Raw genomic sequence first — 58,952 nt, forward strand, 5'->3', positions numbered from 1 at the left:
AATCCAGGTGCCAACTTTTGACCTTGTAATAGTATTACAGAAGAAACATAGAACAGCAGTTCCACCTAGTGGTTACACGCTGTACCTTGAAAAAGTATTCAGCCCCTTACACAGTTCTTACATTTTGTTGCTTTAAAGCCTGCTGTTATCACGACACTAGAAATATATATTTTAATATTTGTTGTGTACACAACACCACACATTTAAAGCAAATAGAGAAAAAGAGAAGTAAATAGGCAATATGAAACACAAATGGAAAAGGCATGATTGCATAAGTATTTAAACCCTTTACTGTGTCAAATCTAAAATTATTTTGGTGCACTAAACTACTTCAACTAACTGGGTTGCTTCTTTGTGAACAATTATATATTGTACTTCACAAGATTTCAGAATAAAAAAGAATTGCTCTATAACGACACACAACCAGATGAAGGTGCTTTTTAAAACAACTCAGGGATAAAGTGGTATAAAGACACAAATCAAGAGCACAGTGATGTTAATAATTAAGAAGTGGAAGACGCTCAGACACTGCCTAGATATGGAGTATTTTATTATTTTTTAACAATCTTCTTTATGTTAACGAAATGAACAAAGATTAATGAAAATATTCAACATATTGAATAGAACAATTCATAAGTTCCCATAAAAAAATCAACATAATGGTAAATTAGAACCTTAGTTTACACTTAATTGGACTAATTGCTCTGATTACCTCCACTAAAATGTTATTTTATTCCTAAAAACATTAAAGTTGCATATTAAAATATTTATTATAAAACACATTGATTAAAAAAATATTCTGATTTTATAGTCACTCAGTTACCCATATAGTCACCAAGTACAGTAATTTCTGTATTGCCACGTTTCACTAGGAATGACAACGCCCAAGATCAAAGCGTGATGAACTGTTATGGAGCGGAATTTGTCTTAACCCGCTTGGCTGAGGACCAACCTCCTGGCCACAGGACGAGGGGGCCAGGACCCAAACGCTGGGCAACCAAGGGGTCGCCACAGAGGTGGAGTTGGGGTGGAGGTGGGATGCAGAAAGTCGCACGCGAGGGAGAGAGATATCATGTTGGTATTTATAGCATTTGGTGGAGGAAGGATGAAGGGCGTGATTGCTAATTACTGACAAATGGGAACGATCGAGCGTGGTTGTTGTCATCCCTCCCGAACTTTCGTTAGATAAACTCTATATATTGTTTTGTTAATTCTGACTAAAAAATACAGGAAAAGATCATGAAAACAAAATACATCTGCACTTTATCTAATATTGTTTCAGATTGTAATTAGCTGCTTACTCTAAAATAAGAAAGTACATTTATTATGACCATGAATAATGAGATCTGAATAACTAATCTATTTTAATCAAAAATAAAAAAAACAATTCTCCGAGGTGTGTGTAGATAGTGATTGTTGTGTAGCACACTTCAGTTAAAGAACACACTTTAATGCTCAGCAGTGACACTAATGTGGCAGAATAATATAGAGAACATTACATAGCACTGATGCAAAATGTAGAATGAAACAAACTGAAAGATTGCAAAGAGAAGTATTTAACTGGATACTCAATCTTAAACTGGCCAGCAGTCATATCACCCTGCAACTCACAACTAGCAGCCCACTGAAGCTCAGCAGGTGTGAGCCTGCAGGTGTGAGCCTGGTCAGTACCTGGATGGGAGACCTCCTGGGAAAAACTATGGTTGCTGCTGGAAGAGGTGTTAGTGGGGCCAGCAGGGGGAGCTCACCCTGTGGTCTGTGTGTCCTAATGCCCCAGGATAGTGACAGGGACATGGCTGCTGTCGCATCATCCAGGTGGATCCTGCACATCGGTGGTGGTGGAGGGGAGTCCTCATTACCTGTAAAGCTTTGATTGGAGTGTCTGAAAAGCCCTATATAAGTGTAAGCAATTATTATTAAATGAAAAATACAGAGAGCACTGCTCTGTGTCCTGCAGTCATTGGACACAACACATGTTCATTGGTCTTCTCCAGGGGTATGATTTCTATGTAAAAATCTGCAGGTTCAAAGCTTTACAGGACTCCTTCATCCTCTCAAACTCTTCTGCAACATCTACAGATAAAAGCAGTGAATTATTAAGTCAAAATAAACAAAACAGATGTCTTAAAATAGATATCTAGTGTAAGTCAGCAATACTGTGAATTTATCATAATCTATATACGATAGATCAACAGATGACACCATGACATTAACTATTTTTTGACTCAGCAGCTTTGGACTAAGCTAGAATTAGGTAGTTCAGTGGGTGACCAATCTGAGATACTGTTTGATGTGGCTTTAACTAACTTTACTGAGGGAATCACATCCCAGCCATGAGGAAAAGGCTACTTACAATGCAATCTGAAAAAAAGCTGCTTTTTGTTGAAATCATAGCAATCTAGTATTAATTTTAGGAAGGTTTTATATGACTTGTTCTGAATTCCTCACCTTGTACTCTAATCTCTTTACCCCTGTCACATGTATTACATGGGTCTGACTCTCTCTTTGGTGCTCTCTCAAACTGCCAGTCTGCCACAAACACACTGGTTTAATTCCCGCTCATGGAACTCATCTCTTTCATGACTTTCTCTCTCTGAAACCTCAGACGACATCAGCTGCTTCTCTCCCTCATACAGTAGCTCCTCTCTCACTCTCCTGTCCTTCCTATTCTCAGCTTGCTGGCACTTGTCTGCCCTCTACTGTCTCTCTCCAGCGATACAGTGGAGTTCCAGGCTGCAGATCTCCCCACGGCGAGCTTCTTCAGTGTCCTCTGTTCCCCCTTCACTCTTCCTCTCTTCTGTTTGGGGTATTTTTAGCATTCACCTGTCTGACACCCTTCACTCAGAGAGCTCCCTTTTCTCTCCTCGATTCCTGTTTCCTTTCCACAGGCTGGGCGTCAGCTGGACTCTCCCAGAGACGGCTTTCCTTCCTCCCTCTGTTCCTGCTGTAGCCTGACCTGATGGTTTCTTCATCTCTTTCACCCTCCCTGAGCCTGCCACAGGCACTACAGATCCCATCCCCCTGTTCCTTTCCTCAGACGCAGTCTTTAAAGATGTGACGTACTCCACAGGCCTTCTCTTTCCTTTCTAATCCATCAGTTTATACAGTATTTCTCTTGACCTTCTTTCCCTCCACCTTCTCTTCCACTTCCATGGCCTACAATTTTACCTTAATTCCACCTCATTTTAATTTTCCTTTTAGCATATTTCCTGTCACACTCCTGTTGGGATTTTCAGTTCTTCCATGTAGCTGCCTGGTTTTCACCAGCTACCTAACGGCTGTCTTTAACTTCACGTTCAGCCTGCACCAGAGCTGGCTGTGGATTATATCAATAAATGTGATTCACTTTCTTACCTGGGAAAGAAATATCTCCTGGAATTTGTCTTAGATACAGAGTAAGTGAAGTACTCATTTCATTCTGCAGTCTGTTTACAATTATCTCCTAAAGAGAGCAGAGAAAAATCTGATGTATCTTTAAAATGAATATGATGTTATTAACTAATTTCTGTTATTAAATAAAAAACATGAATAACAATATTTCAAACAGGAGATAAATGTTTAGTCTTTACTTTGTAAATTCAAAATACTGATAGAAGGTTGAATGACTACTTCTTGAACTCATCTGGCATTTTGTAAAAGAAGTGAAGGAGGACTGGCAAAATCCAATACTGATTCAATAAATAGGAAGACAATGTGTTTTTATAGTTACGAATGGTTATAATTTTATAACCAAGTTAATTAACTCAGTTTTCATTATGCATATATGTAGAGTTAAAATATCTTCACCCATCAGTTATTTTACCAGTCTTAGTAGAACTGAGCAAAGTCTCAAACACTGCAATCTAAAAACTTAAATTGGCAGGGTGTACTGTACGTCAATTGAACACAAACCTTCATGTCATTAAACTGCCTCAGCATCTCTGTCTTTGCTTCCTGAAACATGCATGTTTTCAGTGACTCAATCTGGGTTTCAAGAGCTGCTTTAATCTTTGATAAAGTAAAGGTTCCAGTAATGCATGCTCCCTCTGAAATACAAAAGTGTCGTATTATATTAGTTTTGTTAGTTTCATGTAGTATTTCATGTAAACATAATTTTTGTATAATAGCCTGTATCGATTTCATATAAATATTTCACTAGGAACAACAACATCCAAGAATTCAATGCTTGTGAATGCTTGGAATATTTGTTGCAGTAGGTATTGTAATGGGAGCCAGTCCTGAAGTGTAGTTCAGGACCCTGTGCAGACAGTGAAATCTGGAAGTAAGTGGAGAAGGACACCCGGGGAAGGTACAGAAGGATTGGATGGGTTGACAGACAGGGGGGCGTGACGACAGTGATCTGGTGCTCAGGGGTCATGGCAAGGGCAAAGTGGTCCAGACAGTCCAAAAGGGGGAATCCGGGGCGCAGTCCAAAGTCCAAAACCAGAGTATCCAACCAAGACGAAACAAACACAGTTAAAAACCTTAACAGGGATAGGGAATAAAACCAGGCTAACGAGGCCAGGCGCTCCGAGCCCCGGACTCAGACAGTCAGGACTCCGTGGTGAAGCCTGTGCCATCGGGTCTCTCCTGGACCCGCTGGTAGGCGGGCTTCCGGGCATCCATCTCCCAGTGCTGAGCCAGGAATAGCAGGAGCACCAGGATTAAATAATGAGACACAAAACAGGTGGCAGGTGCACATAATCAACCAAAATACCAAAGGGTTGGAGCGCCCTTAAGAGGAGGGATTACGATCGTGACAGGCATCCCTTAAACTTTTTTATCATCAGCTTTTGTCAATGGGATTTTATAGATATATATGTGCATCAAAGTTTTAAAAGATGCTGTAGCTGTGTTCTTCTTACCTTGGTAAGCTGAAAGCATGGCATTCTTGACTGAATCACTCAGGGAATTATAGATGTTTTTCTTCTTATTAAGAATAATCTTTTCCAAGTCACTCAGTAAATGTCTCAACTAGAATAAAACCAGAAAACACTTTAGGTTATAGGATATGTGAAACAGAGAGGTCTGCTCATCTGGTCATTTTATTTGAACAGTTTGTTTAGTTTCACAGTGCATTATTAGTACAAATTATTGCAATTTGTACAAATATAGCATTTGATTTTTGTATAACATTTGCATTTCATATTTCTATTATGTAAGCAAGCAAAGGTTACTTCAGCCTAGGTGACTCAATATATCCATCATCTCATGAAATCTTTCTTAAAAGAATTCTCCAGTGTTTTGCCGTGAAACAGGCTGCCCCTCACCTCAGTCTTAATGCACACCAGACGCAGGTAAGTTGGAGAATTCTTGTGATGCTTCAGCCATTCACTTGAGACAAAGTCACACTGGAAACTGTCAAGGTTTCCCTTGATTGATTTTCGTGTGCCTCTGTCAAATCTAAAGTAATAAATACATTAGTATTATGTTTGTAAATAAAAATTAAATACCAAATTTTAGTAAAGAAAATAAAATAGTAAAATGCATCATAAAAGTTGGGAAAACAGAGCATATTATCAGTAGAGATATTCTTAACGTACTCACCTGAAGGTGCTAATAAAGATGTGATTTACCTTCTCATACATAGGTTTTGACAGAGTGTAGTTCAGATCAACAATATTTCCACTGGCAGACCTGAAACTTCCAGCATTCCTGCATAAAGCTTTGAGAGTCTTGTGATAACCTCTGGGGTCTCTATGCTGCCGGAATTAAAAAGATAAAACACTCATAATATTCTACAAAACCTAAATTTTCTGACATCATCAAGTCCAGATACCTGAGAAAAATTGTCAGTTGCAGATTAATTTTTAATTTTAAATTATGATATGCTTCATATGGCAAGAGTTAACCCAGCCAGACTGCTGCTGGAAAAAGTAATTATTAGCAAAGTCTTATTTAAAGAAAAGCTAAGGGGCTGCACTTTCACAACCTGCAGAAATCACAGGCGGTGAAAACATCACTTGTCTTACTGGCTTCAGGACTTCGTTATTGGCAGTCTTCACACAATTTTTTTCTGCTAGTTGTGCTCCTTCCTGTAAGTACTTCCCAAGCTCACTGTAAGAAGTGTTTAAAAACTTTTTCAGGGTGTCACACATCTTCTCCAGGTTCTTGCTTAGCAGTTTGAACAGTTTATCATCTTCATTCTGAAAATTTACATAATGAGCATTACAGACATTGGTGTGCACAAGGAACTCATATAAAATTTACATTTAAAAGATTTAAACGTTAGTAGTAGAATATAAATGACATGCTGAAATATTTACTTAGATTAGGTCATTTATGAACATAAGGCTGCAAACTAGTGGAAGAAGCTGCTTGGCACATCTAGCTCTTTTGATAGCTTTTTGATAGCTCAGTATCTAAATGAATCTGAAATCTCATCCAGCCTTTTGTTAAAGGAGTCCAGAGTTTGATCCTCAAACTACTGGGTGGGAATTCTGTTTTAGATACCAACTCCTTGTTAAGGAAATATTTTATATTCTGCATCCAATTTAATTATATTTTCCATTTGAGTCAAATGCAATGTAACATTGATCATTTCAAAGTGATTCACACAGGAAGTAAGAACATTCAGTATGTATTACATGGTTGTTTTTTTTAGTTGTCTGAAGCTCTTCATGAAAGGGATCTGGGTGCTACATGTGGAATCTTCTAAGTCTTATCAAGATGATGTGTGAAAGAAATGTTTATATCAAAGGAAGTACTGCTCAAACTTTACAAGCCACTGTTAAGACCTTGTATTGAATTTTATGCTCATTTTAGTCACCATAATAAATAAAAGAATCTAAAGAAAATGTTTAAGAGTAACAAAGATGACTCCTCGACTCCTTATCATGTACAAGTCAAAAGAATTCTAAGAGTCCAGAAATAAACAAATGGGGATGTTCAAGTAGGGAGCTGCGTCAGCATGCGCAGGCTGCAAAGGAACAAGTAAAGGTTTATTCCATAATGAAAAGAAACAACATTTCACCTTTGGAGCCTTCTTTCTGAAGAACTTGTTCTTTACTTTTCACCATGGAATGAACCCTTACTTGTTTACAGTGAAGACACACAGTGTAATTAACTCTGGGGACTATTTTAGGCTACATAGTGAAACAAGAACTATAAGGCAAGAAAATAAAATCCACATTATATTATACGTCATATAATCCATGCTAATTTCTTGATCACATTGTAAAAATAAAAATAAGAGTTTTGCACTCCCTATACTTTCTCAGGATACTGTATTTTAAAAAATTGAATAATTCATCATCTAAATGGCATAGCAGTTGTGTGAGGAAGACACATCTTTAACTGACCTGCTTGCTCATTATGGAGACATTTTTTAGAAACCTAACATGTTATAATATTATGTTTACTTGTTATTCATTTGTAACCATGAGTTACACTAATAGATATCTAATAGGAATGTATAAAATATTGCACATTTGTACCTTTCTGCTGCGTTTCTCCTTTGCCAAATGCAGATATGAAACAATCCCAGAGACATCTGACACATAGTCCCTGACAGCTTTCTCACAGTGTGTCACGTACAGCTCCTTGATGTGTTCTTGAAGTAAAGGTATTTCTAGAAAAAAATTAACATATTCTAAAAGGTGGCATGTTTAATCTCGCCTTTAAGCTTTTACATTATTCTAAACAGAAAATTAATCACTGTACCAGCCTTCCACATTATTTACTCATGTTTCAAAGACAATTGTTTCTGTTTTTGACTTCTTACATGACGACAAAGTTGAAAGTCCAGACAACTGTAACCTGGCATTTCAATTTGTCTTTAAAGCAAAGTGACCATAGAAAGTTAATGATTAATGGTATATTAATGATACAATGTATATTACATTTCTTAAAGTGTCATATGATTACATAAACTACTTTGTCCAGTTCAGGGGCCAGACCCAGCACTTCCAATGCAGGGACTCTAGAGCCTATCCTGACAAGGCAGGTACACCCAAGGCAGGTACACCCTGAACAGGACACCTGTCCATCACATGGCACACACACACACCCAAGGGCCAACTTTCCCAGACCAATTATCCTTTTTCTGGACAGTTTCTGGCCTGGGAGAGAAACACCTGGATGAAACCCATGGGAACATGACGAGAACATACAAACTCCACACATATAGTACCTGAGGTCTGGAAATGAGCCCAAGGCCTCTGCACTGAGAGGCAGCAATGCTAACCACTGTACTACCATGCCACCCCATATGATAACAGTATTTCTATAATAATATGATAGTAATTCTGCTCCTAAAAGGTAGTGTTTGAGCTACCTGTGTCTCAGTTTGAGTTGAAAATTGTAGTTGTTAACCTTAAATTGTATTATTCAGACCACCATTATTTTTTTAAACAATGATAGGTTTCCTGTTTCCTATGAATTATATATACACACTATTCTTATAGTACAAGATGAAAATCCTATGTTACTCTAAAGTTATCAAAAAGCCTACACAACCTGTCCTACAGACTCTAAATTCCTACCAGTGTCGTTGAGATCCAGGATTGCAGATTTTCCTTGTTTATTTTTCCAGAACTCTTTGGAACTCACTGTATATATATCAAAAACATTGTCTTTTTCTCCACTTTCACCAAAGAGAAATCTCTGAAAGAAATAGGTTTAAATAATAGTACTTTTGGTTTTCAGTGTAGTAGCAGAAATAATGCTGGTCATAAAGAAACAGTTATGGAGGAAGTACAAGATTTGTTTCCTGCAATTTATGCTTGCATTAATCTCCTAATATTGTAGTTACTTCTCATTTCAAATCAACGGAAAACTGCAATTAAAGTTTAGGTCAATTGTTTACAATTGACTAAAGGTGAAATTAAGTTTTGATTTAACCTGCTCTCATAATCAATACCTTCAACAAGAATTATAATTTCGCTGTGGCACGGCTCTTTACTAGAGGCAGCAGCGGTGTTCAGGCCGAAACCCAAGAGCTTGGGGGGCTCGGAGGGGGTTTCCGAGGTTTCCGAGGGAACCCAGAGGCGGAGGGATTCGGAGCTTGCCGGAGAAAGCCGAGGACACAGCAAGGAGAAGGGCTGCCAGCTGGCTACAGGCTGGTGTGTCTGTATCAGTGGTTTGATCCAGAGACTGAATGCCGACCTGCAGCAGACTGGTTTTGCTGTTGAAGTCGCAGCGGGCTGCTGCGGACAACACTGAGCGAGGGCTCATGGTCCGGGGTTTCGCGATCCAAAAGAGTGTGGCAGCACGTCCAGTGGGAATCACTGCCACTGGTAGCCCAATTCATTTCCAGTCGGGATTAGACTGGAAATGAGTGAATATGGATTAAGTGGATGATTAGGCCCCTGACAGGCAGGGGAAGGGAGACTGGGACCAAAATGCGACTGGACCGTGTCCCGAGAGCCACGGGACTACCCGTCTCCTGGGGCAACCACGTGCAGCCCGGTGTGACAACTTTCTATACTTTTCCTGACCCGCTAACTGTAAATATCTGTACTTTACAGTGGGTGTAAATGATGAAGTGAAAGTTACATACAGTACTTCAGGTCACTGAAACAGCCAGTTAATAAAATCGTTGCAATTTTGTTCTTGTTTAGAGGTGGGGATATTCTGACAACAATTGATTTAAAGACAATCTGTCAAAGTGCAATGAAACAATAATTACGCTGGGTGAACGTTCCGAGGTCAAATTCTTCCGCGACAGGGGTACCTTTAAAGCGCAGACACCGGCACCGAAAAATTTTGGCGCGCCCTCTCTTTAAAGCCCTGGCCAAATACGAAGACAGTACGTACAGTTATAATTCAAACTGAATTAAAAACTACTCCTGCAGAGAGTGATGAAAACCGCGCAGCGTCAGGCAAATGCACATTAATATGTTGGGCTTTTGGGTTCGGGTGGATTTGCCCCCTACAGTTCAACCTGCGGTACCGCTGTGTACTGTACATACATGTACGGTACACAGTCCCGAACATGTGTTATTTTGAAATACACCACATTATCTTCTGTGTCGCATTAACATTGGAATGTTTTTTTTTTTACAAGTGTCAAAAGAAGCGATACACAACATGTCTCCTCTATAACTGTTCAGTTTACAAAGAAATTCCACCAGAGCCTTACAACATTGTCCAATAATACTCTTCTCGCGTCTAATTTTTAGTTAAGCAGGATTTGAGCTACAGACCATAACAGACCAAAAAACAGAATCCACCTGCGATTCGGGTGTTAACAAAACGTGTTTACAAAGAAAGTGAAATACAGTAATACTACCACCTATATAGATACATAGATTTGGAAATTTAGATCCTTAAATTAATATCATGATTAATTTATTTAGATACGTGTTTACATATTCTCAATTATAAAACAGATAATTCCGGTCCTGGAATCTGACTGGCTGACACCCTTCTGAAGGGGTACCATAATCTCTGGTATACGGACGCTGTAATTTGACTTGTAACTGTGTGATAAATTTTAAAGACGTAAATAAAAAAGTTTGGATTCTCATGTATCTGGTACAAGTATCTTTTAAAACAGTCTTTGTTGTGCTCTTGAGGATCCTTGTGATATTTTGAGCTCTGGTTGAATGATAAGTGTCGCAGTTTAAATAATTTTCGTTGTTAGAAATTATGAAACGCTCTGTTAAAAGCAAGGGAGTTTTTATGTCTGTTATACTAAAAGAAAATGCCCGACGAACTAGGGATTGGACAGTTTTTCAGTGCTTGTACAATCGATGGAAATGTTCAAATAAATGTGCTAAAGAAATAAACAAAAAAAGTAATTTATTCCTTTATCATATTGGCTAGCTAATGTCCCGTCCTTGTTAGTTAGATCAACGAAATGCTGTGTTGTTACTTTTTGTCGATTAAAAAATAAAGTATTTTCATTTAAAATGACGATTACAAATAATGTGGACTAGTGTAATAATTTGAGTTTACAGCTTGTCCAAGGTCATTCATTATTAATAATATGAGTAATATCTTCGGTAAAGGCTTTGATGCATAAAATATTTCTGCATAATTAAAATATTTATGATAAAGGTAGGTTGTGTACTTTTGCCCAACTGAGCAATCTTGCTTTCATAAAATATACCAACTTTTTAATGACTGATGATTAACATGCTATAATACACAGTTTAAATTTAAAAGCTCAAATGCTGTACATGAGAGGTTAAGCTTTATTGGCTCCTCCTGGCGGTTTTACAAGGTGATTCCGGATACTTCCCGGTATGTAGTCAAATGACGCGATACACCGCGTGATACTGCGTGATAGTGCGCTTTGATGCGACACGCTCACCGGGGTATACCGCGAAATACCCCACCCGTTTTGAATGGCTGCATCTGTAGGAAGTGTATGAATTGTTTTATCTCTGGAAGTTATAAAAATGTACGAGCTAAAACTATTTTAAAACTTGAAGGTCGTGATATTCAAAACACATACACTTATCGGCAGATTTCTCTTGAATAATCTTATAAATATATACAGCTATCTCCAAACTGAAACTGTCCCCTGAGATCTCTTACCTGAGCTTTGGAATCAAGGAGTAGTTGTAATTCTTTCTTAATCTTTTCATTGCGGAGCAGTATACACGCCTCTTTTTCCTTTTTCTCCTTTATTAAAGGGTCCTGCAAAGAGCTTGTTTGTTTATCAGTGTACTCATTTATAATTCATAGAATAATCTCTTTAAATATTGTCATTAAACCTTCTTTATGAGGCAATTTAAGCTAAAATTAGAATAATAAAACCAAGAAATAATATCAGTGAATTAGTGAACTGTGAAGTGCACGCATACAGTGGGTACACATACACACACACTCTCAGTTAAGTTAAAATATCTAAAAGGAAGAATGCTTGATTTGGGGACTAAAAACTGACTATACACTCTTAAAAATGTTTAGGAACTGTCCTTGATTTTAGCAAACTAAAATTGTGGCACCAAATTTTTACTGGGAGGAAATATTTTTAAATAAACCACTGCTTTTATTTTTACCTCAATGTCTGTGAGTCCAAGATCTTCATCACTGAGGTCATAATTACTGAAAATAGAATATTTGGTTGTTAGAAGACCTGCATTTATTAAAAAAAAAACTTTTAAAAGTGTCTTTATTTTTGTGAGATTAGTATACAGACACTACATGTGTTCATGATGTATTGTGTCTGTATACTGATCTCACCAGTATATTTATTTTTTACATATATCACATATATATGTTTATGTTTGTATATTTATTATTTATCAGTTTACCTTTTAAATTCATCTGGCTCGATATCATCTGTTTTGGTGCAAATAAAAGTGATGTTGTGACACTCCCCCCCTCCAGCGATGTCTCGTAAACTGTTCTCAAGGATTTCAGCTGCTGTCTTTTCAGACAGTGCCCGGTTGATTTCATTAACAATCCAGACTGAAGAACATTTGCTAAGATACTGTAGAACAAAACAAATCCGAGTCAATATTGATTAATTTGTGCAAGTATAAAATATAAAATGGACAGTGGCTATGTTTGCAAGCAGAATTATAAACTGTACTTAATTGAGTTTCTTTGAGAGACTTTCTGTATCAAATACGCTTCATCAAAAGCTTATGTAACACTAATGATCATTTTTGTGCTCTGATCATTTCAGAACAATTTAACTGGGTTTGTTGTCGTGTTCAACCCCACTGCTGCTCTGTGGGGTGAGTCCAAGCTGGTTGCACTTGAAACTTATCACCTGGAGACTAGGAGCATCTGGAGTCGATTTATGACCAGGCTCATTCCAGGTGTTCTTCGGAATGAACAGTGAAATCCGACAGAGCTTGTGATTCTGCCACTGACCTTCAGCCCTGAGCCTCTCGAGTCTTGCTCTCATTGTGACGCCACTGGTGTGGTGGCCTCCACTACGGATATGAAACAGGCATTTCTGTTGCTCCCCACAGCCTGTTGGGGAACTTTTTCACTCTTTTTATTTCTCTTGTCACAGCTGGCTGCTGGCACACCTTTCTCTCATGCCCAGTCAATACTGCCTTGACCCCGACATACAGTATCGGGGTGCTATGTTGTCACGGCATGCAAACCACCAGTCACTAATATCCAAAAAGACCCTTTGTTCTCCCCCGACACCATGCGTTGCCAGGGGGAGGGACCCTCAGCTACACCTGACACTGCAGTACACACACTAACACACTAATTCACATAAAAACTAAGTCACACTACTCTCGCTCGTCAGACTCCCCTTGCAGTTCTGTCCCTACACTTTCAAAAAGGTTGTCATCCCTTTAAAGCAATAGATCTTTTAAATCACACAATTCCCTCTGGAACTGCTGCCATCATCCTGTCTCCTCTGGAGCATTTTCTTCACAATCTCTTCCAAGATTGTAGCTCCCATTTCTCTCCACTGGAGTTTCTCAAGCTGCTGCTGCTAGTCTGCTCTCACATGTTGTGTCCTACTCCTATTATTAGCAGTGTCTCACACTCTCTGCTGTCACAGCTTCGTCCCAGCAACTCTCACTGCCATGGCGTTGCATGTATGTTAATGGGAGACCTCATCTCGTCTCTGCTATGAAGCTAGCTCAGGACTAATGTGCTGGCTAGATCTCTTTCCGGCCAGCTTGGTCTTATAGTTACGCCCCTAGCTGAATCTCTTTAATTCAAAGCACTATTCAGCTGTGGTCGCATACTATAGTGACACATAGCACTCTATTGAGGGCTCTGCCTCCCTGCCAAACACACCCCACATAACTGTGTTTCCCACACTATGCTTTCCTTGCTTTTTCTTTTAGCTCTGCTTTTTTCAGTACACTGACGACTGCTTGCTAATTTTCCTCGTCTCTCCAAGAACACTCCTTGGCTCTGACCCTTGCTCATCTCTTCAACCTGTCTGTCAGATTCCCTCGACTTCAAAATCCTCATGTTCATCTATAAGGCTCTGCGTGGCTTGGGACCTCAGAACCTGTCTGAACTATTATTGCCCTACTCCCCATCTTGCAACCTTTGGTATTTTAATTCTGGTCTCCTAACAGTCCCCCAAGCCCGTCTACACTCTTGGGTAACAGGGCCTTCTCCTGTTACGCCCCCAATCTCTCTGCCCAACGATATCAGAAAGTCATATTTCTGGAGTCAGATCCAGACTCAACACCTTGTTCTTTAGAAGAGCCTTTCCTTAACTGGTTCCATTCTTTATCCCTCTGCTCCTACTGTATTTAGTGCCACCGCCTAGTGTCTGCTGAGCGCCTTCTCATCGGGTTTATCTTGTGTATTTTTTATTGTTTATTTTTAATTGTTGATGTTGCTGTTGTCATTCTGTAAAGCGCTTTGAGAAGCCACCTTTAAAGGTTTATATAAAGTTTATTGTTATTATGGCCTGTTACCTCCCTGTTTCCTCCTGGCTTTGGACTTAGACAAATTCTCAATCCTCACTACAGACTGAGCTTCTTCATCTCCTAGCTAGCCACAGCACCACTGTATACAGTATGTACAGTATATGTCCGTGGTTACTCAGCTTGGTTTACTGGATGTGCCAACAGCTTTTGTTCTAAAAAGTACAAGTAATTAAAAACTTTCCTTTTCATGAACTCACAGCAGCTATATCTAACTGAAAATGAACATGGTTACTGTGGAAAACTGGAACACCTTGTCAGCACATTTTACTTTGTTGGATTTTAAACCTGTCCTGAGGTAAAGTGCTCAACCTCAAGTGCAAGCCTGCTCATTACTCACTTGATAACACCACAAGTCATGTTAGGCAAAGAACTACACAAATCCATGAACACTGCAACATCAGTATTACCATTTTCCACATCTCATCTCTGATTTTATTGGCGTCTCCAGCTCCAGGAAGGTCCACCAGCACTATGCGTTCTAGAAGAGCCGAAGAGCGAGGTACGTAAATCGTGACTGTCTTTACGAGAGGCCAGTACTGTGTCTGGCCCTTGCTGTCACTGCGAATGTAACAGCTTATCTCTTTACCAAGACTTGATGCCTGCAGGAGAGAATTACTGGTATTCAGATAGAACATTTACTGGAAGTCTACACAAACCAGAAATTATGAACACATGAACCTTATTTCTACACTGAAAAAACAATTTGCTTCTGAAGACTACTAGAAGCAAGAGAACAAGATTGAGAAATTGCATTATCAAAAAACTTTACTTACATCATTGAAAGAGACAACTTTCTTAAGAGAGTCTGGGATTTCTGGAATGTTTTTGGATCCCTTCAGTTCATCAATGTTTTTCAGTGCATCTGCTCCATAAACTGCTTTGATCTTTTCTGCTGCTATTTGTTGCATGTCATCACCATCATTTGTCTTTTCAGAAATTATTTCAAGCAGGAACTGTTTTTCTATCTCCCAATCCTAAAACAACAATTGTTAAAACCTTAAAGGTTCTTTTTGTAGATGACAGTCAGAAGTGTTCTTTGTGGTTGTTTGTGGGGTTATAAGTACATTTAAATTCCAGATACAGGAAGCACTTTCCTTACACAAAGCTGAATTTGTCTTTAGGTTTGTGGCTCATCACTGCCTTTCTGCTATTTAGGCAAACCAATTCAACCAGTTGGTCATTGCTTTATTTTCAGGTCCAACGTTCTTCCTCCTACAAGGCCAGACTGATGTGATAACTCATGTCATAAAAATTGTTTGGCCAAAGATTCAATGCTGAGTCTGATTATACAGTTACTACCTCTTGGGGAAGAGTAATGTGCAAGCGTGGGGGAGCAGCCAGAGAAAATAGCACCAGAGTCTGAAATTCACTGAGGGGGGAATTGTATTCACAACACTGACTACATTAATATATGAATTCATGAAGAAATTGAATAGCCCTGGAGTGTAATGTTTATATCTGAGAAGACGAAGTGCATGAAAGTTGTTGGCAATGTGTGAATCGTTAATGATTAGGAACAATAGTACTGGCATGTTCCAGTTAGATTTGATAGTCATCACTGGCTACATTGGGATGACTGTCTTCAATAAACCTGAAGGGGACTGATAAGGTCAATATGGCTCACACACACTCTCTGTCTATGCAGGTGTTATCGTAGTAGTAATTAGGATGTGTACTTCAAAATCCTGTCAGGCTGAGCTCTCTTAGACACTAGTTTGATTCCTCATTCTGACATCTTTGGATATAAATCTGCTGGACTTCATCCCAGATATTATTCCACCATTTAATGTGGCCATAGCTGTAGATACCATCTGGATAAAGCCAGAAGTGCCCTTCCTCTAGTAATTTCCAAAGGGTACCAGTCACACTGAATGTGAAAGAGAGGATAGGAATGAATCCCCATCAGGAATGCAAACTTTGAGCAATATATTTTATATCCAGAAAAACTACAATTGTCATATTGTATCTAGAACAGGGGGTAAGTAAGCTAAAAACATCAACAAAAGAATGTCATCAACATTAAGTGAAATAGATATAGATTAATGACACTGGGCTGTCTAATAGTGGCTCTAACGAAAGCTCACACAATAGAGGTGAAATTGCACAGCCCTGTCCAGGGCCTCTGTCTCTGCCAGGGCAGATATTATAGCTCCAGTCGAACCCTGCACTGTAAGGGTACTGTAAAGAGTAAAAAACCATGCTAACAAATGACCAAGATGTGCAATAGTATTCCAAAGGCAGTTTCATTCCAAACAGTAAAATGCTGTTTCTGCATCTGAAAAGAAGACTGCAAAAGAAACTGGTTGTGGAGATGATTGGTTGGTTAAATAGAAATACCGTTACCTGAAGCAAACTGGCATTTCAGAAAGCCTGCCTGATCATAATGTGTTATGAGGGCACATGAGTGCTTCTATTTGCATACCAAAAATAAATCATTATGCTCTTAAGGTTTGTTCTGCAATGTTACCATGTTTCATATTTATTTCCAATTTAGGACTATCAGGTTTAATCTAAATAGATGGGAATCCAGTTTCATTTGATTATGAGAGCACCAGCAGGGGCAAAGCATAAACCAGCATAATGGTCCTATCAAAGCACAGACTCCCTAGAACACACTTTACATCCAAGAAAGAGACCCGAAATCAAGGGATCGTGCCAGCATCACTCCACCTGCATCACCTGGCCCTGTCTAACCCTCCTCTGGAAAGATGATGCACTGCTGTGAACCCAAGTCATCATGTGTGTAAAGAAGGAGTTTGTAAGAGGCTGCAACAGAGGAGTGTTAATGAAGCCAAGCTTGATGATTTGCATACCATAGCTCACAGCATTGGTGTTGTCTGTTCAAATTAAAACAACAAGAATGAATTGTTGCAGCACGTTGATATAACCAAAAAATCCAGTCAGAATAAACTTCTCAGGCTACGATGATGATCAATTCACCAAGACACTGGGACTCATAATGCTCACCTCTTTGCTGATGAAATCAATCTCAGCCTTGTATTTGGAGGAGTTTTCATTTATCTGCACATGAACAAAGACTGAGGTACAAGCGTGCCCACTTGCTGAAGGCACCAACTGTCTCTCATCCAGAATGGCATTTATCAAAGAGCTCTTTCCCACTCCTGTTTTTCCAAAAACTCCAATGTAAATTTTGTCTGTTGCCTTTCCGTTTTTTAAAGCTGAAATTCTTTTTCTGTAAATAAAAAACAATTTATTAAACTTTGAGCATGTTTTCTCTCTGGGCTCTGCATCTTCCTTTCAAAGATATACATGATAGATTATTATGTGTCTTTATGTTGTCCATGGTGTGTATGCATGTGTGCACTCTGACGGACTTGTGTCTGGCCCACGGTGTACTCCAGCCCTCTGATGATGCTTCTGGGATTGGCTCTGGGCTTTTCCAAAGAATAAGCAATTTTCCAATGCTTGATGGATGGTTCAAGGAAAGGACATCACATTAGATCACTTTCAATAACTGCTTATCCAATTCACTGTCACTGTGACTTGAAGCCTATTCTGGGAAGCACTGGATGCAAGGCAGGATACAACTTGGATGGGATTCTAGTCCATCGCAGGACACACTGTGCCAGACTGTGGGAATATGCTGGAACACCCAGAGGAAATCAACATGAAGATTGGGAAAAGTCCATGCAGATAGCTCTCCAGGAATTATTAAACACAGGATTCTAGAACTGTGAGGCAGCATTGTTAACCACTGTATCACTGAGCCACCCAGGGCAGGATATATTGAAATAAAAATAACTCACAAAATATTTGCATAAAATGATGAAATGCAATTGTTAAAAGTCACAGCATGTCACAAAAGAAAAGGTTATACATTTCAAATATATCTTTTATATATTTATATTATATTTTATGTTTTTAAACCTTTTAATTGCAATCTGTATTAATTTGAGCAATTAATATTTCTTCTGTGTGAATATAAATATTTAGTTTTGAAAAGCTTTCAATTCATTTGTCTTTAATCTACTTACAGTATATATTATATAAATAAATAAATAAAAGCTTATTACTTCAGTGTATCCAGGAAATTCATGCCTTCTTCTTCATTACTTCTCACACTTTCAAGGGCCTCAGAAAGCTCAGAAATAATCGTCCTTGCTTCTTCTTCAGTGTCATGGCCTGTGAATAAGAGTATAGAACAAATATCTGAAATTATATCATTTTAATTCCCCATGTATATTATATATAGTATTTGACTTTTATTCTCTTCCCATATATACTAGTACTGAGACAAGTTTCTGTTCAGCAGGACTGGCTGCACCAGATATCATTCACCACACAGAGGAAAGTGTTTGGGGGAGACTGGTGGCTCTGTGGCTAATGATCTGTACCTGCAACTGGAAAGTTGCTGGTTCAAATCCCATAGCTGGCAGGGGAATCCTACTCTGGTGGGCCCCTGAGCAAGGCCCTTAACCCCAGCTGCTCTAGGGGTGCTGTGTAAATGACTGACTCTGTGCTTGGACCCCAAGCTTCTCTCCCTGTCTGTGTGTACCATGGAGAGCAAGTTGGTGTATGTGAAAAGACAAATTCCTAATGCAAGAAATTGTATATGGCCAATAAAGTGATTTTATCTTATTGACAGTATATAAAGGCAATCTTTTAATACATTGGTGTGTGAGAAGTAATTTCTTATAGATTATCTACCATCAGGGGGAACAGCACAATATTTTTGATCACCCATCAAATGCTTATAGAAAACTGTCCTTTTAGTATGACATCCAGCATTAATTAACACCGAGAGTGAGCCCCATGGGAATGTATAGTGGAAAATGTAGTCATACTCTTGATAAACTTTAATTAAAACATGATCTAGTGATGAAGATGTAGGTGTATATCACCTACACAGGTTTTTAAACAAAGAAACATAAATAAAGAAATTAATATGTGCTAAGAATGTATGAAAGGGAATACTGAATGAAACTATTGCATTGTTCCACGTTTTAACAGCTCTATCCAATTCATGGTTGCAGTGGAGCCGGACCATGTCCCGGAAAACAACAGGCACAAGGTGGAATACAAGATACCGTGTCCATCACAGGGCACACACAGACAAACACACATGCACTAGCAGCAGGCCCAGCTTTCCAGAAGCCAATTAGCCTAGTGTGAGAGAAAAGAGGAGCACCCAGAGCAATATACAAATATACAAACACAGCGATATACTAATATACAAACACAGGGATAACATTCAACATAGAACAGAACATACACACCAATAGCACCTCAAGCTGGAACTGAACCCAGGGTCAGCGCTGAGAGGCAACAATGCTATTTTATCACTAGCATAGCTCATTGAAAAACAAATATTCAAAGGTCAAATATATTCATACCTTATAAATATGTTAAAACTAAGTTCTGTGTATTTATTATTTTTGCATCAAAAATAGCATACACCTAGACTTTCCTACAGAAAATACTTTTTTTACTTTATTTACTTTTCATTTGATTCATAAAGGGTATGAATAAACTTGGATATTGTTTATGCACAGTACATATTCTTAAAACACTTACATATGTTAAGCCGGTTTTCTATTTGATGTGAAAAAACAGGGTGTCTTTTCTTTTTCTTTTTAGTTGGAGTATCTGGGCCATCCTCACGTTTACGTTTTCTCACTTTAAATGAAAAATACAAGTCCTTCATTTCACAGTACAGTGTTTTTCATATGGTTTGTTTCTATCAAAGTTTCCAGCGGTTTTTATAATAATTTATGAAGGAGACTAAATCTTTCAAATGATTAACTTAATGTTTTTGGACATGTAATTTAACAATTATATATAATCGTATTGACCATACAAATTGCAGTTTTTAATTATTTTAGTTTTCTTTCTGTCATCTGCATTATGCGACGTTCTCTCTGCTGGTGTTCCTATATTTTTATTGTCCAAGTGATTCCTGTTTTTGAAAAGCTTCCTTCACTTCATTGAGTTTGAGGGAAGCGTTCTTCACAGATCATTATACAATAAAAAAATCTTAAAATAAATTAATTAATCATCTATCTTAACCCCTGGTCCCCGGAGCAATGCTGACCAGTCTGTGCTGTAACCTTCAGTAACATAACAGACTGAATTCTATAAAAGCTGTCGAGAGATGTTCAGCCTAAGTGTTTCTCAAAAGCAGACTTTTGGGAGCTGGTTGAGAAATATTGAACTACAGTACTTCAATAACAACACAGAAATTACCCTTTCATGTTTACATTTAATTTGTGTAATAGCCTGTATTCTTCTCTCCATTTCATTTATCTAAATTAGATTCACCTCTATTTTCTAATTACCTTCTTCATATGTCTCCAGATTCAGTCCATCAGGCAATAGCGTACCAAGCTCATTGATCCAATGTGTCTCTCTTTCTCCCAAAGTTTTCTGATCAATCACTTGTTCAATTGGAAAGATTGACAGGTCCTCCAGAGAGTGATCTTCACTGTTGAAATGCTCAGCAACTGGCTGCTTGTATTGGTTTGTTATGTTGCTTTTATGACCTCTGAATTTTATGTGCAGGGAGCTTGTAGTCTTCCCCACATACTGTATGCCACATTTTTTACATTGAATAACGTAAATAATATTAGATGTTTTGCAAGTTAAAATATCTATAATGGGATAGTCTTTGTTTCTAGTTTTGCTCCTAAAAGTATTAATGCATTTATGCAAATAATTACAGCAGTTGCATTTGTTTGCATTGCATGAGTATACTCCTGGAGGAAGGTTTGATTGATTCTGAGGAACTGCAAATGCTACAGCACCAACATGTGCAGAAGGAACAGGCTTGCTCATTGTGACTGTTCCTTGTAATCAGCTCAGTTTGTCAAGACACTATCTTTTCTGTTGAGGAGCCTAAAATACAAAAATAAGAATTAAAGATTATATAAGTATATTCTTCAATTTGATTGTATTGGGTCTGTTAAAACTTACACTTATCAGAGTAGGAAAGAAAAAGTAAATGTTACTCTCATAATTGTGGTTCACCTTCTGCACTTGAAAAATGAAATTGAATGGTTACATGAAAATGTGAAAACAAAACAAATGCAAAACAAATATTTCTTTTATTGGATTTGCATGGTGTATATTCCCTGTTAAATAAATGTACTAGTACAACATAAATATAAATCAAACTGCAGAACTAAGTAAACAGGTTCTTGTTAGACCAAAAGGCAGTGGAATATATATATAAACTCCAGCAAAAACTAATTTTAATAAATGTTTTTTGTTTGTTTTCTATCATAACATTCATTGCTACTTACATGTGCTGCATTACATGTGATCTTCAGACCCTATGCTATCTTTTTTCTGCTTCTGTAACATTTCATATAATGGTACCCCTGCCACCTCACTGTTTTGCATGTCTCTCCTGTAGACAGAGGAAATAACCTTTTGTGGCTCTGAAAGAATTAGTGAGACAACTGTTTTTGAGATTAGAAGCATGGCATTGCAGATATGTTTTAAAGTGTAACTGTGTACTGTCATTGTCATAAAATTTGTAATTCCTTAAATTTCATATCATTTGTTTCATTCCTGAAAGCCACTCTAAATGTAGTAAACTGTTTTTAAAACTTTCTAATAGTTTAAATTTGGGTAAGAGATGATAAGGAGCAGCAGTTATATAACATTCTATTTCTTTATCTTCTCTCATCTATGCCCTTTCTGATCAACTCAACTATCGCCAACTTCCATATACTGTACTAGAAACTGCTGTCATCTTCAGATTAGATATTCTGGGTGGTTATTACACACAATTATACTATTCTCAATAAGAACTCTCCTCCCATGACAACAGAGAAAAAGCTATCTTATCACTTCAATTTATGGGTTTGCAAACTACCAATACGAAATGTTTTCATTTGAATTTATTTCCTTCTTTTGACATATGAAATATGAAGTCTGAACAATTCAGAAGTGAAAGATTATTTTTAGTGCAACTTTTATTACAACTTTAGTTTGTGTTAATGTGATAATTCCGATAAAATTCAAATCAAATTGTGAACTCAAACTATTATGTACCAGAAGCAAGAGACAAAATAAAACAAGTGACCTGGACAGACCTGTATTGTATGGAACTATAACTGTATTGGCTAATCCTCTTCACCTCCATTAGTTAGTGCAGTTGTAACAAATAGCAGAATATGCGGTATTGTGTAACTTCCTGATACACAATATAGATTGTGAGTTAATTATTCTCTCCATTCTGAACATGAAGCATGGGTTGAATTATTTTTTTCCAATAAAGGTGACTCTTCATAAGAACACATCCATGAAGCTTTATTTTACGAGTGAACAACTGTGTGAAAACATTTCATAATCTCTACTGTCTGTATAACCACGCCCTGACCCACACCAATTACTACTGGCATAAACCTTCTAATAGCAATTTTAATTTTTAATCTAATATGTTTTTAACACCACCTTTTTATTCAGTAGTTTGTCATTTACTAAACATGTAGAAATGTCAATATTGTCCTTAGGTTATAATGCTACTGAAAGCCATATGCTAAATTCAACTTGTATTTATAATTCCTAAAATGTTTTGTACATACTAGAATTTAATGTGCAATACATATATAAGGTATATTCTGATATCAACGTGGAATAACATTTAAATGATCAAGCCTTTATGAAACCTGTACTTCATTTTCTCCTGCTGTGATTTGCGAGTTATGATAATGATCAGTGTTAATCAATCTGAATTGCAAATACTGAAATAAACTTATTCAAGACTACCATATAACCTGTACCATAAAAAAATAAAACACAAAAAATACAATGATTTTACATTTCTTTTACTTAATTATATAAAAACCATGTTTGCACCTTATCAGGAAAGATGCATTTCTCCAAATGTCGCTATTTTGGCATTTTTGCCTACAATTAATGTTACAGCCCAGTGTAACTTTCGCTTGAAACCTGGCTTCCAAAGTCATTTTTTCTTCCTAGCATAAAGACACCACATGTACGATAAAAATCAATTAATAATTTTACAGAACCCTCCTTAAATGAAGAAAACATCCCAAAATTGGTATTCATCATATATTTCTCACAAACTAAAATATGAAGGAGTTATAAGTTACTATGTAGAGATGTCAATCATAACTTCAAACTATACCTAAATTTTGAATGTACATACATATGTACATACAATGTATATATATATATTATACTGTATGCTTGAACTTGAACTTGAACTTGAAACGTGAAAAACTTGATATTGCTGTAATACATTTCAAAATAAATGAAATATTGCAGAAGTCTGTTAGCACAAAGGAGAAAAATAAATATATTGCATATAAATGAGATCATTTTGCATTTAAACAAGATAATGCTGCTAACATATTGCCAGCAACAGGACTCTTTAGAGAAACGTATGATTCTGTTGTGACTCTGTTGGTTGTGTGACAGGCTTGTGTCATTTCCTGCAATAGGATGTGGTTTTGGTTTGCAAGATTTTTGTTCTTCCTGCACACAACATCTTTCCTGTCATTCTAAATTCAAAGGTATTCTTTTGGCAGTATAAGCTGAAAGCTGTTGAGTTGTTCTGCTCATATCCATGCACCTATTCACATATTGAAAGATCAACCAGCTGTAAGAGTAAGGCAACAGGGGGGTACTGTGGGTATAAGTCTTACTGTTCAGTCTTTGTAAATGTATCGTGTAAAAAACAGCACAGGGGATTAAGAACAGGCTTAACTAGTTGCCCTGTTCAATCTGAAAGGTCTTTAAATTGGCCTGTTTGTCATTGCCAAGGCTGAAGGAGAGCAATACAGATACAGCTGTACATTTGTGAATCCATTATGGTTAAGACTGTAAAATACAAATTGTCAAATGTTTTGTTTGCATCTAGAGAGAACACTGCTGTGAAGGAGCTCGTCTTGATACATGAATCAAAGTATTATTGAGTCAGTTTTTACCTTTAACAAAGTTACTCTGATACAGATGAACTAATAGAGGGGTAATTAATTGCAAACATGCTGCTAGGGATTTGCATATTATGTTAAATGTTACCCTTGAGAATAATTTTTATTCTGTTTTAATAATTCTTGAATAGTGTAGAGTTCATTGATTGAGGTAGATGAACGCAAAACAATGACATGTTCTGCCATTTAAATTATCACAGTAGATACAAGCATCCAGACAAAGTCTGCCAGGAGACATTAATTCCTGTGATTTCTTATTTTGTAAAGTAAACATTGCTATAACTATTCCATGGAAAAGGAACTTTGCAGGTAAGAATTCAGTCTTATCACCAATTTCAAAATTCACATATACTTTTCAATACTAAAGATAACAAAAAATTACGTTACAACATTATGTTCAGCTGAAGGCTGTTAACGCATCTACACTGTGTATGAAATTGTGCGTTTTTCTCCAATTACTCAGAAAGTTCGACAATATATTGCTTAATGGATAATATAACTCTCACAGTAAAAATGCACTTACCTGTCTGCATTGATCTTCAACCATTAACTAACAAGCTTCGCCCACTCTTTTCTTCAATGATCTTAAAAAACAAGCTACAGTAGGTCAGATTGATCAAAAACAATTATCTCTGTAAACAAAAGAAACTGGAGAACATCAGTTACTATCAGTTACTATGAAATGAAACTTACTGGGGATGAAAGTAATATGAGTCTGGAGAGGATGAACTGTTCTGTCCAAGTGCCTTAAAAGGCAACACAAGGGGTGTCTCTATAAGCAAATAGTCATCAAGGCAGAGCAAAGGCGTGGAAAACAGAAAGGGCCTGCATAGCCACACCCCCTGTAGAACAGCAGGGCGAACATAACACTGAGTCAAAAGCACGATGTGATTAAAGTGCAACATCAATACAGACCAGATAACAGCAATTGTGTCCACCAACAAACAGGGAGCACTCAGTCATGTGCTTCTGGACACTCCACTTACAGGTAATGGGGACTCTCCTCCACCACTACCAATGTGCAGCCCCACCTGGATGATGCACCGACGGCCATAGTGCCCCAGTACACTCCCACAAACCAGCTCTCAGTGGGGAGGAGAACAGAGTGATGATGCCAGCTCATACATGGGGAGCATTAGAAAACTGTTATATGTGCAAGGAATTATTAAAGAATTACACTGACCAGAAGACTGGGGTGGAGAAATGTACTGGCATTTAAGCAAGCTGTCAGCTGCACATTAAAGGTGTGGAGAACTTTAGGCTGCCCTACCTTTTCCAAGAATGACTTTTCTTTGAACAGTGACACCTGTGTGCAATACAGTAGGTGAGAGAAGAGCAGTGTCATTTCTCAGGCTGTCAGTCCTTTACCCTGATACCTGACTTGTATTTTCTTTTACTGTCGTTCACCACAATTCAGAGTTCCTCTCCTTAGCTGGGACCCACAAATGGAAAATTGTTGTTTCTGGAATTATGCAAATGCCCTGTGTCTAAGTACAGCAACATTAACATGTGTGTTACACAGACCCGCTATGATAAAGAGGAGAAGGAGAAGCTCTATGGCTCTATGGATCTGAACACCCTTAAGGGCAATACTATTCCCCCCAAAACAGCCTCCCAGACTGCTAGCAAAAACTCAGCCGCTTCTAATACAGTGTGAGCCCTTTAAGCATGAGAGAATGTTGAACTAACTACAATAATCTTTTTATCACTCATGATGTCATTTTACAAATGATGGAGGTCGTTTTGTGCCTTCTAGTGGTAGATCAGCTGTTACTACAGTCTCCTCACACATGCAAATACAAGCCTTGGACTGACAAAATCCTTTGTCTCCCCCAGGATCTTCGTGAACATGGACGACAACATCATAGAGCACTACAGCAACCACGCAGCCTTCTTAATAGAGATTACTGACGTCATGGGCCAGTTCCAGGTCACTCTGATGGAGTTATAACCCAGACACCCCTGCCAGGAGCGCGTACTCCGGGCGCTGAGACGCACCGGGGTCCTCCAGGGCCTTCAATTTCAAGCCCTCATAGCACTGCCATGACATAGACAAAGAGATCGGACTGATCGAACCTGCATAAACCCCACGGATCCAGAAAGACTGTTGCTGAACTACACGGGGATGTCGCCTCTGTAAAAACTGTTGGTCCTTTTCAATACTTTTATGTGTTTTTTTAGGTGTATTTTGTAAAACGAGCAATTACAGATGTTTTGAAAATGCCAAATGCTGTATATACCTGTAAATAGACATCGTTAACACATGGGCACTCTGCCGGGGAGATGGATAAATGCAGAGAACTCTGCCAGAAAATGTTGCTATTTTAATATCCCAAAATTGTATCGACTCACAATGTGCATTTCCTTGTTTTTGCTGTACACGCTACAATTGTGACAGACCTTACGCTTCGAATGAGTATCATTTTCTGTTTTGCTCCTGTCTAATTTCATTGGAAGTGTGGCAACGTTACTGCTTCAGAAATGTTTGCTTTCACTCTCCTGCGTGTGTTTGGGCGCTCGGTTTTTCGCCTGAAACCCTGCACTCGAGAAACACCGTGCTGATGTACCACTGCCGCGTAGCAACTTGCTAAATTCAGGATCCTGTCACACTTGACCGAGCCAGCAAGACGTGTTTAGAACCACTGTCACACATTTCCTTTTTCAAGGTATCCCGGGTGAAACCTGTTTCCCTTACAAAACCTCTGGCCAGGTTCTCCATTCTGCATTCGCAACTGGACAATTGTAGCATATTGTTAGGAAACGGCCACGTAAAGTGCATTTACCTACGCAGATTAAAAATGCATAATTTCACCCACAGACATTAAGGGGGAAGTGGATTCCTGAAAGATAGTAAAGGTTTTTGTAATGGATATCAAATATAGTATTTTGCAACATTTCAAGACTTTGTATCTCTATTATTTTTAGTATATTACTAAAGCTATGCATTTTTTACTATTATCTTTGCCAAAAATAAAGATTTTAAAAATCAGAGCATTTACATTGTGTGTTCATTATTTCCACGCTGATGTCAATATAGAAAAAGTCGAATCAAATTCAAACACAGGTATCCAGAAAAGGCAAACCTCATGGTTTGGGGGCTAACAAAACAATGATAATAAAATATTTTCTCAATACGTCACTTTTCCATGGGTAGATATACAATGAAGTAAGCTTTAGGGAAAAGAAAGACGTTTGTGCATGTGAAGGAGTGATTTGCATTGGAAAAGACTGGAAAAGGATTGGATTATTGTGTTTCAGTACATATACCATGACTAGAAAAAGTATTGACCCTCTTTGGCATTTTTCACATTGCATTTTCTTTATTTTCTTATCATGGAATCAAAATGGATTTCTTAGTGAATTCTTACCACAACACAAAATACTCCATAATGTCAAATACAAATACAGACCAGCCAGGTGGGGCTATGTATTGGTGGTGGTGGAGGGGAGTCCCCATTATCTGTAAAGCACTTTGAGTGGGAGTTTGTAAGGAATTTTATTATTATTATTAAAAACAACTGTCCATCTGTGTACAACTAAAACATTTCAATTCATTCCAATAGAAATAGCACTGTCTGTGAGAGTGCATTTCCAAACAAGAGCTTCTTCATAAAGATCACAGCACTCAAAGACAACCTGAGGGAAGGCTCATGAAAAGCACCCATCAGGGAAAGGATATAAGATAGAAAATGAGATATAAGATGCAATAAATATCTCACTGTACTGCAGTTTTCCAAGTATACATCGCCTATATGTAACAGAACTGAATCTGGTACAGGAGTGGTGTCACTTTCACAGACTCGGCACAGGTGAATGGCACCATGAAAGTTCCTGCTGGGACACTGAAAACTACTGTATGCTGTTACCAAAATGCAAAAATTGTTACTGTCTCAAAATCCTGATCTCAAGATCAGAGAGGTGCACTTGTCACACCAGACCATTTCGCTGACATTGTTCTTAGACTTCTCTATCTGTATAAATCTGTTTTGGATATTATGCTTTCTGTTTTGCTAAAGTGATACTCAAAAACCTGAATTCCAGTCAATACAGTGGAACGGGGGACCACTTTCTTGGGGTGTTAATCAGTAAAGAACCTTTCATTTTTCTGTTCACCTCTGTTTACCGGTTTCTGCATTTATTTCTTGGTTTCAAAAATTCCTTCCGACAGTTCCAGCATACAGAATATTACTGTCTCTCTTCAACTTATTTATTACGAGTTTGCTCTCTCACCCTAAAGTACTATGTTTCTGGTGAAGAGACGAGGGTGGGAATGACCAAGTGTCAGACACTTCCGGGATTTCTTTCCTAAGGCTGAGGACCAGTTTGTTACATTTCAGCAACATGGTTAAATAAGTGAAGGGACAACACCAGTTTAAAAAAGAAAACAACTTCTTAGGATAGAAAATTGAAATAAAATATTCTACAATCAAAAACACGGATGTGTTTTTGTTCAACATAACCAGAAGACGTGGGTTGTTCAGGACCAGGATTTGGAAGAGTGAACTAGTATATAAATATTAATAGGGGTAGTGAAATCTGGCACTACCATTTCCTGGGATTACAGAATTGTGATCCGTAGGATAAATTGTTTATTGACTTGACCCTTAAGTGCCTAATTATCACTTTGATGGTTCATGATTAGCTGTAGGAAAGTCTTGTCATAGCCAGCCTGGAATCCAGGTGCCAACTTTTGACCTTGCAATAGTATTACAGAAGAAACATAGAACAGCAGTTCCACCTAGTGGTTACATGCTGGACCTTGAAAACGTATTCAGCCCCTTACACAGTTCTTACATTTTGTTGCTTTAAAGCCTGGTGTTATCACATTTAAAAGTTATCAACACTTTTAAATATCTTTTAATATTTGTTGTGTACACAACACCACACATTTAAAGCAAATAGAGAAAAAAAGAAAAGTAAATAGGCAATATGACACACAAATGGAAAAGGCATGATTGCATAAATATTTAAACCCTTTACTGTGTCAAATCTAAAATTATTTTGGTGCACAAAACTACTTTAACAGAAGGCACTCAACTAACTAGGTGGCTTGATTATGAGCAATTATATCTTGTGGTTCACAAGATTTTGGAATTAATACGAATTGCTCTATAACAACACACAATTATATACCTTACAGCCTTTTAAAACAACTCTGGGATTAAGTGGTATAAAGGCACAGATCAGGATAAGAGTATAAGAACACTTCAAAGACCCTTCATATCTCTTTGAGCACAGTGATGTGGATCATTAAGAAGTGGAAGACACCTAGACACTGCCTAGATATGGAGTATTTTTTATTTTTTAACAATCTTCTTTATGTTAACAAAATGAACAAAGATTATTGAACATATTTAACATATTGAATAGAACAATTCATGTTATAAGTTTCCATAAAAAGAAAATAAACACAATGGCAATTAAGAACCTGGTTTACACTTAATTGGCTCTCATTATCTCCACTAAAATGTTATTTTATCCCTAAACACATTAAAATTGGATATTAAAACATTGATTATATTCACTTACTTACCCATATCACCAAGTACAGTAATTTATGTATTACTATGTACATTGTTTTGTTAATTCTAACAAAAGAATACAGAAAAAGACTTACTCTAAAATAAGAAATTTATTATGACCATGAATAATGAGATCTGAATCTGCACACATTATTTTTTAATGAAAATCAATTCTCCAAGGTGTGTGCAGATAGTAACTGTTGTGTAGCACACTTCAGTTAAAGAACACACTTTATTGCTCAGCAGTGACACTAATGTGGCAGAATAATGTAGAAAACATTAGATAGCACTGATGCGAAATGCAGAATGAAACAAACTGAAAGATTGCAAAGGGAAGTATTTAACTGCATACTCCATCTGAAATGAATAATACAGAGAGCACTGCTCTGTGTCCTGCAGTCATGGGACACAACCCATGTTCATTGGTCTTCTTCCAGGGGTATGATTTCTAAATAAAAATCTGCAGGTTCAAAGCTTTACAGCACTCCTTCATCCTCTCAAACTCTTCTGCAACATCTACAGATAAAAGCAACAATTATTTAGTCATAATAAACAAAAACATATATCCTATAAATACAGTAGATATCTAGTGTAAGTCAGCAAGACCGTGAATTTAATCCATATAAAATAGATCAATAGATGACATTTACTAAGCTAGAATTAAGTAGCTCAGTTGGTGAGCAACCTGAGATACTGTTTGATGTGGCTTTAACTAACTTTACTGAGGGAATCACATCCCAGCCATGAGGAAAAGGCTACTGAAATCCCTCTGACAATGCAATCTGAAAAAAAGCTGCTTTTTGTTGAAATCATAGCAATCTAGTATTAATTTTAGGAGGGTTTTAGATGACTTGTTCTGTCACTCTTCCATTATGAATTCCTCACCTTGTACTCTAATCTCTTTACCCCTGTCACATGTATTACATGGGTCTGACTCTCTCTTTGGTGCTCTCTCAAACTGCCAGTCTGCCACAAACACACCGGTTTAATTCCCGCTCATGGAACTCATCTCTTTCATGACTTTCTCTCTCTGAAACCTCAGACGACATCAGCTGCTTCTCTTCCTCATACAGTAGCTCCTCTCTCACTCTCCTGTCCTTCCTATTCTCAGCTTGCTGGCACTTGTCTGCCCTCTACTGTCTCTCTCCAGCGATACAGTGGAGTTCCAGGCTGCAGATCTCCCCACGGCGAGCTTCTTCAGTGTCCTTTGTTCCCCCATCACTCTTCCTCTCTTCTGTTTGGGGTATTTTTAGCATTCACCTGTCTGACACCCTTCACTCAGAGAGCTCCCTTTTCTCTCCTCGATTCCTGTTTCCTTTCCACAGGCTGGGGGTCAGCTGGACTCCCCCAGAGACGGCTTTCCTTCCTCCCTCTGTTCCTGCTGTAGCCTGACCTGATGGTTTCTTCATCTCTTTCACCCTCCCTGAGCCTGCCACAGGCACTACAGATCCCATCCCCCTGTTCCTTTCCTCAGACGCAGTCTTTAAAGATGTGACGTACTCCACAGGCCTTCTCTTTCCTTTCTAATCCATCAGTTTATACAGTATTTCTCTTGACCTTCTTTCCCTCCACCTTCTCTTCCACTTCCATGGCCTACAATTTTACCTTAATTCCACCTCATTTTTCTTTTCCTTTTAGCATATTTCCTATCACACTCCTGTTGGGATTTTCAGTTCTTCCATGCAGCTTCCTACATTTCACCAGCTACCTAACGGCTGGTAAACTAAACTTTTAGTGGTGGTGGTGGACTAAACTTCACGTTTAGTCTGCACCTCAGCTGACTGTGGATTATATCAATAAATCCTAACATGAAAACTGCATTATCTGATGTGGTTCACTTTCTTACCTGGGAAAGAAATATCTCCTGGAATTTGTCTTAGATACAGAGTTAGTGAAGTATTCATTTCTTTCTGCAGTTTTTCTACAATTATCTCCTAAAGAGAGCAAAGAGAAATCAGATGTATCTTTAAAATGAATATGATGTTATTAACTAATTTCTGTTATTAAATAAAAAACATGAATATCAATATTTCAAACAGGAGATAAATGTTTAGTCTTTACTTTGTAAATTCAAAATACTGATAGAAGGTTGAATGACTACTTCTTGAACTCATCTGGCATTTTGTAAAAGAAGTGAAGGAGGACTGGCAAAATCCAATACTGATTCAATAAATAGGAAGACAATGTGTTTTTATAGTTACGAATGGTTATAATTTTATAACCAAGTTAATTAACTCAGTTTTCATTATGCATATATGTAGAGTTAAAATATCTTCACCCATCAGTTATTTTACCAGTCTTAGTAGAACTGAGCAAAGTCTCAAACACTGCAATCTAAAAACTTAAATTGGCAGGGTGTACTGTACGTCAATTGAACACAAACCTTCATGTCATTAAACTGCCTCAGCATCTCTGTCTTTGCTCCCTGAAACATGCATGTTTTCAGTGACTCAATCTGGGTTTCAAGAGCTGCTTTAATCTTTGATAAAGTAAAGGTTCCAGTAATGCATGCTCCCTCTGAAATACAAAAGTGTCGTATTATATTAGTTTTGATAGTTTCATGTAGTATTTCATGTAAGCATAATTTTTGTGTAATAGCCTGTATTCTTCTCTCGTTTTCGGATAAATATTTCACTAGGAACAACAACATCCAAGAATTCAATGCTTGTGAATGCTTGGAATATTTGTTGCGGTAGGTATTGTAACGGGAGCCAGTCCTGAAGTGTAGTTCAGGACCCTGTGCAGACAGTATAATCCGGAAGTAAGTGGAGAAGGAGACCCAGGGAAGGTACAGAAGGATTGGATGGGTTGACAGACAGGGGGGCGTGACGACAGTGATCTGGTGCTCAGGGGTCATGGCAAGGGCAAAGTGGTCCAGACAGTCCAAAAGGGGGAATCCGGGGCGCAGTCCAAAGTCCAAAACCAGAGTATCCAACCAAGACGAAACAAACACAGTTAAAAACCTTAACAGGGATAGGGAATAAAACCAGGCTAACGAGGCCAGGCGCTCCGAGCCCCGGACTCAGACAGTCAGGACTCCGTGGTGAAGCCTGTGCCATCGGGTCTCCCCTGGACCCGCTGGTAGGCGGGCTTCCGGGCGTCCATCTCCCAGTGCTGAGCCAGGAATAGCAGGAGCACCAGCATTAAATAATGAGACACAAAACAGGTGGCAGGTGCACATAATCAACCAAAATACCAAAAGGCTGGAGCGCCCTTAAGAGGAGAGATTACGATCGTGACAGGCATCCCTTAAACTTTTTTATCATCAGCTTTTGTCAATGGGATTTTATAGATATATAGGTGCATCAAAGTTTTAAAAGATGCTGTAGCTGTGTTCTTCTTACCTTGGTAAGCTGAAAGCATGGCATTCTTGACTGAATCACTCAGGGAATTATAGATGTTTTTCTTCTTATTAAGAATAATCTTTTCCAAGTCACTCAGTAAATGTCTCAACTAGAATAAAACCAGAAAACACTTTAGGTTATAGGATATGTGAAACAGAGAGGTCTGCTCATCTGGTCATTTTATTTGAACAGTTTGTTTAGTTTCACAGTGCATTATTAGTACAAATTATTGCAATTTGTACAAATATAGCATTTGATTTTTGTATAACATTTGCATTTCATATTTCTATTATGTAAGCAAGCAAAGGTTACTTCAGCCTAGGTGACTCAATATATCCATCATCTCATGAAATCTTTCTTAAAAGAATTCTCCAGTGTTTTGCCGTGAAACAGGCTGCCCCTCACCTCAGTCTTAATGCACACCAGACGCAGGTAAGTTGGAGAATTCTTGTGATGGTTCAGCCACTCACTTGAGACAAAGTCACACTGGAAACTGTCAAGGTTTCCCTTGATTGATTTTCGTGTGCCTCTGTCAAATCTAAAATAATAAATACATTGGTATTATGTTTGTAAAAAAAAAGTAAATACCAAATTTTAGTAAAGAAGATAAAATAGTAAAATGCATCATAAAAGTTGGGAAAACAGAGCATATTATCAGTAGAGATATTCTTAACGTACTCACCTGAAGGTGCTAATAAAGATGTGATTTACATTCTCATACATAGGTTTTGACAGAGTGTAGTTCAGATCAACAATATTTCCACTGGCAGACCTGAAACTTCCAGCATTCCTGCATAAAGCTTTGAGAGTCTTGTGATAACCTCTGGGGTCTTTCTGTTGCTGGAATTAAAAAGATAAAACACTCATAATATTCTACAAAACCAAAATTTTCTGACATCATCAAGTCCAGATACCTGAGAAAAATTGTCAGTTGCAGTTTAATTTTTAATTTTAAAAGTTAAATTATGATATGCTTCATATGGTAAGAGTAAACCCAGCTAGACTTCTGCTGGAAAAAGTAATTATTAGTAAAGTCTTATTTAAAGAAAAGCTAAGGGGCTGCACTTTCACAACCTGCAGAAATCACAGGCAGTGAAAACATCACTTGTCTTACTGGCTCCAGGACTTCGTTATTGGCAGTCTTCACGCAGTTTTTTTCTGCTAGTTGTGCTCCTTCCTGTAAGTACTTCCCAAGCTCACTGTAAGAAGTGTTTAAAAACTTTTTCAGGCTGTCACACATCTTCTCCAGGTTCTTGCTTAGAATTTTGAACAGTTTATCATCTTCATTCTGAAAAGTTACATAACGAGCATTACAGACATTGGTGTGCACAAGGAACTCATATAAACTTTACATTTAAAAGATTTAAACGTTAGTAGTAGAATATAAATGACATGCTGAAATATTTACTTAGATTAGGTCATTTATGAACATAAGGCTGCAAACTAGTGGAAGAAGCTGCTTGGCACATCTAGCTCTTTTGATAGCTTTTTGATAGCTCAGTATCTAAATGAATCTGAAATCTCATCCAGCCTTTTCTTAAAGGAGTCCAGAGTTTGATCCTCAAACTACTTGGTGGGAATTCTGTTTTAGATACCAACTCCTTGTTAAGGAAATATTTTATATTCTGCATCCAATTTAATTATATTTTCCATTTGAGTCAAATGCAATGTAACATTGATCATTTCAAAGTGATTCACACAGGAAGTAAGAACATTCAGTATGTATTACATGGTTGTTTTTTTTAGTTGCCTGAAGCTCTTCATGAAAGGGATCTGGGTGCTACATGTGGAAGTCTTTATCAAGATGATGTGTGAAAGAAATGTTTATATCAAAGGAAGTACTGCTCAAACTTTACAAGCCACTGTTAAGACCTTGTATTGAATTTTATGCTCATTTTAGTCACCACAATAAATACAATAATGTAAAGAAAAAGTTAAAGAAAGTGTAACAAAGATGACTCCTTGTCTCAGGGAATTATCATGTACAAGTCAAAAGAATACTAGGAGTCCAGAAGTAAACGAATGGGGATGTTCAAGTAGGGAGCTGCGTCAGCATGCGCAGGCTGCAAAGGAACAAGTAAAGGTTTATTCCATAATGAAAAGAAACAACATTTCACCTTTGGAGCCTTCTTTCTGAAGAACTTTTCTGTTCTTTTCTTTTCACCATGGAATGAACCCTTACTTGTTTACAGTGAAGACACACAGTGTCATTAACTCTGGGGACTATTTTAGGCTACATAGTGAAACAAGAACTATAAGGCAAGAAAATAAAATCCACATTATATTGTACGTCATATAATCCATGCTAATTTCTTGATCACATTGTAAAACAAAAATAAGAGTTTTGCACTCCCTATACTTTCTGAGGATACTGTATTTTGAAAAATTGAATAATTCATAATCTAAATGGCATAGCAGTTGTGTGAGGAAGACACATCTTTAACTGACCTGCTTGCTCATTATGGAGACATTTTTGTGAAACCTAACATGTTATATTATAATGTTTACTTATTATTCATTTGTAACCATGAGTTACACTAATATATATCTAATAGGAATGAATAACATATTGCACATTTGTACCTTTCTGCTGCATTTCTCCTTTGCCAAATGCAGATATGAAACAATCCCAGAGACATCTGACACATAGTCCCTGACAGCTTTCTCACAGTGTGTCACGTACAGCTCCTTGATGTGTTCTTGAAGTAAAGGTATTTCTAGAAAAAAATTAACATATTCTAAAAGGTGGCATGTTTAATCTCGCCTTTAAGGTTTTACATTATTCTAAACAGAAAATTAACCACTGTACCAGCCTTCCACATTATTTACTCACGTTTCAAAGACAATTGTTTCTGTTTTTGACTTCTTACATGAGGACAAAGTTGAAAGTCCAGACAACTGTAACCTGGCATTTCAATTTGTCTTTAAAGCAAAGTGACCATAGAAAGTTAATGATTAATGGTATATTAATGATACAATGTATATTACATTTCTTAAAGTGTCATATGATTACATAAACTACTTTGTCCAGTTCAGGGGCCAGACCCAGCACTTCCAATGCAGGGACGCTAGAGCCTATCCTGACAAGGCAGGTACACCCAAGGCAGGTACACCCTGAACAGGACACCTGTCCATCACATGGCACACACACACACCCAAGGGCAACTTTCCCAGACCAATTATCCTTTTTCTGGACAGTTTCTGGCCTGGGAGAGAAACACCTGGATGAAACCCATGGGAACATGACGAGAACATACAAACTCCACACATATAGTACCTGAGGTCTGGAAATGAGCCCAAGGCCTCTGCACTGAGAGGCAGCAATGCTAACCACTGTACTACCATGCCACCCCATATGATAACAGTATTTCTATATTAATATGATAGTAATTCTGCTCCTAAAAGTGGGGAAGTGTTTGAGCTACCTGAGACAAATTGAGTTGAAAATTGTAGTTGTTAACCTTAAATTGTATTATTCCAACCACTGTCTATTTTAAAATGTTATTAAGAGGTTTCCTGTTTCCTAATGCATTATATATACACTATTCTTAAAGTAAAAGATGAAAATCCTATGTTACTTTGAACTTATCAAAAAGCCTACACAACCTGTCCTACAGACTCTAAATTCCTACCAGTGTCGTTGAGATCCAGGATTGTAGATCTTCCTTGTTTATTTTTCCAGAACTCTATGGAACTCACTGTATATATATCAAAAACATTGTCTTTTTCTCCACTTTCACCAAAGAGAAATCTCTGAAAGAAATAGGTTTAAATAATAGTAGTTTTGGTTTTCAGTGTAGTAGCAGAAATAATGCTGGTCATAAAGAAACAGTTATGGAGGAAGTACAATATTTGTTTCCTGCAATTTATGCTTGCATTATTCTCTTAATACTGTAGTTACTTCTCATTTCAAATCAATGGAAAACTGCAAGAAAGGTTTAAGTCAATTGTTTACAATTGACTAAAGGTACAATGACGTTTTGATTTAACCTGCTCTCATTATCAAAACCTTCAATAAGAATGAGCATTTCGTTGTTGCAGGGCTCTTTACTAGAGGCAGCAGCGGTGTTCAGGCCGAAACCCAAGAGCTCGGGGGGCTCAGAGGGGGTTTCGGAGGTTTCCGAGGGAACCCAGAGGCGGAGGGATTCGGCGCTTCCCGGAGAAAGCCGAGGGCTGCCGGCTGGCTACAGACTGGTGTGTCTGTATCTGCAGTTTGATCCAGAGACTGAATGCCGACTTGCAGTAGACTGGTTTTGCTCTTGAAGTCGCAGCGGGCTGCTGCGGACAACACTGAGCGAGGGCTCATGGTCCAGTGATTCGAGATCCTAGAAGAGTGTGGCACCATGTCCAGTGGAAATCACTGCCACTGGTAGCCCAGTGATGGCGCGTCTATGCCGTGGCGATTCGGGATTAGACTGGAAATGAGTGAATATGGATTAAGTGGATGATTGGCCCCTGACAGGCAGGGGAAGGGAGACTGGGACCAAAAGGCAACTAGACTGAGAGCCACTGGACTACCCATCTCCTGGGGCAACCACGGGCCGCCCGGTGTGACAACTTTCTATACTTTTCCTGACCCGCTAACTGTGTATGAATTGTTTTATTTCTGGAAGTTATAAAAATGTACGAGCTAAAACTATTTTAAAACTTAAAGGTCATGACATTCAAAACACATACACTTATCGGCAGATTTGTCTTGAATAATCTTATAAATATACATCTCCAAAATGAACCTTTCCCTTGAGATCTCTTACCTTAGCTTTGGAATGAAGGAGTTGTTGTAATTCTCTCTTAATCCTTTTATTGCGGCGCAGTATACATGCCTCTTTTTCCTTTTTCTCCTTTATTAAAGGGTCCTGCAAAGAGCTTGTTTGTTTATCAGTGTACTCATTTATAATTAATAGAATAATCTCTTTAAAGATTGTCATGAAACCTTTTTCATGGGGCAATTTAAGCAAAATTAGAATAATAAAACCAAGAAATAATATCAATTAGTGAACAGTGAAGTACACACATACTCTACAGTGCATACACATACACACACTCTCAATTAAGTTAAAGTATCTAAAAGGAAGAATGCTTGATTTTGGGAGTAAAAATTGACTATACACTCTTAAAAAATGTTTAGGAACTGTCCCTGATTTTAACAAACTAAAATTGTGGCACCAAATGTTTATTGGAAGGAAATATTTTTTAATAAACCACTGCTTTTATTTTTACCTGAATGTCTGTGAGTCCAAGCTCTTCATCACTGAGCTCATAATTACTGAAAATAGAATAGTTGGTTGTTAGAAGACCTGCATTTATATAAAATAAAGGTTTAAAAGTGTCTATTTTTGGGAGATTAGTATACAGACACTACATGTGTTCATGATGTATTGTGTCTATATACTGATCACATATATATATATTTACTTTTGTATATTTATCATTTATCAGTTTACCTTTTAAATTCATCTGGGTTGATGTCATCTGTTTTGGTGCAAATAAAAGTGATGTTGTGACACTGCCCCCCTCCAGCGATGTCTCGTAAACTGTTCTCAAGGATTTCAGTTGCTGTCTTTTCAGACTGTGCCCGGTTGATTTCATTAACAATCCAGACTGAAGAACATTTACTAAGATACTGTAAAACAAAACAAATACGAGTCAATATTGATTAATTTGTGCAAGTATAAAATATAAAATGGACAGTGGCTATGTTTGCAAGCAGAAATATAAACTGTACTTAATTGAGTTTCTTTGAGAGACTTTCTGTATGAAATACGCTTAATCAAAAGTTTAAAAGTAACACTCTGATCATTTTTGAGCTCTGATCATTTTAGAACAATTTTCCTGGGTTTGTTGTTGTGTTCAACCCTGCTGCTGCTCTGTGGGGTGAGTCCAAGCTGGTTGCACTTGAAACTTATCACCTGGATACTAGGAGCATCTGGAGTCGATTTATGACCAGGCTCATTCCAGGTGTTCTTCGGAATGAACAGTGAAATCCGACAGAGCTTGTGATTCTGCCACTGACCTTCAGCCCTGACCCTCTCGAGTCTTGCTCTCATTGTGACGCCACAGGTGTGGTGGCCTCCACTATGGATATGAAACAGGCATTTCTGTTGCTCCCCACAGCCTGTTGGGGAACTTTTTCACTCTTTTTATTTCTCTTGTCACAGCTGGCTGCTGGCACACCTTTCTCTCATGCCCAGTCAATACTGCCTTGATCCCGACATACAGCATCGGGGTGCTATGTTGTCACGGCATGCAAACCACCAGTCACTAATATCCAAAAAGACCCTTTGTTCTCCCCTGATACCATGCGTTGCCAGGGGGTGGGACCCTCAGCTACACCTGACACTGCAGTACACACACTAACACACTAATTCACATAAAAACTAACTCGCTCACTAATTCACTGCTCTCACTCGGCAGACTCCCCGTGCAGTTCTGTCCCTACACTTTCAAAAAGGTTGTCATCCCTTTAAAGCAATAGATCTTTTAAATCACACAATTCCCTCTGGAACTGCTGCCATCATCCTGTCTCCTCTGGAGCAATACCTTCACAATCTCTTCTGAGATTGTAGCTCCCATTTCTCTCCACTGGAGTTTCTCAAGCTGCTGCTGCTAGTCTGCTCTCACATGTTCAGTCCTACTCCTATTATTAGCAGTGTCTCACACTCTCTGCTGTCACAGCTTCGTCCCAGCAACTCTCACTGCCATGGCGTTGCATGTACTGTATGTTAATGGGAGACCTCATCTTGTCTCTGCTCTGAAGCTAGCTCAGGACTTTGTGCTGGCTAGGTCTCTCTCAGGCCAGCTTGGTCTTATAGTTACACCCCTAGCTGAATCTCTTTAATTCAAAGCACTATTCAGCTGTGGTCGCATACTATAGTGACACATAGCACTCTATTGAGGGCTCTGCCTCCCTGCCAAACACACCCCACATAATTGTGTTTCCCACACTATGCTTTCCTTGCTTTTTCTTTTAGCTCTGCTTTTTTCAGTACACTGACGACTGCTTGCTAATTTTCCTCGTCTCTCCAAGATCACTCCTTGGCTCTGGCCCTTGCTCATCTCTTCGACCTGTCTGTCAGATTCCCTCGACTTCAAAATCCTCATGTTCATCTATAAGGCTCTGCATGACTTGGGACCTCAGAACCTGTCTGAACTATTATTGTCCTACTCCCCACCTCGCAACCTTTGGTCTTCTAATTCTGGTCTCCTAACTGTCCCCCAAGTCCGTCTATACTCTATGGGTGACAGGGCCTTCTCCAGTTATGCTTCTAAGCTCTGGAACTCCCTCTGCAAGGATATCAGAGAGTCATCTTGTCACGAATCACACTCCCGCGTGCACCACTTGGCGTACACACCTGCGCCCTAGTTAGCAATTAGCACTGCGCTCGCCTTTTTTTCCCATTTAAACCCGCTCACTCCTCTCAGTCCTCGCTCACTGTTGAGATTGTCTTATCCCTTCTCTTGTGCGCGTTCGTACTAAACTGACTTCTGGATAACGAACCTGTTTACTCCTCATCTACGTCTTCGTCTCTGTCTAGCGGATTTGAATTTGGATACCTTACTGACCTGACTACTGGCTTACCGACCCTGTTCCGTCCCCGGCTTCTCCTTCGTTTCTCCCTCTAGCGGATCTTGGATTTGGATACCTTACCGACCTGACTACTGGAACCCGACCTCGTATTCTGTCTCTCGCCCTCGGGATTTCTGGACATCTATTCCCCAGGCACCGCGTAGGGTTCAATAACCTTTACCACTAGTCCTTAGCGATTAGCGTGACACATCTTCTCTAAACTTATTCAATATACAGACTCAAAACCTTCTTCTTTGGAAGAGCCTTTCCTTAACTGGTTCCATTCTTCTCCCCTTTGCTCCTACTGTATTTAGTACCACCATCTACTGTCTCATCTGTGTATTCCGAACTTGTTTATCTTGTGTATTTTTTACTGTTTATTTTTAATTATTGTTGTTGCTTTTGTTATTCTGTAAAGCGCTTTGAGAAGCCACCTTTAAAAGCGCTATATAAAGTTTATTATTATTATGGCTTGTTTCCTCCTGTTTCCGCCTGGCTTTGAACTTAGACAAATTCTCAATCCTCACTACAGACTGAGCTTCTTCATCTCCTAGCTAGCCACAACACCACAGTGTAGGTACAGTATATGTCCGTGGTTACTCAGCTTGGTTTACTGGATGTGTCAACAGCCTTTGTTCTAAAAAGAACAAGTAATTAAAAACTTTCCTTTTCATGAACTCACAGCAGCTATATCTAACTGAAAATGAACATGGTTACTGTGGAAAACTGGAAAACCTTGTCAGCACATTTCACTTTGTACACATAGGATTTTAAACCTGTCCTGAGGTAAAGTGCTCAAACCTCAAGTGCAAGCCTGCTCATTACTCACTTGATAACACCACAAGTCATGTTAGGCAAAGAACTACACAAATCCATGAACACTGCAACATCAGTATTACCATTTTCCACATCTCATCTCTGATTTTATTGGCGTCTCCAGCTCCAGGAAGGTCCACCAGCACTATGCGTTCCAGAAGAGCCGAAGAGTGAGGTACATAAATTGTTACTCTCTTTACGAAAGGCCAGTACTGTGTCTGGCCCTTGTGGTCACTGCGAATGTAGCAGCTTATCTCTTTACCAAGCCTTGATGCCTGCAGGAGAGAATTACTGGTATTCAGATAAAATGTTTACTTGAAGTCTATACAAACCAGAAATTATGAACACATGAACCTTATTTCTACACTGAACAAAATTGCTTCTGAAGAATACTAGAGAATAAAAAGATTGAGAAATTGCATAAACAAAGAACTTTACTTACATTGAAAGAGACAACTTTCTTAGGAGAGTCTGGGATTTCTGGAATGTTTTTGGATCCCATCAGTTGACCAATGCTTTTCTGTAGTGCATCTGCTCCATAAACTGCTTTGATCTTTTCTTCTGCTATTTGTTGCATGTCATCACCATCATTTGTCTTTTCAGAAATGATTTCCAGCAGGTAGGGTAGTTCTATCTCCCAATCCTAAAACAACAGTTGTTAAAACCTTAAAGTGTATTTTTGTAGATGACAGTCAGAAGTGTTCTTTGTGGTTGTTTGTGGGGTTATAAGTACATTTAAAATCGAGAAACAGGAAGCACTTTCCTTATACAAAGCTGAATTTGTCTTTAGGTTTGTGGCTCATCACTGCCTTTCTGCTATTTAGGCAAACCAATTCAACCAGTTGGTCATTGCTATATTTTCAGGTCCAACGTTCTTCCTCCTACAAGGCCAGACTGATGTGATAACTGATGTCATAAAAATTGTTTGGCCAAAGATTCAATGCTGAGTCTGATTATACAGTTACTACCTCTTGGGGAAGAGTAATGTGCAAGCGTGGGGGAGCAGCCAGAGAAAATAGCACCAGAGTCTGAAATTCACTGAGGGGGGAATTGTATTCACAACACTGACTACATTAATATATGAATTCGTGAAGAAATTGAATAGCCCTGGAGTGTAATGTTTATATCTGAGAAGACGAAGTGCATGAAAGTTGTTGGCAATGTGTGAATCGTCAATGATTAGGAACAATAGTACTGGCATGTTCCAGTTAGATTTGATAGTCATCACTGGCTACATTGGGATGACTGTCTTCAATAAACCTGAAGGGGACTGATAAGGTCAATATGGATCACACACACTCTCTGTCTATGCAGGTGTTATCTTAGTAGTAATTAGGATGTGTACTTCAAAATCCTGTCAGGCTGAGCTCTCTTGGACACTAGTTTGATTCCTCATTCTGGCATCTTTGGGTATAAATGTGCTGGGCTTCATCCCAGATTTTATTCCACCGTTTAATGTGGCCATGGCTGTAGATATCATCTGCATAAAGCCAGAAGTGCCCTTCCTCTAGTCATTTCAAAAGGGTACCAGTCACACTGAATGTGAAAGAGAGGATAGGAATCAATCCCCATCAGGAATGCAGACTTTGAGCAATATATTTTATATCCAGAAAAATTACAATTTTCATATTGTATCTAGAACAGGGGGAAAGTAAGCTAAAAACATCAACAAAAGAATGTCATCAACATTAAGTGAAGTAGATATAGATTAATGTCACTGGGCTGTCTAATAGTGGCTCTAACGAAAGCTCACTCAATAGAGGTGACAATGCACAGCCCTGTCCAGGGCCTCTGTCTCTGCCAGGGCAGATATTATAGCTCCAGTGGAACCCTGCACTGTAAGGGTACTGCAAAGAGTAAAAAAACATGCTAACGAATGACCAAGATGTGCAATAGTATTCCAAAGGCAGTTTCATTCCAAACAGTAAAATGCCGTTTCTGCATCTGAAAAGAAGACTGCAAAAGAAACTGGTTGTGGAGATGATTGGTTGGTTAAATAGAAATAATGTTACCTGAAGCAAACTGGCATTTCAGAAAGCCTGCCTGGTCATAATGTGATATGAGGCCACATGTGTGCTTCTATTTGCATACCAAAAATAAATCATTATGCTCTTAAGGTTTGTTCTGTAATTTAACCGTGTTTCATATTTATTTCCAATTTAGGACTATCAGGTTTAATCTCAATAGATGGGAATCCAGTTTCATTTGATTATGAGGGCACCAGCAGGGGCAAAGCATAAACCACCACTATGGGCCTATCAAAGCACAGACTCCCTAGAACACACTTTACATCCAAGAAAGAGACCCGAAATCAAGGGATCGTGCCAGCATCACTCCACCTGCATCACCTGGCCCTGTCTAACCCTCCTCTGGAAAGATGATGCACTGCTGTGAACCCAAGTCATCATGTGTGTAAAGCAGGAGTTTGTAAGAGGCTGCAACAGAGGAGTGTTAATGAAGCCAAGCTTGATGATATGCATACTATAGCTCACAGCATTGGTGTTGTCTGTTCAAATTAAAACAACAAGAATGAATTGTTGCAGCACGTTGATAGAACCAAAACATCCAGTCAGAATAAACTTCTCAGGCTACGATGATGATCAATTCACCAAGACACTGGAACTCATGATGCTCACCTCTTTGCTGATGAACTCAATCTCAGCCTTGTATTCAGAGGAGTTTTCATTTGTCTGCACATGAACAAAGACTGAGGTACAAGCGTGCCCACTTGCTGAAGGCAACAACTGTCTCTCATCCAGAATGGCATTTATCAAAGAGCTCTTTCCCACTCCTGTTTTTCCAAAAACTCCAATGTAAATTTTGTCTGTTGCCTTTCCGTTTTTTAAAGCTGAAATTCTTTTTCTGTAAATAAAAAAAACAATTTATTAAACTTTGAACAGGTTTTCTCTCTGGGCTCTGCATCTTCCTTTCAAAGATATACATGATCGATTATTATGTGTCTTTATGTTGTCCATGGTGTGTATGCATGTGTGCACTCTGACCGACTTGTGTCTGGCCCACGGTGTACTCCAGCCCTCTGATGATGCTTCTGGGATTGGCTCTGGGTTTTTCCAAGGAATAAGCAATTTTCCAATGCTTGATGGATGGTTCAAGGGAAGGACATCACATTAGATCACTTTCAGGAACTGCTTATCCAATTCACTGTCACTGTGACTTGAAGCCTATTCTGGGAAGCACTGGATGCAAGGCAGGATACAACTTGGATGGGATTCTAGTCCATCGCAGGACACACTGTGCCAGACTGTGGGAATATGCTGGAACACCCAGAGGAAATCCACATGAAGATGGGAAAAGTCCATGCAGATAGCACTCCAGGAATTATTAAACACAGGATTCCAGAACTGTGAGGCAGCATTGTTAACCACTGTATCACTGAGCCACCCAGGGCAGGATATAGTGAAATAAAAATAGATTGCAAGATATTTGCATAAAATGCAATTGTTAAAAGTCACAGCATGCCACAAAAGAAAAGGTGATACATTTCAAATATATATTTACATTATATTTCATGTTTTTAAACCTTTTAATTGCAATCAGTATTAATCTGAGCAATTAATATTTCTTCTGTGTGAATAAAAATATTTAGTTTTGAAAAGCTTTCAATTCAGTTGTCTTTAAATCTACTTACAGTATATATTATATAAATAAAAGCTTATTACTTCAGTGTATCCAGGAAATTCATGCCTTCTTCATTACTTCTCACATTTTCAAGGGCCTCCGAAAGCTCAGAAATAATCTTCCTTGCTTCTTCTTCAGTGTCATTGCCTGTGAATAAGAGTATAGAACACATACAGTATCTGAAATTATATCATGTTAACTCCCCATGTATATTATATACAGTATGTGATTTTTATTCTCTTCCCGTATGTGCAGTACTGAGACAAGTTTCTGTTCAGCAGGACTGAGTGCACCAGATATCATTCACCACACAGAGGAAAGTGTGTGGTAGCCCATATTGACAGTATATAAAGCCAATCTGTAAATTCATTGGTGCATGAGAAGTCAACTCTTATAGATTATCTACCATCAAGGGGACCAGCACAATATTTTTGATCACCCATCAAATGCTTATGGAAAACTGTCCTTTTAGTATGAAATCTGAGTATCAATTAACACCGAGAGTGAGCCCCATGGGAATGTATAGTGGAGAATGTAGTCATACCCTTGATTAACTTTAATTAAAACATGATCTAGTGATGAAGATGTAGGTGTATATCACCTACACAGGTTTTAAAACATAGAAACATAAATAAAGAAATTAATATGTGGTAAGAATGTATGAAAGGGAATACTGAATGAAACCATAGCATTGTTCCACTTTCGAACAGCTTTATCCAATTCATGGTTGCAGGGGAGCCGGAGCCTGTCCCAGAAAACCACAGGCACAAGGTGGGATACAAGACACCGGTCCATCGCAGGGCACACACAGACAAACACACATGCACTAGCAGCAGGCCCAGATTTCCAGAAGCCAATTAGCCTAGTGTGAGAGAACCCAGATCAAGCTCATATACAAACACAGGGAGAACATTCAATATAGAACAGAACATACACACCAATAGCACCTGAACCCAGGGCCTCAGCACTGAGAGGCAGCAATGCTATTTTATCACTAGCATAGCTCATTGAAAAACAAATATTCAAAGGTCAAATATATTCATACCTTATAAATATGTTAAAACTAAGTTCTGTGTATTTATTATTTTTGCATAAAAAATAACATACACCTAGAATTTCCTACAGAAAATACTTTTTTTACTTTATTTACTTTTCATTTTATTCATAAAGGGTATGAATGAACTTGAAGGATATTGTTTATGCACAGTACATATTCTTAAAACACTTACATGTGTTAAGCCGGTCTTCTATTTCGTATGAAAAAACAGGGTGTCTTTTCTTTTTCTTTTTTGTTGGAGTATCTGGACCATCCTCACGTTTACGTTTTCTCACTTTAAATGAAAAATACAAGTCCTTCATTTCACAGTACAGTGTTTTTCATATGGTTTGTTTCTATCACACTTTCCAGCAGTTTTTATAATAATTCATGAAGGAGAAGAAATCTTTCAAATGATTAACTTAATGTTTTTGGACATGTAATTTAACAATCATATATAATCGTATTGATCATATACAAATTGCAGTTTTTAATTATTTTAGTTTTCTTTCTGTCATCTGCATTATGTGACATTCTCTCTGCTGGTGTTCCTATATTTTTATTGTTCAAGTGATTCCTGTTTCTGAAAACCTTCCTTTACTTCACTGAGTTTGAGGGAAGCATTCTTCACAGATCATTATACAATAAAAAATAATCTAAAAATAAATTAATTAATCATCTATCTTAACCCCTGGTCCCCGGAGCAATGCTGACCAGTCTGTGCTGTAACCTTCAGTAACATAACAGACTGAATTCTATAAAAGCTGTTGAAAGATGTTCAGCCGAAGTGTTTCTCAAAAGCAGACTTTTGGGAGCTGGTTGAGAAATATTGAACTACAGTACTTCAATAACAACACAGAAATTACCCTTTCATGTATACATTTAATTTGTGTAATAGCCTGTATTCTTCTCTCCATTTCATTTATCTAAATTAGATTCACCTCTATTTTCTTATTACCTTCGTCGTATGTCCCAAGATTCAGTCCATCAGGCAATAGCGTACCAAGCTCATTGATCCAATGTGTCTCTCTTTCTCCCAAAGTTTTCTGATCAATCACTTGTTCAATTGGAAAGATTGACAGGTCCTCCAGAGAGTGGTCTTTGCTGTTGAAATGCTCAGCAATTGGCTGCTTGTATTTGTTTGTTATGTTGCTTTTATGACCTCTGAATCTTATGTGCAGGGAGCTTATAGTCTTTCCCACATACTGTATGTCACATTTTTTACATTGAATAACGTAAATAACATTATATGTTTTACAATTCAAAATATCTTTAATGGGATAGTCTTTGTTTCTAGTTTTGCTCCTAAAAGTATCAATGCCTTTATGCAAATAGTTACAGCAGTTGCATCTTCTTGCATTACATGAGTATACTCCTGGAGGAAGGTCTGATTGATTCTGAGGAACTGCAAATGCTACAGCACCAACATGTGCAGAAGGAACAGGCTTGCTCATTGTGACTGTTCCTTGTAATCAGCTCAGTTTGTCGAGACACTATCTTTTCAGTTGAGGAGCCTAAAATACAAAAATAAGAATTAAAGATTATATAAGTATATTCTTCAATTTGATTGTACTGGGGTCTGTCAAAACTTACACATATCAGAGTAAGAAAGGACAGTTTATGTTGGTCTCATAATTGTGATTCACCTTCTGCACTTAAAAAATGAAATTGAATAATTACATGAAAATGTGAAAACAAACAAATGCAAAACAAACATTTATTTTATTGGAATTTCATGGTGTTTATTCCCTGTTAAATAAATGAAAAGATAAGGGAGACACCTGGGAAGTGAGATAATAATATCATTTTTTGTTTTTGTATTTTTGCAAACTATGCAGTTTAGTGGCTTGAAGTTGGCTTTACGCCCAAATATATAAAGATGCTTCCTGTCCTTGGTCAGTAAGGTAAAGGGCATGTATTTGGTAAACTGGCTGTATGCCCAGAACATGAAAAGAACTAACTCTTGTCTAGTATGCAACTTAGACATAATTAATAACAATATTGGCAGGTGTTGTTGTATTATCATTTGTTTAGAATATGTCGTAGTAACTTGGTTGGTCGGTATAAAAGACCATCTTCAGCGACTTATTTTTAAAGTCCAGTGGTTGCAAGCTGGACTTCCATATGCATATGAAATAAAGAGACTTCTGCTTCACAGACACCTGAACTTTGTCATTTGTATGACACAACATAAATGTACTAGTACAACATCATATATATATAAATCAAACTGCATAACTAAGTTAACAGGTTCTTATTAGACCAGAAGGCAGTGGAATATATATATAAACTCCAGCAAAAACTAATTCAAATAAATGTTTTCTAGCATAACAGTGATTGCTAAATGTGATCTTCAGACCCTGTGCTATCTTTGTTTTTTTCTGCTTCTATAACATTTCATATAATGGTACCCCTGCCACCTCACTGTTTTGCATGTCTCTCCTCTACACCCTGTAGAAAGAGGAAATAACCTTTTGTAGCTCTGAAAGAATTAGTGAGACAACTGTTTTTGAGATTAGAAGCATGGCATTGCAGATCTGTTTTAAAGTGTAACTGTGTACTATCATTGTCATAAAATGTGTAATTCCTTAAATTTCGTATAATTTGTTTCATTCCTGAAAGCCACTCTAAATGTAGTAAACTGTTTTAAAATGTTCTTATAGTTTAAATTTGTATTTGGGTAAGAGATGATAAGGAGCAGCAGTTATATAACATTTTATTTCTTTACCTTCTCTCATCTGTGCCCTTTCTGATCAACTCAACTATCGCCAACTTCCATATACTAGAAACTGCTGTCAGCTTCAAATCAGATATTGTGTATTATTATTATTATTATTATTATTATTATTATTATTATTATACACAATTATACTATTCTCAATAAGAACTCTCCCCTTCCATGACAACAGAGAAAAAGTCATCTTATCATGTCAATTTATGGGTTTGCAAACTACCAATACGAAATGTTTTCATTTGAATTTCTTTCTCTTGACATATGAAATATGAAGTCTGAACAATTCAGAAGTGAAAGATTATTTTTATTCCAACTTTTATTACAACTTTAGTTTGTGTTAATGTGATAATTCCGATCAAATTCAAATCCAATTGTGCACTCAAAGTATTGTCCCAGAAGCAAGAGACAAAATAAAACAAGTGACCTGGACAGACCTGTATTGTATGGAATTATAACTGTATTGGCTAATCCGCCTCATCTCCATTAGTTAGTGCAGTTGTAACAAATAGCAGAATATGCGGTATTGTGTAACTTCCTGTTACACAATATAGATTGTGAGTTAAGTATTCTCTCCATTCTTGTCTGAACATGAAGCATGGGTTGAATTATTTTTTTCCAGTAAAGGTGACTCTTTATAAGATCACATTCATGAAGCTTTATGTTACGACTGAACAACTGTGTGAAAACATTTCATAATCTCTACTGTCTGTATAACCACACCCTGACCCACACCAATTACTACTGGCATAAACTTTCTAATGATCTGTCATGAAAGCAATTTTAATTTTTAATCTAATGTTTTTAACAGCACTTTTTTATTCAGTAGCTTGTCATGTATTAAACATATAGAAATATACGGTACTGTCCATAGGTTATAATTTTGATAAATGTATGATTCTGTTGTGACTCTGTTGGTTGCGTGATAGGCTTGTGTCCTGTCCTGCAACTGGATGTGGTTTTGGTTTGCATTTATATTTGCCTGTGCAAATGGACACAGAGATTTTGTTTGTCCTCCCTTGACACGACATCTTTCCTGTCATTCCAAATTCAAATGTATTCTTTTGGCAGTATAAGCTGAAAGCTGTTGAGTTGTTGTGCTCATATCCATGCACCTATTCACATATTGAAAGATCAACCAGCTGTAAGAGTAAGGCAACAGGGGGGTACTGTGGGTATAAGTCTTCCTGTTCAGTTTTGAAATGTATTGTGTAAAAAACAGCACAGGGGATTAAGAACAGGCTTAACTAGCTGCCCTGTTCAATCTGAAAGGTCTTTAAATTAGCCTGTTTGTCATTGCCAAGGCTGGAGGAGAGCAATACAGATACAGCTGAAAATTTGTGAATCCATTATGGTTAAGACCGTAAAATAAAAATTGTCAAATGTTTTGTTTGCATCTAGAGAGAACACTGCTGTGAAGGTGCTCATCTTGATAAATGGATCAAAGTATTATTGAGTCAGTTTTTACCTTTAACAAAGTTACTCTGATACAGATGAACTAATAGTGGGGTAATTAATTGCAAACATGCTGCTAGGGATTTGCATATTATGTTGAATTTTACCCTTGAGAAGAATCTCTATTCTGTTTCAATAATACTTGAATAGTGTAGAGTTCATTGATTGAGGTAGATGAATGCAAAACAATGACATGTTCTGCCATTTAAATTATCAGAGTAGGTACAAGCATCCAGACAAAGTCTGCCAGGAGACATCAATTCCTGTGATTTCTTATTTTGTAAGGCAAGCACTGCTGTAACAATTCCATGATAAAGGAACTTTGCAGCTAACAATTCAGTCTTATCACCAAATTCAAAATTAACATATACTTTTCAATAACTAAAGATGTTTAAAAAATTTTACATGTTACAACATTATGTTCAGCTGAAGGCTGTTACCGCATCTACACTGTGTATGCAATTGTGGGTTTGTCTCCAATTACTCAGAAAGTTCGACAATATATTGCTTAATGGGTAATAGAACTCTCACAGTATAAATGCACTTACCTGTCTGCATTGATCTTCAACCATTAACTAACAAGCTTCGCCCACTCTTTTCTTTAATGATCTTAAAAAACACAACAAGCTACAGTAGGTCAGATTGATCAAAAACAATTATCTCTGTAAACTAAAGAAACTGGAGAACATCAGTTACAATGAAATGAAACTTACTGGTGATGAAAGTAATATGGGTCTGGAGAGGATGAACTGTTCTGTCCAAGTGCCTTAAGAGGCAACACAAGGGGTGTCTCTATAAGCAAATAGTCATCAAGGCAGAGCAAAGGCGTGGAAAACAGAAAGGGCCTGCATAGCCACACCCCCTGTAGAACAGCAGGGCGAACATAACACTGAGTCAAAAAGCACAAAGTGATTAAAGTGCAACATCAATACAGACCAGATAACAGCACTTGTGTCCTCCAACAAACAGGGAGCACTCAGTCATGTGCTTCTGGACACTCCACTCAGAGGGATTTACAGGTAATGGGGACTCTCCTCCACCACTACCAATGTGCAGCCCCACCTGGATGATGCACCGACAGCCATAGTGCCCCAGTACGCTCCCACACACCAGCTCTCAGTGGGGAGGAGGTCAGAGTGATGAGGCCAGCTCATAGATGGGGAGCATTAGAAAACTGTGATATAAGTGCAAGGAATTCTTAAAGAATTACACTGACGAGAAGACTGGGGTGGAGAAATGTACTGGGATGTAAGCAAGCTGTGAACTGGTAATTGAAGGTGTGGAGAACTTTAGGCTGCCCTACCTTTTCCAGGAATGACTTTTCTTTGAACAGGGAAACCCGTGTGCAATACAGTAGGTGAGAGAAGAGCAGTGTCAGTTCTCAGGCTGTCACTCCTTTGGCCTGTGTCTAAGTACAGCAACATGAACAATTTGCCAGGACTTACACAGATCTGCCATGATAAAGAGGAGAAGGAGAAGCTGTATTGCTCTATGGATCTGAACACCCACAAGGACAACACTATATATTGCAGGATAATTTACTGCAGAGGTTATGCGACAAAATGCCCCCTAAAACAGCCTCCCAGACTGCTATCAAAATCCCAACCACTTCTGATACTGTGCGAGCCCTTTAAGCATGTGAGAATGTTGTATTAACTACAATAATCTATTTATCACTCATGGTGTCAATTTACAAATGACAGAGGCCTTTTTGTGCCTTCTAGTGGCAGATCAACTGTTGCCAATATGCACACTAGGGGTCCTGTGCCCTTCATATGCACATTCCTGTTGAGGTCTGCAAGGGCTTAGGATGTCCCATTTCTAATTTGTGTTTCACAAAGGAGTGTCATGCGCTCTTCTCTGAAGTCCGTATTGGAGCAGACTTTGCTGAAGGGAATCGCCCAGAATTCCTCGCAGAATGGTGATGTGCAGGGAGCTTATAGTTTTTCTCACATACTGAATGTCACATTTTTACATTGAATAACATAATTGACATTATATGTTTTACAAGTTAAAATATCTTTGGTGGGATAGTATTTGTTTCTAGTTTTGCTCCTAAAAAATCTTATTTCCCTGTGATTATTTATATCTTTCCGGTGTGTCTTGTTGTGTAACCTATTTACTTCCTGTGTCTGCTCTGCTCCTTGCTCAGCATTGAGGGTACGGATGTCCTGAGACCCGCCTAGCACCAGGTCACTCCTGTCCATGGCCTGAGGGCATAGGTTTCTATACTGACATCGTCTGACCCCCTGGGCCTGGGCTAACCTCTGTTACTTGTTGAGAATAAAAGAAGCAAAGTTCCTTCTGGTTTGAAAACTTTTACTTTTTTTACATTAACAAAGGAAAAAAAAACTAATAGATTTATAGATCCAGACGACACTTTCTGTGGTCTAACCGGGTGCAAATAGGAAAAGTTGGTAGCAAAATTACTAAGTAAAACAGTGAGACAATATGTTTTTTAAAGAATGCTGATCATTTTAAATCAACATTTACTTCAAACCAGCAGCAACAGCACAATCTCAGTTATGGATGTGAGTTGACAATCTCATGTTCAACATCCAATCTGTTGCGATACTTCGTTTTTGTGGTCACGTATGACGAAAATCCGGTTTCACACAGATAGGTGGTCACAAACGTGAGAAGGACAGAAAGAGCTTTCTCTGATAATACTGGACATTCGTTTTTGGTGCTACACCAAAACTCTGCCAACTGCACTTCATTAAAAGCTGTTTGTAAGGAAGAGTCTGAAATCAGGTCAACGAACTTCTCATATTCTTGTGACGTGAAGTCTCGAAGTTTGTTCTGATTGTTTTTCACATTTTTTTTTTACTTTTATGGTTGCAGTAAATACTAAGCGATCTTTCTACCTAGTAACACTATTTTCTCTCATTGCAAGAGTTTTTGAGATTTGCCGGATGGCAAAATGGCAAACATTTTTATCTCAAAATAAGATAGAAGAGCAGATGGAAGAGGACATTTCATCTGAAACCTTCGAGATTCCTTCTGGCTCTAGCAGCGTAAGTACAGAAATTTATTCAGAGTAAATTTGTAGATGATGTTTCAGAAGATATGCCTAATATTTCTGACTTTTGGAGCCATGCAAAGCATCGTAATCTTTTTGATAGTGAAGAGACAAGTGAAATAATATTATTTTTGCAAACTATGCATTCTAGTGGGTTGAAGTTGGCTTTGAGCTCAAATATATAAATATTCTGCCTGTCCTTGGTCAGTAGGATAAAGGGTTTGTATGAGGTAAGCTGCTTATGTGCCCAGAACATATGAAAGGAACTAACTTTTGTCTAGTCTGCAACTTATATATGATTAATAACCATATATGGATGTGTTGTTGTCTTATCATTCGTTCAGGATAAGGTATAAAAGACTAATTCTTGCATTGTTCAGGGAGTTTTTGTGGTTGCAAGCCGTTCTCCCATATCCCATATGCAAGATACTTCTACTACACAGACACCTGGACTTTCTCATTTGTATGACACAACAATTTTGGAACTGCGAGCAGGGTACTCCCAGTGGTTGCAAGCCGTTCTTCCATATCCATATAAACCTGACACCTGGACTTTGTCAGTTGTATGACACAACAATATAATTTTTTTTATTTTTCTTGTAGCCTTTGTGAGAGGGAACCCCTGTGGACATCCCCACTGTACTAGTACAACATAATAAATATAAATCAAACTGCAGAACTACAGTAAGTAAACAGGTTCTTGTTAAACCTGAAACCAGTGGCATGTGTAAATTCCAGCAAAAACAAATTCAAGCAAATCGTGTGATTTTTTTTTTAGACCCCAAGCTATTCTTTAAAAAAAAATCTACTTCTATAACATTTCATAAAATGGTACCCCTGCCACCTCACTGTTGTTTTTGCATGTCTGTCCTGTACACTCTGTAGACAGAGGAAATAACCTTTTGTGGCTCTGAAAGAATTAGTGAGAGAACTGTTTTTTGAGATTGGACGTGTGACATTACAAAAATGTTCTAAAGTGTATGCTTATGAGTAAATGGTATCATTTTTCATTTTGTTACATACCTGAAATCCACTCTAAATGTAATAAACTACAGCATGTTTTTATTTTTTTCAAATAGTTTAAATTTGTATTTGGGTGGAAGATGCCCTTTCTGATCAACAACTGTTGCCAACTTCCATATACTAGAAACTGCTGTCAGCTTCAGATCAGATATTGCAGGTGCTTATTACACACAATTATACTATTCTCAAAAAGAGCATTTCTCCCCCATGACAATGGAGAAATTGCCAGTTTATCATTTCAGTTTATGGGTTTGTAAACTACCAATACCAAATGTTTTCATTTTATTTTTATCAAATTAACTTTTATTACAACTTTAGTTTGTGTTAATGTGATAATTCCGATCAAATTCAAATCCAATTGTGCACTCAAACTTTTATGTGCCAGAAGCAAGAGACGAAATAAAACAAGTGACCTGGACAGACCTGTATTGTATGGAATTATAATTGTATTGGCTAATCCTCCTCACCTCCATAGTTAGTACAGTTATAACAAATAGCAGAATATGCGGTATTGTGTAACTTCCTGTTACACGATATAGATTGTGAGTTAAGTATTCTCTCCATTCTTGTCTGAACATGAAGCATGGGTTGATTTACCTTTTTTCCAGTAAAGGTGACTCTTTATAAGATCACATTCATGAAGCTTTATGTTATGACTGAACAACTGTGTGAAAACATTTCATAATCTCTACTGTCTGTATAACCACACCCTGACCCACACCAATTACTACTGGCATAAACTTTCTAATGATCTGTCATGAAAGCAATTTTAATTTTTAATCCATTGTTTTTAAAAACACCTTTTTATTCAATAGTTTGTATTTTACTTAACATGTAGAAATGTACAGTATTGTCCATAGGTTATAATGCTACTGAAAAACCAAATGTTAAATTTAACCTGTATTTATCATTTCTAAAAAATTGTCCATGACATACTAGAATTTGATGTGCAATACATATGTAATGTATATTATGACATCAACATGGAATAACATTTAAATGATGTATCCAGCCTTTATGAAACCTGTGCTTCATTTTCTCCTGCTGTGATGATTTGTGAGTTGTGATAATGATCTGTGTTAATCAATCTGAATTGCAAAGACTGAAACAAACATATTCAGGACTGTACCATATAACCTGTACCATAAAAAAATAAAATTATTTTACATTTCTTTTACTGAATTATATGAAAACCGTGTTTGCACCTTATCAGGAAAGATGCATTCCTCCAAATGTTGCTATTTTGGCATATTTGCCTACAATTAATGTTACAGCCCAGTGTAACTTTCGCTTGAAACCTGGCTTCCAAAGTCATTTTTTCTTCCTAGCATAAAGACACCACATGTATGATAAAAATCAATTAATAATTTTACAGAATCCTCCTTAAATGAAGAAAACATCCCAAAATTGGTATTCATATATTTCTCACAAATTAAAATATGAAGGAGTAAATGCTGCTATGTAAAGTTACTATGTAGAGATGTCAATCATTACTTTAAACTATACCACAATTTTGAATGTACATATATATGTACATACAATGTATATATCTTATACTGTATATTGCTATAATACATTTCAAAATAAATGAAATATTGCAGAAGTCTGTTTGCACCAAGGAGAAAAGGGAAAAAGGAGAAAAAGAAATATATTGTGTCCTGTCCTGCAACTGGATGTGGTTTTGGTTTGCATTTACATTTGCCTATGCAAATGGACAGAGAGAGTTTGTTTGTCCTCCCTTCACACGACATCTTCCCTGTCATTCCATATTCAAATGTATTTTTTGGCAGCAGATAATTATTTGCAAACATACTGCTAGGGATATGCATATTGTGTTGAATTTTACCCTTTCCATTCTGTTTCAATAATACTTGAATAGTGTAGAGTTCATTGATTGAGTAGATGAACGCAAAACAATTACATGTAGAGTATCACAGTAGAGTATAAGCATCCAGACAAGGTCTGCCAGGAGACATCAATTCCGGGTGATTTCTTATTTTGTAAGGTAAACATTGCTGTAACTATTCCATGGAAAAGGAGCTTTGCAGGTAAGAATTCAGTCTTCTCACCAAATTCAAAATTCACATATACTTTTCAATAACCAAAGATGTTAAAAAATTTTACATTTTACAACATTATGTTCAGCTGAAGGCTGTTACTGCATCTACACTGTGTATGAAATTGTGGGTTTGTCTCCAATTACTCAGAAAGATTGACAATATATTGCTTTATGGATAATATAACTCTCACAGTAAAAATGCACTTATCTGTCTGCATTGATCTTCAACCATTAACTAACAAGCTTCGCCCACTCTTTTCTTTAATGATCTTAAAAAACACAAGTTACAGTAGGTCAGATTGATCAAAAACAATTATCTATGTAAACTAAAGAAACTGGAGAACATCAGTTACTATGAAATGAAACTTACTGGGGATGAAAGTAATATGAGTCTGGAGAGGATGAACTGTTCTGTCCAAGTGCCTTAAAAGGCAACACAAGGGGTGTCTCTATAAGCAAATAGTCATCAAGGCAGAGCAAAGGCGTGGAAAACAGAAAGGGCCTGCATAGCCACACCCCCTGTAGAACAGCAGGGCGAACATAACACTGAGTCAAAAAGCACGACGTGATTAAAGTGCAACATCAATACAGACCAGATAACAGCACTTGTGTCCTCCAACAAACAGGGAGCACTCAGTCATGTGCTTCTGGACACTCCACTCAGAGGGATTTACAGGTAATGGGGACTCTCCTCCACCACTACCAATGTGCAGCCCCACCTGGATGATGCACTGACGGCCATAGTGCCCCAGTACACTCCCACACACCAGCTCTCAGTGGGGAGGAGAACAGAGTGATGAGGCCAGCTCATAGATGGGGAGCATTAGAAAACTGTGATATAAGTGCAAGGAATTCTTAAAGAATTACACTGACCAGAAGACTGGGGTGGAGAAATGTACTGGCATTTAAGCAAGCTGTCAGCTGCACATTGAAGGTGTGGAGAACTTTAGGCTGCCCTACCTTTTCCAGGAATGACTTTTCTTTGAACAGGGACACCTGTGTGCAATACAGTAGGTGAGAGAAGAGCAGTGTCATTTCTCAGGCTGACACTAACTTTGTAGGTAACAATCTGGTCTTAACTGCAAATTTCAAATTCACATATACTTTATAATAATTAAAGATGTTGAATTGAAATTGTGCACTTGTCTCCAATTGCTCAAAAAGATGGAATATAATTAATGGATAATGGATTTCTTAATCCAGCAAAAACACAGTAAACAGCACTTACCTGTCAGCCTCTATCTTTAACCATTAACTACTATAACAAAGATCATCAAAGAGCTTAAAAACAACAAACAACAGTAGTTTAACATTTTTCAAAAACAATTATCTCTAAGTCTTGGAGGATGTCAGTTGCAGGAAAACAAAACTTACTTAGGATAAAAGAAATATGAGTCAGCAGAGAACAAAATGTCCTGCTCAAGTGCCAGGTGGCGCAACAAAGAGTGTCTCCATTAGTAAACAGTTACCAGGAAACAGTTACTTCGGAAAACCCTACCTACCCCTAACTACTAGCTGTACTATTACCCTTCTTAGGAAAACCTTTGTTTACATTGTTTTCAAGGCTTTCAATTTATGTCTTATATTTGTATTTATTTCAGTTTGTATGCTAACATTTTCGATAAAGTTCACATATTTGCCAAGGTCTGTTTACAGAGCATCTCTTAACAAGCACCATCTTCTCCTTTAAGGAATTAGCCAGCTTTCCCTTAGCACAGAGTTCATATACAAGGTTCTTTCATTATGAGTAAGCAAATAAGTAACAATGTAAAGAAGACTAGTAGTAGTAATTTAGGATATTCAACAGCTTCAATACAATTACATTTTTTTTCAGACATATGACAGATCCCCTTTTGATGGTAGTGAAAGTGTGGAGGAACTGCACATACCCCCCACCCTCTGCGTTACAGGAATAAGGCAGAGGTCGGACAGTGCCTTAAGTAATTAAACCCACCCAACCCGACTTTGGTCCATCTGTTTGCATGCCAGTTTCCTGTGTCATTAAGTAAGTGTGGATTTCAGCTTAAAAATAAACAGAGTTTAACGACAGGAAATTGATTCCAGTTGTCAGATCACGTATACGCATACCTTAGCTTTGTGCAACAACCTGAAACTTTCAGGTACCATAAATAATATTATTACTAAACATATGCCATTCTAATCTGCAAGCGACCAGAATATAGAATACGAATTTTTGTATAAAAATGCATTAAGTCTTGTTCTACACCTGCATGCTTTGGAAGCACTGGCCTACCTGGTCGATCCCATCAGGCCAGTCCCACTCTTACCATCTTAATTAGCCTACCGGCTGGCCGACAGGCCAACAACAGAGACTGCTTCTAGTTGTAACCCATCCCTTGCTCTCGTTAACCTTTTGCTAAGGACTGGTGCTCTTTTAAGGTCACGTCTTGTTTTTAACTGAACCGTATAATCTGTAACCTTCCAGAAACAGCAAATAATCTCACCATGAGCTCAAGTTTTGGGTCAATCCCAAAACCTAAGTAGACAACCTCTGTCT

The 58,952-nt window shown here is 37.9% G+C and overlaps 1 protein-coding gene across 5 annotated transcripts; it reads right to left on the reverse strand.

The window, feature by feature from the left end:
* Positions 1 to 532: 532 nt before the first annotated feature.
* On the reverse strand, positions 533 to 56,955 carry nuggc.1 (nuclear GTPase, germinal center associated, tandem duplicate 1). 5 transcript variants are annotated; one of them, XM_069195534.1, is made up of 20 exons: positions 56,805 to 56,955; positions 50,879 to 50,957; positions 47,103 to 47,658; positions 46,338 to 46,439; positions 45,150 to 45,255; positions 44,106 to 44,331; positions 41,912 to 42,112; positions 41,553 to 41,744; positions 38,531 to 38,709; positions 38,307 to 38,352; positions 37,841 to 37,942; positions 36,719 to 36,839; positions 35,670 to 35,803; positions 34,201 to 34,374; positions 5,527 to 5,681; positions 5,250 to 5,382; positions 4,845 to 4,953; positions 3,892 to 4,025; positions 3,355 to 3,442; positions 533 to 2,073 (listed from the first exon to the last, which is right to left on the reverse strand). In XM_069195534.1, exons 3-20 carry the CDS (start codon positions 47,596 to 47,598, stop codon positions 2,006 to 2,008), a joined length of 2,766 nt encoding a protein of 921 aa, XP_069051635.1. In that variant the 5' UTR covers positions 47,599 to 47,658; positions 50,879 to 50,957; positions 56,805 to 56,955; the 3' UTR covers positions 533 to 2,005. The 5 variants fall into 5 exon arrangements, with proteins under 5 accessions (XP_069051635.1, XP_069051632.1, XP_069051634.1 ...); XM_069195531.1 differs by lacking the exons at positions 34,201 to 34,374; positions 35,670 to 35,803; positions 36,719 to 36,839; ... (9 more) ...; positions 50,879 to 50,957; positions 56,805 to 56,955 and adding exons at positions 5,952 to 6,125; positions 7,416 to 7,549; positions 8,463 to 8,583; ... (9 more) ...; positions 24,744 to 24,804; positions 24,914 to 24,976; XM_069195533.1 differs by lacking the exon at positions 56,805 to 56,955 and having other exon boundaries at positions 50,879 to 51,080.
* Between the last annotated feature and the right edge of the window lie 1,997 nt (positions 56,956 to 58,952).

This window comes from Lepisosteus oculatus, chromosome 11 (assembly GCF_040954835.1).
Source record: "Lepisosteus oculatus isolate fLepOcu1 chromosome 11, fLepOcu1.hap2, whole genome shotgun sequence".
NCBI lineage: Eukaryota > Metazoa > Chordata > Actinopteri > Semionotiformes > Lepisosteidae > Lepisosteus > Lepisosteus oculatus.

Bases quoted from the DNA above. Each gene is read 5' to 3' on its own strand.
- nuggc.1 (XM_069195531.1), bottom strand. From the start codon at position 21,089: ATGAGCAAGCCTGTTCCTTCTGCACATGTTGGTGCTGTAGCATTTGCA. The intron at 11,977-12,185 runs GTAAACTGATAA...TTCTATTTTCAG, and splicing joins GAGCCAGATGAATTTAAAAG to TAATTATGACCTCAGTGATG. The intron at 5,383-5,526 runs GTGAGTACGTTA...TTATTACTTTAG, and splicing joins ATCTTTATTAGCACCTTCAG to ATTTGACAGAGGCACACGAA.